General features: G+C 44.1%; 1 protein-coding gene across 1 annotated transcript; it reads right to left on the reverse strand.

Annotated features, from left to right (window-relative positions):
• Window positions 1–19,546: 19,546 nt before the first annotated feature.
• LOC120993320 (solute carrier family 45 member 3-like) lies at window positions 19,547–46,008 on the reverse strand. The gene is made up of 4 exons (XM_040421846.1): window positions 45,832–46,008; window positions 32,405–33,217; window positions 31,673–31,938; window positions 19,547–19,942 (listed from the first exon to the last, which is right to left on the reverse strand). The coding sequence occupies exons 1-4, from the start codon at window positions 46,001–46,003 to the stop codon at window positions 19,547–19,549; spliced, it is 1,647 nt and encodes a 548-aa protein (XP_040277780.1). The 5' UTR covers window positions 46,004–46,008.
• Between the last annotated feature and the right edge of the window lie 26,081 nt (window positions 46,009–72,089).

Genomic DNA, 72,089 nt, shown 5'->3' on the forward strand with positions numbered 1-72,089 from the left:
GCATTCTGGCTTCACTCTTCATCTCAACCACATGTATCCTGTCAGCTGCTCACACCATGATTTTTTGACCTATCCATCGGTGTATGATCTGCACAGTTTGGAATAAACTCCTTAATGATCTACAAGGTGTCGTTTGGATAAAGTCACTGTCAGCCAATTCAACTAAGATTGATGGTTACCGCTATCTCATCACAACTCTAAGTTACAGAGATCACACTTTCAATGCTTAGACAGGAGAGGCAGAACATGCCCCAAACGACTTGCAACTATAATTGCAGCGAAAGGTGGTAGTACAGTATGGAGCTGAATACAAATCCACCCACGTACACCCTTTCCAGATTTTTATTTATTAAAATGTTTGAAAATCATGTATCATTTTCCTTTCGCTTCACACATACTTGCCACTTTGTGTTGGCCTAACACATAGAATCTCAATAAAATACATTTATGTTTGTAGGTGTAACGTGAAAAAATGTGGAAACATTCAAGGAACTGTAATTCACCCAACTTATTCTTAAGTATCTCTTGAAGAGATGCTACATAGGATATGCTATTGCATGTAGCATTGCACTTTAGAAAAATACATATTCTAAGGCTCTAAAAATCAACAGATACTGTACTAGAAATGTGAAAACGTCTTTTTTTGTCTGAACAGATTAATCTGAAGGGTATTTGATCTGAGATGTACACCTCTTGCCTAGATCATTTTTTGGCAATTTAATTCCACTTTAATTGTAGGATAGTAACAAAGAGTTATTTATAACCTTGCTGGAGTTCAGCCACTATTGAGAAATTTTCTGAAATATCAAATCCTTATACACACAGTAGTCATACAGAACAATAGACACTAAGGTACATTTATCCAGAATCCAGATAATAGGCAAGTTTGATGTGGCACAAACTGTGTGTAATGCATTCTGAATATTGTTCCCTCATGATTAAGCCACATGGGTATATATATTTAGTGATAGCATCTTTTACATGGCATTGAACAGTTTCCTGAGAGACATTTTCAACGGATCCCTACTAGGAGCTTCCCCTTCACAGAGTGATGAGCATTAAGGTGCCATCACACGTGGCAGAATTTGTTGAAGAAAAGTTCTGTGACTGAAAATCAGTTCCATTCATCTGAATGGGGTTGTTTGGTGTCAAGCACATGGATTTCTGCAAGCCCCATTCAGATGAATGGAACAGATTTTCAGTCACAGACATTTTCTGCAACAAATTCTGTCGTGTGTGAAGACACTCTTAGGCCCCTTTCACACTGGCGAGTATTCCGCGCGGACGCGATGCGTGAGTTGAACGCATTGCACCCGCACTGAATCCTGACCCATTAATTTGTAGGCCCCATAGAAATGAATGGGGCTGCGTGAAAATCGCAAGCATCCGCAAGCGATTTTCACGCACGGTTGCTAGGTGACGATCGGGATGGGGACCCGATCAGTATTATTTCCCCTTATAACATGGTTATAAGGGGAAATAATAGCATTCTGAATACAGAATGCATAGTAAAATAGGGCTGGAGGGGTTAGAATAAATAAATAATTTAACTCACCTTAATCCACTTGTTCGCGCAGCCGGCATCTCTTCTGTCTTTATCTGTGAGCAATAGGACCTTTGATGATGTCACTACGCTCATCACATGATTCATCACCATGGTGATGGATCATGTGATGGACCATGTGATGAACGCAGTGACGTCATTAAAGGTCCTATTGCTCACAGATGAAGACAGAAGAGATGCGGGCTGCGCGAACAAGTGGATTAAGGTGAGTTAAACATTTTTTTATTTTTTTTTAACCCCTCCAGCCCTATTGTACTATGCATTCTGTATTCAGAATGCTATTATTTTCCCTTATAAACATGTTATAAGGGGAAATAATACAATCTACACGACAAATAACCTAAACCTGAACTTCTGTAAAGAAGTTCGGGTCTGGGTACCACAGTCGGTTTTTTATCATGAGCGTGCAAAACACATTGCACCCACGCGATAAAAACTGAACATCGGAACGCAATAGCAGTCAAAACTGTCTGCAATTGCGTTCCTATTCGCACGGGTTTGCCGCAATGCACCGGGACGCATCTTATGAGAACCATGGGACAATGATCAAGTCCTCTAATGGTGAAGTACCCTAGTGGGACTCAAAAAAAGTTTAATAAAATATTTAAAAATGTAAAAAACTATAAGGCCTCTTTCACACGGGGGCGAGATTTCCGCGCGGGTGCAATGCGTGAGGTGAACGCATTGCACCCGCACTAAATCCGGACCCATTCATTTCTATGGGGCTGTGCACATGAGCGGTGATTTTCACGCACCACTTGTGCGTTGCGTGAAAATCGTAGCATGCTCTATTTTGTGCGTTTTTCAAGCAATGCAATCAGGCCCCATAGAAGTGAATGGGGCTGCGTGAAAATCGCAAGCATCCGCAAGCAAGTGTGGATGCGGTGCGATTTTCACGCATGGTTGCTAGGAGACGATCGGGATGGGGACCCGATCATTATTATTTTCCCTTATAACATGGTTATAAGGGAAAATAATAGTATTCTTAATACAAAATGCTAAGTAAAATAGTGATGGAGGGGTTAAAAAATATATATAATTATTTAATTTACCTTAATCCACTTGTTGGCGCAGCTCGGCTTCTCTTCTTTCTTCTTCTTTGAGGAAAAGGACCTGTGGTGACGTCACTGCGCTCATCACATGGTCCGTCACATGATCTATCACCATGCGCTCATCACATGATCCATCACCATGGTGATGGATCATGTGACGGACCATGTGATGAGCGCAGTGACGTCGCCACGGGTTCTTTTCCTCAAAGAAGAAGAAAGAAGAGAAGCCGAGCTGCGCCATCAAGTGGATTAAGGTGAGTTAAATTATTATTTTTTTAACCTCTCAATCACTATTTTACTTAGCATTCTGTATTAAGAATGCTATTATTTTCCCTTATAACCATGTTATAAGTGAAAATAATAAAATCTACAGAACACCTAACCCAAACCCGAACTTCTGTGAAGAAGTCCGGGTTCGGGTCTGGGTACCAAATATGCAGATTTTTCTCACGCGCATGCAAAATGCATTAAAACGCTTTACACTTGCGGGGAAAAATCACGCATTTGCCCGCAACGCACCCGCATCCTATCCGGCCCTCACATGCGACGCCTGTGTGAAAGAGGCCTAAATAACACACAAAACCTCCCCATTAAAACAAACTTTATCATGGCAAAAAAAGTGAAAATGCACATCTCATTATTAAACCCACATGGTGAATGCAATAAAAATGTAGGTGCCTATAAAAACAGACATCTACAGAAAATAATTAAATAATAAAAAAATCATATGCACTACAAAATGGGGCCAATGAAAGCACAAAACAAAAGCCTTAACAAAGATTCATTGATTGAGAAAAATAGTTTAGGCTTCCTTCACACATAAATTTGATTTAGATTTAGATTTTTTTTTAAGATAAAAAAAAAACACCTGTAAAGATGCATACAGTTTTTCATGTTGCATGCATTTTTATGGCATTTTTTTTCCACACATTCTTTACATGTTTTTTTTCAAGTCTTTTTTCCCCAATAGGAAAGTATGTCGGGAAAAAATTCAATAGCTGTCATTTAAAAAAAATGGTAAACACTGCTAAGAAAAAAAAAACTTGTGTACTGCACTTAAAAAAAATCCCCTGGATGTGGTATTTTATGGGAAAAAAAGCTCCAAAAATGCATGGCAAAAACTGCAAAAATCAACTAAAACTCCCCCTATAACTGTCGCGTCATGCTGCAACTATCATTATAAAAATGTTGTGTGACTTTGGTGCGACATCAATGTCGTGGTCGCAATGTAGTGGTACCCTATATGTCGCCCTAGCCTAAAGAGGACCTTTCACTTGTATACAAACTAAAAACCATCTATATCAGTGGGCAGAGCGGCGCCCAAGGGTCCCCCTGCACTTACTAGTATGTCTGGGCGCCGCTCCGTTCGCCCCGGTATAGGCTCCGGTGTCTGCGCTCACTGGACTGATTTTTTGTATGAGGCGTGTCCCTTGCTGCAGCGCTGGCCAATCGCGGCGCACAGCTCATAGCCTGGCTATGAGCTGTGCGCTGCGATTGGCCAGCGCTGCAGCAAGGGACACGCCTCATACAAAAAAATCAGTCCAGAACAACAGAGGGAGCTGCACACACCAGAGCCTATACCGGGCGAACGGAGCGGCGCCCAGACATACTAGTAAGTGCAGGGGGACCCCTGGGCGCCGCTCAGCCCACTGATATAGATGGTTTTTAGTTTGTATACAAGTGAAAGGTCCTCTTAAAGACTCTTACTTTTCATCACTGATGAGTGCCATGGATTTATGCTTCTGTTCTCTGATGGAACTTTGTGATTGACCCATTATTCACTGAGCACCACTGATAAATAGTTTGTTGCTGTAGTACCACTGGTCCTAGCAGTGCACGCAGGTGTACCGACATTCAGGGGTTTTGCTATTCTCTTTGATCCGACAGCAATGGCGGAACTGGTTTCTGACAGGCAATTATGTATGTGTGGTCAATGTATGTTGCAATAACTTTAGGCACACTTGGTACATACACTTAAGAAGTTTATGACCCATAAAACCAAGTACGTTGTGTATGTAGGTAGTCATGTACGCTTACTGCAAATGGGGAGGGTTCCCCTAGATTGATACAACATATGCAGGAGCGTCACAATAATGATGCAAGACTCATGCAGTTTATGGGCTTGATTTGTCTGCAGAATACCTCTTGGAGGGGGGGGGGGGGTTAATAGATATAAATTGTTGCTCCAGAAAGAAGCTAAACTGGAGAATCTTGATGATCAGAGTGCATTTTTAATGTGCTGAATATTGTATCTAAATTATGTCCAAGTATCTGTGCAAGTACCCTTCTCCCTGTTGTAATGTGGTGTTTTTTTAAAAACTTTGTATATGTATCAATAAAGCTGGATATATAAATGGGTGTGGTTAACTGTAGTGCTGTGGCCCAAGGAAATGCACCTATTCACAAAATGGCCGATGTCTGACCTACTCCACTGTCTGTAACCTTATGCAATACAAAAAGATAAGTTGATAAAAAAAATGATGGAAAAATAAAAGCACTATGGCTCTTAGAATACAGTGAACTAACAAAGCAAAAATAATGCTTGGTCTTTAAAAAAAGATGGGATACATTATTAAATTGAACTCTTAAAGGGTTTATGCCAGTCAATTGATGTAAAAAATTTAAATTCTACTACTCTGCTAGATGACCAGGGGGCATGTTCATTCTATGGAGGTGTGTCCTTTCTGCTAAGCTGACATAGGGAGATTTGCAGCAGAAGGGCCGGGCCCTGAGCTGTGACAGGGAGAGAACTGCAGCAGAAATAACATACCCCCTAAGAAAAGGCATGCCCTCTGTGCTGTCAGCTTGAAATAAATCTAGCAGAGTAATTGAAGCAATGAATGAGGAGATCTCTGGTAACATGTACAGTACAGGGCTGGTTCTAGGTTTGTTAGAAGAGATTGTCATGTACTATATGATGTCCGATTTTTTGCATCAGTCATGGCATAACCCATTTAAATAATTGGACATACACATTAGATAAATGTCTGTTGAACATGCCAACTTTAGGAGAATCAAGGGGAGGACTGGGAACTTAAAGTGGCCCTGGAAAAAAAAACTAAAAGTGGCCCCGTTTTGTAGCTGGGTACAAATTGATGGAAGACAGGGCCAGCACTACCATATTGTGGCACATTATCCCACCCCAACAGAGCCAAATACCACAGTCCATCACAAAATACATCACCAAAAACTCCCACTGGCCGACCTGTAAGGTCTATGGCCAATCCACTCTAATGTGTATTGGGACCTCCTGACAGATGTCAGAGTAAAGAAGGACTGGACATGTTTGGCAGTGGCTTATTCCCCTCTCCCCACTGAAATAATTTACAAGGGCCCATGGGTGAAAAACAATACACACACCGTGTAACATAAAATGGCCAAACTTTTATTTCTCTAGGAATATATTATTGCTTCTGGAAAATAAATAGCATGTACAAAGTAACAGTAACAATCATTTCTGCACAGGGTCATGAAGGAAAGAATGTAAGTTCCATTTTACTTGGCTAGATAACTGCACTTGTAGATGAAGGAACAGAAAAGCAGATGTCCCACCAACAAGGAGGGTTAGTAAGAAATCTCATTCCTCTGGCATATCGATAGAAATGGAAGGGCTCCTTCCCATTGTACATGTGAAAATGAAAGGATCTGGACATTCTGATCTAATAAAAAAAAAAAGTTGATGCACATTATCTAGCAATTCGTATCACTGGATCTGAATTCTTGACCCGGGCAATAGAAAATTCACACTATAGGTAACCAACTTTAGTTACCAATTACAAAAACTGTTATGGATCAAGTGTAACTATTAGGGTCCTTGCAAACGAGCGTGTCCAGATTAGGTCCGGATGCGTTGCGAATGCGTTCAGTGAAAAATGCGCGATTTCGCAGGCAAAGTCATTCAGTTTTGCATACGATCACGTTCAGTTTTTATCGTGCGGGTGCAATGCGTTTGGAAGCGTTTTGCCTGCCGTGATAAAAAACTGAATGTATACAAACAACATCTCTTAGCAACCATCCGTGAAAAACACATCGCATCTGCACTTGCTTGCGGATGCGATTTTCACGCAGCTCCATTCATTTCTATGGGGCCAGCATTGCATGAAAATCGCAGAATATAGAACATACTGCGATTTTCACGCAACACACAAGTGATGCGTGAAAACCAACACACATGTACACAGCCCCACTGAAATGAATGGGTCTGGATTCCCCTGGGGGCGCAATGCGTTCGCATCAAGCATTGCACCCGCGCGGAATACTCGCTCGTGTGAAAGGGGCCTTAGAACAATATTATGTATTACGCACATGGTCTGACTAATGCTTCAGTAGAATGCTCCATAGTACCAGACGTTTAGGAAGTCAATGAAATCTACAATCAGGATCAATGTTTCTTTCTTCTATAGTCATTTACGTATGTTTGTCTAAACACTTAGGCCTCATTCGTTAAGTGATTTCCATCAGTGATTGTGAGCCAAAACCAGGGGTGGCTTTAGACACAGAACAGACGCAGATCTTTCCCTTATACCTTATGTCTGTGGAGGCTCTAATCCTGGTTTTGGCTCACAATCACTGATGGAAATCACTGACCGAACACTGAATAAGGCCTTAGGGTGAAGCCACACAGAGCGGGACTGTAATGCAGCCAACAACTGTGGCAGATGCTGTGGTTTTTAATTTGATAGTTAAATAGCTGTATGAAATTGCCAGAAAACTGCTGTTTCACCTGCAAAACCGCATAGTCCAATACCAAATGATTTTGTTTTCTAGCCAAATCATCTGGCCATTTGACAATCAATTTAAAAAAAGATTTTTGGCCGCATCACAGCTACCCCATCTGGCCTCATCCTAAGGCTACATTCCCATGACCATATGTGTTTTGCGGTCCGCAAATTGCGGATCCGCAAAAAAAAGGATGACATTCCGTCTGGCATCCGTTTTATTTGCAGATCCATTGTAACAATGCTTATCCTTGTCCGCAAAACCGACAAGAATAGGACATGTTTTTTTTTTGGCGGGGCTACGGAACAGACATGCGGATAACACACGGTGTGCTGTCCGCCTTTTTTGCGGACCCATTGAAAGGAATGGGTCTGCATCCTATCCGCAAAAAAAACGTAAATGGACACGGAAACAAAATACATTTGTGTGAATGTAGCCTTAAACAGGTCAATTAAATGTGATTTAGACCCCATTCACACAACCATATTTTTTCTCTGCATTTTTTGCGGATTGTATACGGACCCATATTGGGTTACGTTACAATGGGTCTGCAAAAAAGAAACAGATGCAACATGGATGTCACCATCCATTTTTTTGCAGATCCACATGTTGCGGACCACAAAATACATACGGTGAATGCACCCTTATGTGGGATTTATACAGAATACTTAATTAGTGGACAGAAAACAATATCAAAAATAATCTGATTGCACTTTCCTATTATCAGATAATCTGAACTAAAAATGTTGTGGTCACAAAAAAAGCTGAACAAGAGCGTAACACTTAAAGGGGTCGTCCAAGTTATTTTCATTGATTACTATCCTAAGGATGGGTCATCAATATCAGATCGGAGGGGGTCTGACACCCAGAACCCTCACCGATTAGCTGGTTAAAGAGAAGGCGAATGTGGTGCCAGCGCTGCCTTCTCTATATTGTTTACCTGCTCGTCGTCGCAACAGCAGCATTGAGCAGGTGAAATTACAAGAAGTCATCCTATTCACTTTTAATGAGGATAGGTTATCAATGAAAATAACTTGGAAAACCCCTTTAATTAATAGAACTTTCTTATTAATGTTACAACCTGTAATCACAGATAAGCTTTGATCAATCAATTTACAGGAAACTACTGTATTAAAACAAGTTCAACAATTTATATATAGAGGTTATCTCCATAAAAAAGCTAATTGTAAATATCCTAATAACATTTCAAGGTGAACATACACTTTATTAAACATGTACACAAACGTGTATAAAAGCTGGCACTGCCACGTGTCACCCGCATCCCTGACCACTTTGTTTTGTAAAAGAATAAAGCACTAAAGTTTTGACATATGGTGAATGCCGCCGCTTTTCTAGATCTCGGAAAACATACACTTCGATGAAATGACAATTTGGGAATTAAGAAAAATACAGTAAACTTTTTTTTTTTTTTTTACTTGCATATAAACACATTAAATAACCTTCATATCTGTTACCTTTACAAAGTAAAATGTCTACAGAAAAAAAGTCAAAACATTTTAAAGAGATTGGCCCAGATTTACTAATGTGCCTGCAGTTCACCTATAATCCATCTAAAAAGTGGTGCAAATTGGCACAATTTTGCCGCAACACTTTTTCCCAATTTTCTTAAAAAGGGGTCGGACTTGGTGGGAAGGGGGTGAAGCTTTTCAGGAAAGGGACATGGCCTAACATGCCCCACTTTGAGCCACACTCTAGTAGATCATATAGACTTAACGTTTCTACCCTTTACCACATTTATTCCCCAGCCTGAGCCACTGTGATAAACCTGGTGCCTTTAGTCTAGGCAGGCTGTCACTTCTTTTATCAGGATGAAAGCTGCCCCATTATTGGCAGCACATCTCCTTGTTCAATCAGGGATGTGCTGCCGATAATAAATGAAACTGATTATGGGGGGAACGTCTGCAGAAGCAATTGTTCCTCTGAGACGCAGTTTGCATTGGCTGGTCACTGTGTAATCAGGCCGGTGGATGTTCTGCACTTCCCGTACATCATTTATTACAGCCCTAAAGCTAGCTATACATTATACTTCGTCGGCCAATCCTGCCGAGAACGGCCGACACACTAAGGCTGGGTTCACGAGTTCTGGTTGGCTTGCAGGCAGGCGCCGCGGCGGGAACTTCTGTTCTGGCCTTTGGGACTGGGACGGACTGGACTGGAATCTCAGCTGCCCTCGCCCCTCCATCACACACATGTGGGACTCGGACCCCACCCCAATCATTCATTAAAGGGCTTCTGTCAGCCCACTAAACCGTTTTTTTTTTTCTTTACTAATAATCCCTATACTGCGAGCTCTGCATACATAAGTTAAATAATCATTTTGGTTCAGTAGAATTTGATAAAAAGCTATTTTTAAAATATGCAAATTACCTTGCTACCAGCAAGTAGGGCGGCTACTTGCTGGTAGCAGCCGCATCCTCCGATCCTAATGACGCCCCCTCCGCATTGTGATTGACAGGGCCAGGGAACGGAATCGTTCTCTGCTGGCCCTGCCTGTTAGCATTCAAAATCTGGCGCCTGCGCCGTGGCCGCACGTAACTTCAATCTGCGCAGGCGCACTGAGAGGCGGCCGCTCGCTCCTCAATGCGCCTGCGTCGGGTGTAGATGTGACGTCATCGGCGCATTGAGGATGGAGCGAGTGGCCGCCTCTCAGTGCGCCTGCGCAGATTGAAGATACGTACGGCCGCGGCGCAGGCGCCAGATTTTGAATGCTAACAGGCAGGGCCAGCAGAGAACGATTCCGTTCCCTGGCCCTGTCAATCACAATGCGGAGGAGGCGTCATTAGGATCGGAGGATGCGGCTGCTACCAGCAAGTAGCCACCCTACTTGCTGGTAGCAAGGTAATTTGCATATTTTAAAAATAGCTTTTTATCAAATTCTACTGAACCAAAATGATTATTTAACTTATGTATGCAGAGCTCGCAGTATAGGGATTATTAGTAAACAAAAAAAAAAAAACGGTTTAGTGGGCTGACAGAAGCCCTTTAAGATCCCCCATAACACTGCGCCTGCGCACTGAGGAAGAGAGAGAAAGGAGGGGAAATATTCCAGAAAAGCAAGCAGAGGATGGCACAGCAGACGACTGAACAGCTTCTTTTGGACAGTAAAGGGGGCGTTGCTTCAGCATGGCGGCGTGAAGACGCATGTTAGGAGAGCTCCGTGACCTGCTTCAGGGAAACAAGCGAGACCACCTTCCTACTCACTTCTTTTTGGCCATGACTAAAGGGAGACGATCGAGAAGCCAACCCGCGGTCCCTCCTGAGCACTCCATCGGCCGTTTTCTTCGATCCACCCAGCAAGGAGGCTCGGAGTCGCCTACAATGGTCGCCGCTTCCTCCTCACTGCGGCCAACGGCACAGCCGTTTCTGCCTGCGCCAGCATCGGAGTTCCCTCTTTTAAGAGAGCAGCACCTGGGTGATCCTCATCCATACCACTCAGCCCCGGCCTCCTTAAGCGAGATAGACACCCGACCGGGTCCCCTGCTACACCACACAGCTCCATACCAGCCGGAGCTTTCAGGTACCGCCACTCAGGCGAGATCGGGGCCTATTGAAGGTGACGGCCTACAAGCCCGCGCCTCTTCGCCTCACCCGGCAAGTCACCATATGAATGGGACACAGCAAACTCCCGGGAGGGATAATGCACATAGCCACTCTCTTACTGCTAGCCCCTCAAGGGGTTCTGTTGGGGGGATGCCTCAGGCCCTGCTGAACCCTGCTCCTACTCAGGGTCGCATAATGCCTACCCCTGACACTCATCCTCTCAGTCAAGGCATACCTGCCATTTTATCCTCGCTGACACAGCAACCTGAGGAATCGCAGGGGCTCACCCCGCCCCCATCTACCATCGATCGCACATTGGCAGAACTCTGGGAAATGGTGAGAGCATTGCCCACAAAATCTGACCTAGAGGCACAAGTGGCCCGCATTGAGACCAAACAGGCCCAGGCTCTTCAGACAGTTCGTGATGATGTTCATCAGCTAGACATCCGGCTGTAATCGCTAGAACACCGTTACGCGGCCACAGCATCTACGGTCCACTCTCATTCCGCGTCCCTGTCTGCACATACCTCTCAATTGCAGGACTTCTCTTTACACCTTGACGACGTGGAAAATAGAGGCCGCCGGAACAACCTTAAGCTCCGTAACATCCCAGAGTCTGTCCCCAGCGACCAGTTACATTCCATCGTGGTCGACATATTCAACTCGGTCCTAGATAATCCACCTTTGACCAAGATTGAGCTAGACAGAGTTCACAGGACCGCAGGACCCAGAAATCGTGACTTGGAGAGGCCACGTGATGTCATCTGCCGGGTCCATTTTTACACAGTGAAAGAGCGAATTCTACGCAAAGCCTGGGAAAAGAAGGAACTTTTCTTTGAGGACACTCCGATTACTATCTTGCCAGATGTGTCCCGCCTAACCCTATCTATGCGGAGAATGGTCAGACCTCTGCTAGAAGCAATTAAAGAAGCAGGAGCATCTTACCGCTGGGGTCATCCGTTCCACATCATTGTCCGATACTCTAACGGCCAGTCAATGCTAGTCCGCTCTCCTGCTGATCTCTCGGATCTTTTCAAGTTCCTGGATATCCATCCATTTGCAGTTCCTGATTGGACGTTGCCTCCACTCCTGCAAGAGTCACCACAAAGGATGGATTTCCCTCGACGATCAGCATCTCCTTCCTCGAGACGCACATCTCCCGGCCGTTCCAGCTCCTCCAGCGGCCGTCCATCCAGGCCTCACTACCAGCCTTCAAGACGACTTCCACCGTCTCCCCGTTGATCCGCCATCCTCTTCTCTGTTGATGCGACCCTCCACCTGCATTCCTGAAGGGGACTTGGCTGAGATACTCTACATGTCCCTTCAATCTCCGAGGACATTAATGGTCTTATGACTCTGTTCTTATCTTATCCTCTGTGTTCCCTGTTAACTTCCTGCGCTACCTCCTATTTCCTCTCTCTTGTAGGTATAAACCCTTACACCTATCCTTTCCTCTCACCGCTGCCAATGTTACTTTACATTCTAGGAAGGGGTCTCTCGGATGCAAAATTCTTCTGCCTCACTTTTAGGTCACTGGGCGTTCCCCCTGAGATTAGGTTCCATCTTCTCTTCTAGACGCTGAATCCTGAATCCTCCTGAATCATGCTAGACTAGACCTTCTTACCAGGGCGGAGATTGATCCAATAGCCTTCTCTGACCACGCCCTAATCTCTATATCGCTTTCTTTCCCGACCCACCAAACCAGGGCCTGGCATTGGCAGTTGAATGACTCACTCCTACAAGACCTGCAGGTCTCTTCTGAAATCCGGAAAGACCTGACTACTTTGTGACTAATGTAGCACCAGAGAGTGATCCCCTTACTATCTGGGAAGCCCATAAAAGCTTTATCCGAGGCTCCTTTATAAAACTAGGTTCCCAGTTGAAAAAAGAGAGAGCAGCAAAGATAACTTCCCTTCTATTGGGCATTCACGCGTTAGAACAGCAACACAAACAGACCCTGGACTCGCAGCTGGGAGCAGAACTCACCCAGCTTTAAGATCAGGTTAGTTCACTTTGCCTCTCAAAAGCGAAGGCGACCTTAACCAAATGCCGTAGACACTACTATGAACATGAAAATAAACCAGGCAGAACCCTTGCCCGGGCTTTGCGGAAAATTAGGCTATGCTCTTATGTTCCACACGTGTCAACCCTCTCCGGTTCCAAGGTCTCCCTTCCACGGGAAATAACAGAAGCGTTCAGATCCTACTATCACACACTATATAACTTAGAGGACTCTCATCAGTCCACTGCCCGTAAATCAATGCCCTCAATGAAGACTTATCTCGAGTCCGCGGGCCTTCCATCTCTCCCCCCAGGGGTGGTTTCAGTATTGGAGACGCCCATATCCCTATCTGAGTTACAGGCTGCTATTAAAGATTCCCAAACAGGGAAGGCTCCTGGTCCAGATGGACTCACGCTACCCTACTATAAACAATTTGGGGACATTTTATCTACTAATTTTTTAGCTGCCTTTAACTCATTTGATATGTCCCGTACTCTCCCCAACGATACCCTTAGAGCACACATTACGGTCGTCCCCAAGGAAGGGAAGGACCTTCCACAATGCCAAAGTTACCGTCCCATCTCACTGATTAATGTGGACTTAAAATTGTTCTCTAAAATACTTGCCACTCGCTTCCTACCACATCTCCAAAAATGAATCCATTTGGACCAAACTGGGTTCTTACCCTTGAGAGAAGCCCGGGATAACACAACAAGAGCAATAAACATAATTTACCAAGCTGTTACCTCTAAGATCCCAACATTATTCCTATCAACTGACGCCGAAAAGGCATTTGATAGGGTCAATTGGAAATTCATGTTTGAGACCCTACGTCACATAGGACTAGGTGAGAAGATGATGTCCAGAATTATTAATCTTTACTCCAACCCCACGGCAGTAGTCAAAGTGAATGGCCAATTTTCCTCGCCCCTATCCATCCGCAATGGAACGAGACAGGGCTGCCCCCTATCCCCTGTAATATTTGTGATCTGTCTGGAACCGCTTCTTTGCCACATAAGGGGAAACCCCGATATTACTGGGTTGCAGATCCATGGGTCATCACACAAAGTCGCAGCCTACGCTGATGATCTCCTATTCTTCCTCACCAACCCAAGGATTACCCTCCCAAACCTGTTGCGGGAACTTAAAGTATATGCCCACCTTTCGAACTTTAAGATTAACTATCAGAAATCTGAAGCATTAAACATTACTTTCCCATCTGCCACTGTCACGTAAATTTCAGAGAATTTCCCCTTTAAATGGGCGCGCTCGTCTTTAAAGTACCTTGGAATATTTCTGACCCCTACACTCTCTGACCTATACCAGGTTAACTACCCGCCTCTTCTCTGGACCATAAAATCTGACTTAGACAGGTAGCATGAAAACACGTTTTCATGGTTTGGTAGGATCTCTATTTTTAAAATGAACGTATTGCCAAAAACCCTTTTCTTCTTTCAAGCTCTTCCGGTTCATATTCCTAGACTCTTTTTTCACAATCTTTTGAAAATGTTGACTCATTTTATTTGGGCCGGTAAACCGTCCAGAATAGCCAGGTCAATATTTTTTCGCCCCAAACTGGAAGGAGGACTAGGGCTGCCAGACTTCCTTTCCTACCACAGAGCATCACACCTCCTTAGAATTGTAGACTGGTGTCGCCACAAGGCCTATAAACAATCTCGGTTGAACAGTCTTTTCTGTCTACTCCATTGCCTGCTACTCCATGGCTGGCCGCTCACATACCATTGGAGGCTCGCTTACATCCGACCATAGGCCCTTCCCTGAAAGTCTTTTCTATCATTCAAAATCGCCCGAGTATCTCCCCGTCCCCCTCTCCTATGTTCCCTCTCCTGGGTAATCCACAATTTCCCCCTGGGATGGAACGCGGACCCTTTCGTGTTCTGGTGAATTGCAACAAATTCAGGGCCCATCATCTGATCGCCTCGAATTTGTGGCTCACCCCCCAACAAATCTCAGAGATGACTGATATCCCTAACATTAACCCTTGGCAGTCTCGGCAACTTAAACATTACATGGCCACTCTTTCTCCAGCAGTGTCTTATGTCCGTGACAAAACAGACTTTGAGTCTCTTTGCGACCAATCTGGTGTGACAAGACGTACCCTTTCTCAAATGTACAACTTACTACTCACTCCACCCAACCAACCTCCTCCCAACTATATCACTGAATGGGAAGCTGATCTAGATATCGCGCTTTACTTGGAACAAAGATTAAGATTGTATACATGCATTCACAAAACATCTATTGCTAGCAATGTCCAAGAAGCTGGATTCAAACTTATGTCCCGTTGGTATAGGGTCCCTACTAGACTTAACTCTATTTTCCCGACAATCTCGCCTTTATGTTGGCGTTGTGGCTCCGAGAGAGGCACTATCCTACACACATTCTGGAACTGTCCTCATCTTTTGGGTTTCTGGGATTCGGTGTGGTTGATTACATCTAAATTCACCTCATATACCCTCCCTAAGACGCCTGCTTTCTTCCTGCTCCATCAGTGCGAGATTCCTCTCTCTACCTATAAAAGATCTGTGGTAAGACATCTGGTAAACGCTGCAAGAGCTTGTATCCCGTGTCTTTGGAGGCAACCATCTGTTCCCTCTGTAACCATGTGGATCAACAAAGTCCAGGAGACCATGAAAATGGAAGATCTCACCTCGTCATTAAGACACACTGAGAAGAGGTTTACTAAAACTTGGAGTCATTGGTTGGAATTCTACGACTCCGCAGAATGTAGAACACTTTTATCCCACACGTGAGAGCGAAGTTTGTTGTTAACTTTCCTTTCCCTCCTTCCCCTCTCCCTCCCCTTCCCTTTCTCTTTACTATTTTCATCCCTTTCCTTTCTTTCTCTTCCTTTGTACGTCTGTTTGTGATCCAGTTTCTTCAAATTGTTCCACATATGACTGCGTGGTATCCCATTGGGTACTGTGCTTATTTACCTAACCAATTGTCATTTGTTATATTTTTGCTTCATTCAGTGAACTTTGTTCAATATCTGCTTCATGGCTTGTCATGGTTTTGATAATTGAAAAATTGAAAATCCTAAATAAAGAATTTACAAAAAATAAATAAAAAAAGGCTGGGTTCACATCACATTTACATATACATATATACAAAAAAAAACATATATGTTAACGCATGCCCCATACACATGCCATACCGTGGCATCTGTTCACCCTAGATTTCTATTGTAAAAAAATGTATACGTTAACATACAGTGATGGCCAGTTCGCATTGTTCGCCCGCGAACATATGCAGGCTGCCATCTTTTTTCACAATTATAGATGTGGGGAAACCAGCACTCACTCAAATGCACGCTGCACGGGAGAGGACGTCAATCCACAGTAATATGAACAAAGGATCCCAGCAGTCGCGTCTTTGTGAATCAAATCTCTTTTATTCCATAGACCAGGACCAGGTTTCGGCAATGTGCCTTCATCAACTGTTGATGAAGGCACATTGCCGAAACCTGGTCCTGGTCTATGGAATAAAAGAGATTTGATTCACAAAGACGCGACTGCTGGGATCCTTTGTTCATATCTTTTTTCACAAGTCCGGCGAGGCACAGGTAAGCCCTTACCTGTGCCTGTGCCGCGAGCCGGTCTGAAAACAAATGCGGTCACCGGGAGCAGGCAGTTCCGAGAACAGCCCGATGAAGGCCCCCGGTGGCTGTTCTCATAACTGCCTGCTCCCACTAACCGCACTTGTTTTCAGACCGTCTCGCGCACAGGCACAGGTAAGGGCTTACCTGTGCCTCGCCGGACTTGTGAAAAAAGATGGCAGCCCGCATATGTTCGCGGGCCAACAATGCGAACTGGCCATCAATGTTAACATATACATTTTTTTAATCATAGGGCACTTGATGTGAACCCAGCCTAACGTGTATGGAGCTTTGTAAGTGTATAGCAGCGGTTTTCTCCGCTCTGCCCATAGTATATATAGAAACGTTCCGCCAAGCCGAACGTGTTTGTATATAGGGAAGCGGGAGGGAGATGGAAGAGATAGGTTAAGTTTACAACATCTACAGGTTTAGTAAATCTGGGCCATAGGGTAAGCCAGTCAAATAATTTACTGGTTTTGAGGTCACTTTCAGTACAAACAATCTTCAAGTTTACTTTGAGGTAATCTCGTTTTCAGAAGAGAATACATAATCTTGTTTTAAAAAATAAATAAAAATAAATAACTTCCAGAACTGTAATATGTATATGTGTATGTATATATATATATATATATATATATATATATATCCTCCTTCATTTTAATATATTCTAAAATATTATTATCTTTGCTATTATGGATGGATGTTAGCCTTTTTCAATATACACTATCAAAATAAATAATTACTGTTTCTGCAATATTTTTTTTTTTACAACTATTAGAAAAACCTCTATAACCATAAAATATTTTGTAACGCACTGTCAACATATATTACCAGTACAAAAAACTTCATTTGCCGGGGGGTGCTGTGCTGCCCAGTCATTTATAGTTACACCACTGGGACAGGACCAAAGGAAAGGTTTGAGAAAGGTTGGGATCTGTCCCTGTTTTTGGTATATAGCTTTGGGCAGGGTTTTCAAATAAGGAGTTAAAGGGGTTATCCAACATTATATCAGACCTCCCTGAGTGGCCGACCCATGGTGGTGATCATACTTACTTGGTCCCCACTTCAGGGTTCGGTCTCTATCGCCCCACAGCTGGCTCGGGATCTCCCTGGTGCGCTGATATTAACATCCTGCTGACAGGGGGACATGTGACCACTGCAGCCAATAGCTGGCCACAGTGGTGACTTGCATCACGTGACTATTTGTCTTGAAGCAAGGGGAGCTGGTCACGTGCCCCTCAATAACAAGATGTTGATATATGCGCACCAGGGAGATGAAGACCCGGCTGTGGAGTGAGATACCGAATCCAGCGGCAGGGACCAGGTAACTATGATCCCCACCACGGTTTGAGGTCTGATAATGTTGGATAACCCCTTTAATTGGCTACCCAAGTTTTCCTGTAACCACATGAACCAACAAAATGATTGTTAGTGGCTGCACGGTTTCTTGAGTAAGGTCTTTTTCACACGTCCGTGTCCATGATGTAATCTACGATAATAGGGTTAGTGAGTCATCCGTAAAGAATCCGTGTTTGGTCCATATGTCCTTTTTTTGGCTCTCTGCACAGTTGAAAATTAATTGGCCTGTGAAACACAGACGAAACATTGATGGCGTCTGTGTTGGGTCCATGAAAATAATGAGCGTGATGGATCCGTAAACAAGAACAAAAATTGGGCATGCTTCCATGCTAAAACCACGGACCCGTAGAGCGTGCTAAAACACGGATGTGTGAATGCACACATTAAAATCAATGGGTATGTGTGCAGTCGGTGTTCTCCGTGAACCAGCTTACATACTCAAGAACTGTTGTAACTAGATGAATACAATATTATGTAAATTATTTTCCAGGAAATTAGGAGTATACCTCTTTTGAGTTATAAAATTTGCTTTATAAAAAAAAGAGGTAAGTACACCACCACTGTTTGCAGGCGTGATATCTGTGCTGACAGACCACGACGAAGGGGCGGATTGGCCATAGACCTTACAGGGAAATTTCCCCGTGGGCCGATGCCAGGAGGTCAACTCAAGCCCTCCTCACGGCTGCCAGCCGGGTACATAATGGTCTGATTCTCTCCTATGCACCTGGCCAGCAGCTTCAGGTGCCCTCCTGAATTCAACTGTATTGACATCTTCAGGGCAGCAGTATACTTCAATACTGTGGCACAAGTGCCAGTATTTTGTACTGCACTATGGTATTTGGTTTAGCTTGGGTGGTATATTGCTCTACACCATGATATTTCTGGCTCTGCCTTATTATGTTACCTTGCCTTCTGCCAATTTGGACCCACCTGCAACACGGGGCCACTTTTATGTTTTTTTCCAGGGCCACTTTTAGTTCCCAATCCGCCCCTGCCAAGACGTATATTGTTACTTGAAGCATTTGTTACACTTAAAGTGTAACAAATGCAAATCAGAAATGAATGGAGAGGAGGAATCACATGACTGCACATTTTCAATACTATCAGTTAAAGGAGTTCTGCACTTTGTTTAAACTGATGATCTATCCTCTGGATAGATCATCAGCTTCTGATCAGACACCCGGGACCCCCGCCGATCAGCTGTTTGAGAAGGCAGCGGCGCTCCAGTAGCGCTGGCCGAGTGATGTCACGACTTGTATCAACTGGCCTGGGTGGGGCTAAGCTCCATTCAAGGGAACGGAGCTTAGCCGCGCCCAGGCCAGTGATACTAGTCGTGATGTCACTGGGCCTGCGGTAAACAGTGAAAAGGCCGCGGCGCTGCTGGAGCGCCGCTGCCTTCTCAAACAGCTGATCGGCGGGGGTCCCGGGTGTCGGACCCCCGCCGATCAGAAGCTGATGATCTATCCAGAGGATAGATCATCAGTTTAAACAAAGTGCAGAACCCCTTTAAGTAAATCAACAAGGCAGAGTTAACCATCTCTTACTAGTAAAACAGCGACAGGATTTTGAAAAGATGTATTGGTGGAAAAATCCACCCTGGGAAATATAGTGGTTTAATTTACAAAATAAATATTGTACCTGTTGTCAAACATTGAAAATTGTCCATGGTCCTATAGAGGAGTAACCTTTACTATATCACGTTTATCAAAGACAACTTTGTTGGAGAAATATATAGCTATCAAACCAAAAGCTGCAGCTGATGCAATGTAGGCGGTCACCGTCTGTGTCATGTGTACGATGAAGCCCATAACTAGGGATGGGACCACCTGAGACAAAAGACAGGAACTGTCTAGTATAGCCATATCCAAGCATATCCTATTGTTTGGAGTAGTAGGTCCTCCAACCATGACAGAGTTGTCACAGGAGGGACCAATGCACATAGATGGGGAGTGTGAGGAAAACATTGCAACACTATTATTATTTGATGCATTTTCCATGAATCCAGGCTTTCGCTCTTTTTCCTTTATCTCCTCCTCAGCCACGTCCTTATACTTTGGGAGAAACACCTGTCGAAAAGATAAACATTTTCATATCTGGAAAATACTATTTCATTACAATAATTTTTTGCACCAAGAAAAAGTAAAACATGGCTGGAAAGCATATGATTGAAGCAAAATATCACAATAATATAAAAAACCATAGGCACAAATATGTACTCTATATAACGTGACGTGTAGAAGAAGATATTACAGTAAGCAAAATAAGCTTCCAGAGGAAGAGGTGAAAAACTTACAGAACAGAAGGAACCTTTTCTGTAGTCCATGAGCAGATGGCCTTCCAAGGTAAGCAGGATAGGAGAAAAGAATAACCATTCAGAAGGCAGGAAATGAAGAGAGATAAGAAGATGGAGAAATACATTCAAGAAGAGAATAAATGGAGGTGAACGTCAAAAACAGGAACGATTCTATTAGAGCTAGAGGATTTCTAAACAAATTTCCATGTATCTTAAGGGCCCTATACACAGGCTGAGAATCGCATAGATCATCTCTAATGAGCTTTCATAGTAATGCTTGTTAGCGATGATCTGGCGGTGTAAATGTACCGCCGATTACCCGCTTGTTTATTGGGTAATTGGATCGTTTGTGTGAACACAAAAATCCTTGTTTCCCAACTGCGGATCGTGCTGTGTAAACACAATCGACAAGTCAGTATGGAGAAGAGCAATGGCGTTAGAGATACCTCCCCCCCATACTCTGGAGGAAATCGCTGCATGTAAATGCGGTCTCCTCCACCAGTGAGCTGCAGATTGTCGGGAAAGAAACGCTTCCTTCCTGACAATATGTTGTAATATCGTCCTGTGTAAAGGGACGATTACTTGCTGGTCAAAATTTACAAGACAGTATACCAATGTAATATTATGCTGTATCACAATAAGCACCATCACTCTGTACTAATTACTTAGATTGTAGAGTAATCTCCAAACATACCTTTATTTCATCATTACATGGGTTTTCTGAGACATTAACACTGATGACCTAAACGTAGGATAAATCATCGACATCAATGCTGAGAGTCAAACCCACCACCACTGGTCAGATGTTTGCAGGAGCTCCAGTGTGGCGGAACTAAGCACAGCTCTGTACACTGTGCCTGGTTACTGCCGCTCTCTCCCATTCACTTGTGGGTCCTACAAACAACTGACGGGCGAGGGTGCTGGGAGACCCCCACCGATCTGATATTGATGACCTATCCTAAGCATACTGTAGGTCATCAATAATAAAGTCCTAAAAAAAAACATTTAAAATAGTTTCTCATTATTCTTAAAGGCTCAAACTTATCACAAGTATCCACCAATGCTACAGTGCAAAATAAATTGCCAAATGCAGAAAAACAAATATCAGATACCCTCCCGATACATATATAATGCAAAAATAGTAATAAAAAAGGGAATCGTCTTCCCAACGTCCAGTGGCATTGTATAATACTTGATCTGGAGATAAGTTTCAAGCATATACGGCTGCTTTCCCTGTACTGCCAGGGCAGTCAAGGTTGTTTGACTCTTTATTACTACTTAGAAAATCCTTGTCATGGATACACCTCCCTGAGAAGGGTTAACCCATGCAGGAATCGATTTATGTATGTCCCTTTTCCACACAGTGTAGGCTGACTAATCGGGGGACTTCTGAAGGAAATGAGTAAAGCAAAGTAAAGACTGTTACCAATAAGGTACCGGTAATGGCAAGACTCTCTTTTCTATTACTATGAAGGTACATGGATGCAGTAATCATCATGTACCAATGGGCTTGGCGGTTAATTGCGACTCTTATTAGTTCCTGCCTCATACCATTGCTTCTAATCAGGAGAGTTCTTGGGGACTCCAAGTTCCTACCCAATCGGTGGGCATCGAGTATAGAATACGGTCTCTCTCCTAACAATAAGCGGCAACCCACTGTCTCAATATTTTACACTAGCGGATTGATTAGGATTTTCAAGGGTTAAATGACGGTTGCCCTACCAGCAAAGCTGAAGACAACTATGCCACCAGAAGATACTGTATATGATATCTGCTCTTCTGCACCTGGCACCTTTTACAGCTGTCATGTGTATATATAAGAACTAACACTAAATCTGGCCATTGGATTCCAGGGTAAAACCCAACCACTGGCTTGTATAGGTGCGCGTCTTGAATCCGGTCTCACCAACAGGTAAGTATACAACCATACTCTAATAGAAGACCGCTATACGTAAGATTTCATTTATTAAACCAGCCAGATGTGCATAATGTACAAATCAATTAGACATTTTGGGCTACGAATTAGAGCCTTTTTTTTAAGCTGAAGGTGTACACATGGTATACATAGTAAACATTAACGTATGCATGCAAAAGTATATGATGAAGGTACGTAACATAGCGTAGGATGCATAACAGATATGTATGATAAACTGCAACTACATCATAGTACCATTACATGCAGTACATTTAAATAATAATAGGGAATATAAGAGCATGTATACCATACAGGCAGCAATCACGCAATGCTATATCAGAATAGATAACATCCTGTGTGGGAACATATAAACCGGTCATGCATGCAAAAGTGATTGATGGAGGTCCAACACCCCCAACGTTCTACTGTTTGGCAGCTGTCAGTGCTGAAAACTATATAGCGGATAGAAATCTCTGTTTCCGGCGCTGGCGTAATGCAGCCCAGCTCTCATTCACTGGAATCGGAGTTGAGCGGTCGTACTCCTGCACGGCCCTTACACAGTGGACGTAACCACTGAATAGCTTCATGACGGAGAAATGGATTAGTGTTGTGGTGAGCTCACTTGCAGGGTGCTGGCCAAACACGCTAACTCCCCTCCCACTAAGGTGTTTACTAGGAATTCCTGCCCATATACACTAACTACTCTTCCTGACCTGTAGTCCACGTTGTGTGCACATGGTTTGCTAAAGCACCTTCTCTGTATCTTGCACGGCTCTACACTCTCCCTAGTTAATTGTTCATTAGACTGACACCTTGCAGAGGATCCATCCTTTTGAGTGTTAAATGGCAACTTAGGTACAGGGCAGTTTTAACACATTGGTGGGACCAGTGGATAAATTTCATGAGTGGAAACCTTTTACTTCCCCTACACAGAAGTTATGCCCCCTTCATGCCCCACACAGTAGTTATTCCCCCTTACGCCCGATACAGTAATTATTTCCCTTTAATGCCCCCTTCATAGTAGTCATGGTCCTTTAGTGCCCCCTCACAGTAGCTCTCACACTTACTGCCCCCACACAGTAGTTATTCCATCTGAGTGCCCCCACACAATATTTATTCCCCCTTAGTGCCCCCTTCACAATAGAGTACTCCCTTAGTAATCCCTCTAGCAGTGTTGGCCCCTTAGTGCCCCCTCACAGTATTTATGCCACCTTAATACCCCATCACATTAGTTATGCCTGTAAGCCGTGTACCGGGGTGGGCTCCCCAGGATACAGCGAAGTCACGAACGAGGAAAGCAACTCTGACACCAGCTTTTGTAAAACAGACGTTTTACTGTAACGGATTATCAAACACAACTCCAAATGCAGTGAACATAAGTTTAGATTACATACACTCAGCCCGGAGGCTGAGACCCCTGTGTCGCACAGCACGGCGCCCTCCGATGGTAGCTGGAAAACACTTGCGCAATTTACCAACTGCGAGCAGAGCTAACTCTGCCTCGCCATACCTGTTATTACCCTAAAGAAAATGTGAATAACTGTTTAGGTGAGTAGGACGGGTTAGCCTGCGGTGCAACACAAGAGCTTACAATCTTGCAATATTACACAGAATTTCCCCCTTTCCCTTAACTGATAACGTAGCACGTGCCTAAGAATCACTCCTGGGTAAACAAATTAAACTGTCTGGAGTTCCTGGGATGAATGATAACAACATTTTCGGCCTGACACAAGATAGAAGCCCTAACTAGATAACTACAGCCCGTAACTCAGTCTATAGGCGCCAAAACTTTTATGAGGTGTGTGCATGAATTTACTGACCCGGGTCTGTACTGTTACTGCTGGCGGCTCCGGACCGAACAAGTCCCTGCCACAACATACGATTCTGCAGGGTTTGTAACTTTGCTCCTCCGTTCTCATCAGCTTCCTGAAATCGATGCTTTTTTTTCGGAACAGAATCTGGTTCTGGAACAAATGGTGAGGTCACTCAACTGCAGCTCCGATCGCTGAAGAACGCTCCAGACCTGGATGCAGACAGATCCTCTTTCTCCGGACGGACTCTGGGACTTGGACTGTGATCAGCCTCCTTCAGCTGCAACTCCGGCCACTCCAGGTTTTCCTGACGCCCGGATGCGACCGGATTCTGTTCTCCAGCCCCTCTGCCTCTCTCCTAAGATGTCTGCTGCTCTGCTTCCTGCTTCTTCTCCAGACCGAGAGTCTCCACCTACAATTGAATATTCAAATACTTGCACAATGTTAGCTGTGTTAAGCAACAGTGGCATCTAGTGGCCAAAACACAGAATGACAGTGCTAATGAATCAGTATTCATATACACAGTATTCAGACAATGGTGACTGTTTCTCCATCTCACATGCCCTCTTAGTGACCCTTCACAGTAGTTATGCCACCTTAATACCCCCTCACATTAGTTATACCCCTTTAGTGCCCCCTCACAGTAGTTATACCCCCTTAGTACCATCTCACAGTCATGCCCCTCTTAGTGCCCCTGTTACAATAGGGTTGCCCCTTTAGTGCCCCCTCACAATTGTGAAGTTCCTGAACTTTTAATAAAATAATTAAAAAAAATACTCACCTAGCCCTGTTCCCCTGACAAATGGAGAACATTGTTCCCTGGCTTTTGCTCTCCTTCTCAGCAGGCACACTGATGACTGCATCATACTTGCCTCCTGAGAAGAGCACAGGCTGGGGAATGGTGGAGAAGAGAGCTTGTGGCTCTATGCTTCACCATTGTATACAACTGTATCTGCGTCCTCAGGTTAAAACGGACCGTCTTATGTAGTCATGTGGACATACGTGACATGCTTCCCACAGAGCTACACTGTTACTATTTGACTACATATACACATACTGTGTCTCCGACTGCACAGTCTCTGCATATATAATATGGCTTTCACTTTTGCATCCATGACCTGTTTATATGGTTCCACACAGCATGTGCTATTTATTCTGATATTATTACATTGTGTTTGCTGCCTGTATATGTTATATTTGTACATTGTGCACATCTGGCTGGTTTAATAAATGAACACTTAGGCAAGTTACAAGCAGAGTATGGTTGTATACTTACCTGTTGGTAAGACAGGATTCAAGACACGCATATATAAAAGCCATTGTTTAAGGCTATTGCTCCCTGGTGTGCAATGGACAGATATAGTGTTATTTCTTCTGCACACACACAACAGATTAATCTGAATAGTCACCTGAAACAACATGTATCCTTTAGGCCTCTTTCACACGGGCGAGATTTCCGCGCGGGTGCAATGCGTGAGGTGAACGCATTGCACCCGCACTAAATCCGGACCCATTCATTTCTATGGGGCTGTGCACATGAACGGTGATCACTTGTGCGTTTCGTGAAAATCGCAGCAAGCTCTATTTTGTGCGTTTTTCACGCAACGCAGGCCCCATAGAAGTGAATGGGGCTGCGTGAAAATTGCAAGCATCCGCAAGCAAGTGCGGATGCAGTGCGATTTTCACGCATGGTTGCTAGGAGATGATCGGGATGGGGACCCGAGCATTATTATTTTCCCTTATAACATGGTTATAAGGGAAAATAATAGCATTCTTAATACAGAATGCTTAGTAAAATAGGGCTGGAGGGGTTAAAAAAAACAAAAAAAAAACATGGTGATGGATCATGTGATGGACTCCGTGATGAGCGCAGTGATATCATCAAAGGTCCTTTACCCAGGTCCTGAAGAAAGAAGAAAGAAGAGAAGCCGCGCTGCGCGAACAAGTGGATTAAGGTGAGATAAAAAAATTATTATTATTTTTTTAACCCCTCCAGCCCTATTTTACTAAGCATACTGTATTAAGAAGTGCAAAATGCATTAAAATTTTCCCGCGACGCACCCGCATCTTATCCGGACCAATTCCATGACGCCCGTGTGAAAGAGGCCTTAAAGGGGTTATCTGGGATTTTGATATTCATGGACTATCCTCAGGACATGTCATCAATGTCTGATTGGTTGGGGGTCCAACTCCAGGCACTACCTGCAGATCAGCTGTTTTAAGAGTCTACTGTGGTTTAGTGAGATGCGGCTTCCTCACAGTTTACCTAGCACAGTGTCGTATGTTGTATATAGGCTGTGCTTGGTATTGCAGCTCAAGCCCATTCACCTGAATGGGACTGAACTCCGCCTTGGTCATGTGACCGATGACCCTGATGTCACTGGGCTAGGAAGAGACCGCATCACTCACCTCAGCACTGCTGCCTCTTTAAATAGCTGATCAACGGGGATGCACTGATGTAGAACCATGTGAGTGGATCCTGAAACCAAAACAAGTAACCAAACGGATGTGTAGAATTGGTGAGATTTGATATTAGTTTTTTCTGCATTTTCCAGATTTTTAACAATTTTTTGCAGTTGCGTTGTATTGTAAAGGTTTTTTTCAGGACTTTATTATTGATGACCCCATTTTAGAAACTACACCCCTCAAGGTATTCAAAACTGATTTTACAAACGTTGTTAACTCTTTAGGTGTTCCACAAGAATTAATGGAAAATGAAGATGAAATTTCAGAATTTCACTTTTTTGGCAGATTTTACAGAAACACCCCACACGTGGTCGTAAACTGCTGTATGGCCACATGGCAGGGAGCAGAAGGAAAGGAATGCCATATGGTTTTTGGAAGGCAGATTTAGCTGAACTGGTTTTTAGATGCCATGTCCCATTTGAAACCCCCCTGATTCACCCCTACAGTAGAAACTCAAAAAAGTGACCACATTTTGGAAACTATGGGATAAGGTGCCAGTTTTATTGGTACTATTTTTGGGTACATATGATTTTTAATTGCTCTAGATTATGTTTTTTGTGAGGCAAGGTAACCAAAAAAATTTATGTTTTGGCACCTTTTTTATTTTTAACAACGTTCATCTGACAGGTTAGATCATGCGCTATTTTTATAGAGCAGGTTGTTACGGACGCAATGATATCAAATATGTCTGCTTTCTATATTTGTTTGTTTCAGTTTTACATAATAAAGCATTTTTTAAAACAAAAATTATGTTTTTGTATCTCCATTTTCTGAATGCCCTATTTATTTATATTTTTCTGCCGATAGTCTTGTGCAGGGGCTCGTTTTTTGCAGGAAGAGTTTGCCGTTTTTATTGGTACCATTTTTGGGTACATACGATTTTCTGATCATTCATTATTACGCTTTATGGGGCAAGGTGACCAAAAAATTGGTTCAGTTAGTGCAGTTTTTATTTATTTATTTTTAAAGAGGACCTTTCACTGATCCTGACATTGTGAACTAAGTATCATGACATATACAGCGGTGCCCAGGGATCTCACTGCACTTATTATTATCCCTGGGCGCCGCTCCGTTCTCCCGTTATGTCCTCCGGTATGTTCGGGGACTTGGTTATAGTAGGAGGAGTCTGCCCTTGTTCTGCTGGGCGTCTCCTTCTCCTAGGCTGTAGCGCTGGCCAATGGCATCGCAGAGCTCACAGCCTGGGAGAAAAAACCTCCCAGGCTGTGAGCTCTGCGCTGCGATTGGCCAGCACTACAGCCTAGGAGAAGGAGACGCCCAGCAGAACAAGGGCAGACTCCGCCTACTATAACCAAGTCCCCGAACATACCGGAGGACATAACAGGAGAACGGAGCGGTGCTCAGGGATAATAGTAAGTGCAGTGAGATTCCTGGGCGCCGCTGTATATGTCATGATACTTAGTTCACAATGTCAGGATCGGTGAAAGGTCCTCTTTAAAGCGTTTACCTGAGGGATTAGGTCATGTGACTTTTTTTTTTATAGAGCAGATCGTTACGGACGTGGCAATACCTAATATGTCTACTTTTTCTTATTTAAGTTTTACACAATAATAGCATTTTTAAAACCGAAATAATGATGTTTTAGTGTATCCATAGTCATAGCTTTTTAATTTTTTTGACTGATTGTCTTAAGTAAGCTCTCATTTTATGCGGGATGAGGTGACGGTTTGATTGGTACTATTTTGAGAAGTATATGCCTTTTTGATCACTTGGTGTTGCAATGTAAGGTGATAAAAATGCCTTTTTTTTTACACAGTTTTTATATTTTTTTTTATATAGTTTTTAAAATTGTGGTCATGGCACGGGCTCTGGTAGGCCCGTCTCATTTACTATTTTCTACACCTGTTTTAGCCGTAGAAAATGCTCTAAATGTAAGACAGCTCGGAAGCGCTGGATGCACAGAAGTTATGGAGAGGCCTGTGTCTTTTCATAACTTCGGCAGATCCTCTGCCAACTATGGGGCGACAGGCATCTAAAACAGTGGTCTTAATAAATGTGCCCCTTAGTTTTTATCAGCAGTGCGGGCACATAGGAAAATGGGACCAACACAGATGCCTTCAGCTGCCAAGCACACATGCAACAGGTGAGACAGTTTCATAGGTACAGATCTGCTGACAGATGCCCTTCAAGATAGGTTATCAATATCAGATTGATTGGGGTCTCTCTCCCGCGACTACACCCACCAGTTGTTTGTAGGCGCAAATGGGACAGATCTGCAGTTACCAGGCACAGTGTATGCTCTTGGGCTCACATGCTCAATTATTGAAATGTATGTACTGGTGCTTCCAGCTCTTTTACGTTATCATGTGGTCTACTTGGCATATTTTACCTTAACTTTCTGATATGCATCTCAAGCTATTTTGCTATGTACCTTCACCGCTGATCATGTGAGGAAAGGGGAGCAGGTCACCGGTGTGGCCTGTGATTGCCTGTAGCAGTCACATGTTGATTTCAGCGTGGCAGGGAGAGGAAGATGCGGCCCGGGAGCATCAGACTCTGGACCTAGTGGTGGGGACCAGGTAAGTATGATCTCCACCATGGGTCGGCCCCTCTGGGACTTGCTCTTGGATAATTCCTTTAATATTTACTTAGACCCTTCCTAAGCACTGTGCTCCTTCAGCTTGAAAAAGGGCTCTAATTCATAGCCTGAAATGTTGCACTTGTTTGTACATTGTGAACATCTGGCTGGATTAAATAATGAACACTAAAAGGGTGTTTTCCTGGGATTACTATGGTTTTTAAAAGATATGCTTATGTCATGTACATTTTCCCCATGTTTTATTTTCAATTGGGACTCTCCTGACCTGTTTTCACTACATAAACCAATCTCTCTGGTTTGTTACATCCTGTATGTAGCACTTCCTGTTGATGTCCCCAACCAAATCCATGATGCACTTCTCCTTTCTCTGCCACAGCTCCAGCACCTGCCCTAACACCGCCCAGCTAGTTTATAGCTCCTCCCACCCGCTAGTTACATAGACACTCCCCTATAACTGCCCCTGTTGCTGCTTTGACACTCCATGGACATACCATCACAGGAAATAAAGAGCTGCATGGATATGGTCATGTGACCACAGCCCACAACTAAAGATAGGAGATTATTTTAAAGGATCATCCTTTAATCATATTAGAAAGTACAGAGGGGGAGATAACTGGTGTAAAGTAGAACTAACTTTGTTGCCCATAGCAACCAATCAGATTCCACCTTTCATTTTCCAAAGGAGCTGTGAAAAATAAAAGGTAAAATTTGATTGGTTACTATGAGCAACTAAGCCAGTTCTACTTTACACCAGTTTGATAAATCTCCCCCACAGTGCTTTCTTCTGCTAATAAATTTGGGCATTATGTGACTTGTATCCTGCATTTTTTCAGGAGTGGACACTAGATGCTATGATGTCTTCCATATACTTCACAGAGAGAAGAGACAATTCTGCTCCATTATCTGTCTGTAGCCCACCCTCATAAGCAGCATCAGCGTGAAAGATATTATACAGAGATCTTGTAGTGGTGTAGTTATGGATCCAGCACTGGGATGAGATAAAAACACTGTCTGTGCCTCTGTCTCCCTCCAGAAGCTCACCGATTCTCCTAACCGCTCCCTCTCCATAGACTTCTATAGTCAGCATATAACCTGAACCCTCAGTGAGGTGAAGACAAAGCTGTCAATTGAGAAACAATGATTAGTACAGGAAGTGGAATGGAAAAGAATAAGTGGCTGATAAGTGGAAAAACAGGAATATTATTACAAAGTTTCCTATATGTGCTTGCACTATTGATTTATGCAAAGTCTATTGAAAGTACTGTGCCTATTTAAGTATGATTTAAATTGTTTCCCATAGGATTTACAGGTAGTTGATACCATCTACATTATTTCCTGTAATTATATTTTATATTATTCTAGCTTATAGGTGTTACTATTATTAAACATGTGAGTTCTAGCCTTTAGCAAGATTGTTTCTGTATTAAAGCATAGCAAGAGGTAAATTAAACATTACGCATTTCTCTTTCCTTGTTCTGGAGATCGTGGGAGATTGATTGACTCCCACAAATCAAAACTTTTGATATCTCTCTATAATGCATCAAAAGTTTTTTTTTTTTTAAGTTTGTTACACTTCTTATTCACAGATATTTAAAGAAGGCATTCCTCCTAGTTGATGTTGCCAATATCAAATGAAAATTGATTGAAATAGCGCTAATTTCATCCAGCTCAAACTGATTACATTTCAAAGTTTCTTAAAAGGGTTTTCCAGAACCCCAAGTAATTAAAAATTTATAACACTCCCTGTAAATGCATATAACATGGTGCCCTCCTTTTCATCCTTTTTAGCTGCAGATCGGTCAACTCCCAGGTTCCAAGATGGCCGCACAGGTTCACAGACTGACTGATGCGTACTGTGAATTTCGTGGCATGAAACTTCCTGCTGCCCTCGGACTACCCAGCACTACTCACATGAACAGTACTCGCCAATCCAAGAGCAGGGCAGGACAAAGTAGGAAATGGTTTGGGCTACCAATGCACAGCGTGAATCAGGTAGTCTGAGAAGTGGTGCATCCATCTTGGAAGGCAGAAAAAGAGCCCAAGAATTAGCGGACCTGTGACTAGTAAAATAAGAAGGAGGAACGTGAATTGTTTTTGAGCCCGAGGGTCGCTTTAACGCTGAAACAAAGCCGTTCTCTCTGCAGTAATGGACATGTCCAACTGCTCCACGTGCCCACTGAGGCCAGCGAGTGGCTGCAGCAGGCAGGAGGGGTATTTGGGGATGCCACTGCTGGACATCATTGCTATAGTGCAAGATACAAAGATTTGTTAGAGAGCACTGGAGCAGCGTGAGATTGGAGAGGTGAGTAACGCTTCTTCTGTTCTCTGCCTTTACCTAAATTTTTGAGGGTCTTGGAAAACTGCTGTAAGTTTATAGCAAGATGCCATCTCCAAAAAATCTGATAAATAATACACCGTCTTTATAGCAATCTAAATTTTAACTATACAGATAAAATTAATTTTTCGGTTGACCTAATTAGATTTGCACCCCAGTGGAAAAGTAAAATGTTTCTTACACAAGTTGTAGCCATTGCTTATCTGATACAAAATAACAGCTGTAATGTAACTTGATAGATCATGGAAATGAGTATAGAGATCGCGAATCTGGAAAAGCAACTGATATGTGCCATTTCTGTGAGAAAACTGGCTCCATTTTTCTAAAGCTGATGGAGAACATGGTATACAGTATCTGCATACAATGAAATGTAGGTGTGAGCTTTATACATGGGTGACTTCACCGATGTGATGACTTACCTGTCGGTTATGATGATAAAGTGAGGTAAGAGTGTATGGCAGGATCTGCAGTACAGAAAATGGGATGCCTGTCATAGCAGCGGATGCTATTACCACTGTAATATTATGGGAAAAGCATGTGATTATTGAAGCAACCGGGAGGCAGGAAACTGCAAACAGGTAGACGATTCGCGTTCCAAATGTCTTCACCAGGTAATCCATGGAGAACGAAAACACTATTGATGTCGCAGACTGAAGGAAGAGGCCCAAGCTTCCCATTCTGACTCCTGGAGAAGAATGAAAAATCAAAATGTAAGCTTAGGAAATATATGACATCATACTGTCTATTAACGGGCATCTGTCAGAAGATCTGTACCAAACTGGCTGACCCGTTGCATGTGCACTTGGCAGCTGAAGGCATCTGTGTTGGTCTCATGTTCATATGTGCCCGCATTGCAAAAAATGATGTTTTAATATATGTAAATGAGCCTCTAGGAGCAATGGGGGCGTTGCCGTTACTCCTTGAGACTCTGCTCTCTCTGCAACTGCTGCGTCTTCTGCACTTTGATTGACAGGACCATGCATTGTGATGGTATTTTTGCATATAGTAATCATTTTTCTCAGCACTGTGGGCACATATGAACATGGAACCAACACAGATGCCTTCTGCTGCCAAGTGCCCATGTAACAGGTCAGTTTCATAGGTACAAATCTGCTGACAGATGCCCTAATCACATATGTACTATGACTGACCTGCATCATACTGAAGTCTAGCCTCCGTCCCCGGTTCTGCTATTGGCACACCATGATAAAGTCCTTCCCCAATGAAGTCAGTGTAAAAGAGAGAAAAGGTCATAAGGCTCATCCATGAGCACAGCTGGGCCATAAACAAGCGGCACAGAGCGTCAGGAACTCTGCAACAAAACGTCCTGAAGCGTGATACCAGAGCACACATACTTCGCAGCGCTAGGGCCATTCGCCAAACCCTGTGTGGTAGAGACCAAAGGTGACATGTCCTTGTGCAAGTCCATCCCTTGCCTGCTGGTTCTATATCTGAGTGTCCAGCATTTATCCAGACCTCTTCGGAAACAAAGAATGTAGCAAAGATGCATCCGCAAAATATAATAAGTAGGAGTGTGAAAAGGCACTGTTCTTGGCCACCTAACTGGTGTGCCAGCCAGCTGTCACTCCAGTCCACAGAAGGCAAAAAGAATCCAATGCATGCTCCTAGTCCAACAGTTAAGGCGTACACTGAGAAGGCTTTTCTGCAGGCTTCTCCTTCAGGGAAGAGATCAGAGAGCAGTGCTTCCAAAGGAGTGAAACAAACCTGTGCACAGGAATCTAGCAGCCCAACACCCAATATAAGGAAGAACACCTCCATGCCGGCATAGTGGTGACCTCCAAAGCTGGCTAAATGTTTGGCAAAAGGAATGATAATGAGGGACAGTATTACTCCAAAACATAAAAGCCAGATGAAGGGCCGCCGACGGCCAAATCTGCTGCTCCAATGGTCACTTGCAGAGCCGATTAGGTGTACAACTAAGAGACCAAGAATGGGCCCGATACCTAGAAGTGGAGACATTAAGGAAACAAGACTTAATATATACACTGCTAGCATAAAAACTACATACCCCACTTATATAAAAAAGAGGGAGACTTATCAAAACTGGTGTAAAGGAAAACTGTCCTTGTTGCCCATAGCAACCAATCAGAATCCACCTTTCATATTCCAAATGAGCTCTGAAAAATGAAAGGTGGAATCCTATTGGTTGCTATGGGCAACTAAGCCAGTTTTCCTTTACACCAGTTTTGATGACTCTCCCCCAGAGTATTTAAAAGGTAACTCATGTTTTCATTTAAAATTTTTTTTTTTTTCCATACGTTACTGCTGCAGCAGCATTATGCATAAAGCAATCTTTAGTTTCTTCACATACCACTGTTTTCCTTGAGTTTTTCCCTTAGTTACGGCTGTTTAAACATTTACAATATGAGGACCTTCTCAAGATGGCTCCTCTGCCAGTTCTCTGAGGCCAAAACTGCTTTCCCTCACTTCCCATACACACATGCTGTAGCCAGCAGCTCCCTGCCAGCCAATCTGATTGGATTACTGAGAGACACGCCTCCTTACTCTGAAGCCTAATGCAGGCATGCAGTGTGAAGGACCGCCCCTGCGTCTTCCTGTCTTCTCAGCCAGAGACAGACAAGCCATAGCACTGTCTTAAGGGAGCAGTGGAAAGGGACAGAGGACAATAATGAAAGCTATTATTACAAGGTAATTACAGATCTTTTGACAATCATTGACAGACTTAACTCGGGTATACATCAGTGTTCCCTCTAAGCTTTGGCAGTTGCTGAGCGGGGTCGGCTTAGAGATGGGCAATGCTTAGTCAAAGGTGGGCGATAGGACAATCAAACAAGAGATCATCGCCGACATATTGGCAAAACAATAAATCTAGCCTACTAAGTAAGACAAGATAAAACAGTTACTGGAGTGGACGGACAGTGTGACAGAACCGCACACAAAATGTCTCCTGCGGAGTGAAGAAAGACCTTGCTAAGTGCTAACCTGACACTGGCTAGGACGTCTAACTTATACATCTTCTTGTATATAGTGATATGGACCATGTTGGTATAACCTGGGCATCTCCTGTATATAATTATATATGTACAGCTGGTATAAGTTATACATCTTCTTGTATATAGTGATATGGAGCACGCTGGTATAACTCGGGTATCTCCTGTATATAATTATATATGTACAGCTGGTATAAGTAATACATCTTCTTGTATACAGTGATATGGAACATGCTGGTATAACCTGGGCATCTCCGGTATATAATTATATATGTACAGCTGGTATAAGTAATACATCTTCTTGTATACAGTGATATGGACCATGCTGGTATAACCTGGGCATCTCCGGTATATAATTATATATGTACAGCTGGTATAAGTAATACATCTTCTTGTATACAGTGATATGGAACATGCTGGTATAACCCAGGCATCTCCTGTTGTATATAGTTATATATGTTACTTTTTCCCCCATTTTCCTTGGCTGAGACTGTTGAGGAAGGGTTGAGACGTATGCATATATATCCATGCATGCCTGCAAACACGTGCGGGCATGTATGGTATATATATGCATACATTAACCACCGCATCATGGGGTGATGTGCGCAGATGTGCCCAGCATCTGCGCACGTCTGCCCATGGTGATCCCCAGGGGCTCATGGTGGCCCCTGTGGGAAATATGTGGTCCCTGGAAGCTGTGCCCCCTTATAATCCCCCTTATATTAGTATATATGTGCCCCCTTATATGTGTCCCCTTATAGTTAGTATATATTTCCTGTATGACCGTATATATATTGGCCCTGTATGGCAAGTGGGGACATATGCATGTCCCCTGTATGTGATGCCCCAGATATATGCGAGGGTGTGTGTATATATAGATATGTGTGTATGTATTTGCACACGTGTCTATGTATATACACTTATGTCAGCATGACAGTATGTGGGCTTATTGCTGCCCATTCATACCCCCGGTTTTGTATGTGTATGTGTTTATAGATGTGCCAAGCATCTGTGGATATATATATGTATATAGGCAATTCCAACTGTTATCAACAGAGTTGTTTAGAGACTGATAGCCTGTAGGATAACAGCTGATTAGCATCTAGTCCCCTTTTGTTCAGGCCCAAAGCAATCAGACTCTTTGGCACCGTTTGTGAGGGGACCTTCTAACCAGAGACATCAAAAACCTGTTTTCTGCCCCATGGCTAAACGAAGGCACACTATGATGTCACATGCCTGAGGAAGGAGGAGGGGGCTGTTTTGGGGCTATAATAACCCAAACCGGAAGGTGCCCTCTCTTGCAACCAGACTAGACACATGGGAGAGTGCAGCTCCATGATGACCGCCTGGAAAAGGCCTACTAACGCTGGAAGGATTAAGTATATCCCCTGACCCCCGACCGCTATATCTCTCCCCTGGTTAACCCACACCCCTGGTCCTGTAACCCCTATATTTGTGTCCCTGATGTGCACCTTGGGCCCTGCCTTATTACCCTTGCCCCTGATGTGTACCCTGGGCCCTGATTTACCCTTGCCGTGTTACTGGACACCCTGATCCCCCAAACCCTTGCCTTATTGTATCCTTGTTTGTACCCCTGATCCTGTGCCACTGGTTCCCCTGATTGTATTTGTGGTTCAGTTACACCCCCCTGATGACCCCCACTGTATCTCACCCCTATTACTGTATTAGTGTCTGTGGACTACATACACTCCTGTAGTGCCACCGTGTAACCCTTTCCCTACCCTGATTAACCCCTGGTGGTAACCCCTGCTCAAACCCTGCCACACCCCCCCCCCCCCCCCCTGTACACTTGCAGGGTATTTACCCTTGCATTGCTGTACAGTTCTGATATTATCCCCATTGTTAACCCTTTGTGTTTGTGGTCGGTTTACACCCCTGTAAGGCCACCATTAACCCTCGTCGTACCCCGTAGGGACAGTGAATAGTCAGGTGGGGTGGGCTGTTATTACTTGTATGTGTGAATTGTCTGGTTAGTTTATGGGTGGAATATGGGAATGTGTAGTGTAGTTTAGGATTGTATATTTAGTGCTGTATTGCTAGTGTATTGCGTGCGTTGTGTATTGTAAGTAATAAATACTGTGTTACTTGTAACTATCTGTGTAACGTGTAGTTATTGGCGATAGTTAGTTAGTAAGGTGCATGCAGCTAGCGTAGTGATTAGTGTAAAGTATAGCAAAGGTATTGTTATTATATAAAGGCATAAATGGGCGGAGTTATCAATAGACAGCTCCTCCCATTTATGAATATTAATTAGCAATATTCGCATAAATATTGGTGATTAACAGTCCCCCTTTACATTGGCGAGTCAGGCCCACTGCTTAGATTTTGAAATCTGTGTTTGGTTTTGGGGTTAGAGGTCGGTCATCCTGTGAATTGTCAGGCAAGAGAGACGTGGTCAGCGGTCTGAGCGTCTAGGACCTGATAATTCGGACAGGTAACGCGACTCTTCCTTACGGCACCAAGCGCAGATCAAAATCTTTAGCAGAGAATCTATAATCTGTGAATTAATATCGCTCAAGTGATTGCGAGGGAGAAGATGGACGCTCAGCAAACGGTGAGTATGGACTTCCCCACACTGCAACACTTTAGCAGACACAGCACATTTAACCCCATCCTCCCAACCACATACAAGTCAGCAGAAATGCTGTGGTCCGATTTGTTGGCACAGGCTTGCAGTTATGACAAGCTTTGTGTGAACAAACGGATGGTGTTGAACAAGGCCACCAAACGGCTTCAGATGCTGGCCAAACTCGTTCATACGTTTGAGGCTAACATCTGTAAGCCAAAGGAAGTGGCGCTGGTGTCTCAGTCAACGGAGACAATTCCTCCGGCCATTCACCGCCAATGCTGTACCAGTAATTCGGACCAGGTTTCGGCATTGCAGGCGCAGCTGGCAGAGAATGTGCAGTCTACTGTTGACCGAGATGCGCAGGTGGCTAATATAGAGTCACAGTTAGTAGAGCTGCAGAGTCTTATACTGAGGTCAAGGCCTTCAAGGAGCGAACTGCCTCTACTGACGTGACGGTAGCCAAATTGAAGGCTGAGGTTGCTGTAAGGTCCCAGCTAATGTCTGGCATGCAACAGGTTATCACCAAGTTGGTGCCGGCCCTTTCTTTTTCCGTAAAGCCAGGGTCGGAATCTCCCAAAATGTTGCCCTGTGCAGGGCCACAAGGGGGGAGAGTAGTCTGTGACCGGTCTAATCATCAGGTCAAGCCGGTCCAGACTAACAGAGATTTTTCCCTGACTTTGGGAAAAAGAACTGTGGTGAAGAGTGCGTCCCTGAGGATGGGACAATTCAGGAGAAGGGAGCACGGCTGCAGTGTAGATGGACCTGGGCCATGCAGAGCAAACATCAGATGTTTTGCATGTGGTGGCCTAGGTCACATAGCGAGACACTGCAAAACAGATAGGAACATAACACACAGGACAGGAAACCAAGTCACGTGTTTCAGGTGTGGGAACAAAGGACACATTGCAAGGAATTGCCCTTGTGCAAGTAATTGCAATGTGTCCAACAGTATCAGCCAGGTAACAAATTGTGCAGTGGGGTCTAGTCAGCTTGGCCATAACGGGGTTACCTCTCGGCAGCATCACCGGCTGCTGAGGGGTCAGAGTGGCCAAGCTAGGCTAGGCAACATTTGACACCCCTGTACTATTTGTTACACCGTTTGTTCCCTGTGTATGTCCATGTTGTGTGTTTTTGTTATCTGTTTGTAAGTTTTTCTTGATGTTGATGGTGGTAGTCCTTGTCTACGGATGTGTTCTACCATGCTGATTTATGTAGTGTTGTAAGTCCCGTCTGCTGTCTTTGTCTCATTCTGTGTCCCCTTGGAGTGGAACAGTGTTATACTGTGGATCGAGAACGTATAGGCTCGCAGATAATATCACACGGGAAATCCTGCTGGTCGGGAGAAGGCATAAGGACCTTCTCCATGCAGCACACAAAGGATGGTGTGATATTGTTCTGGGCAACCAGGGTCTCAGATCGATACGGATAACACTGTTTTGCTCAAGGTTTTCGGTAGGGCTGTGTTGCGCTGGGGACTGGGGCGGACAGACAACATTGGTGTAATGTTGTGCTGCGCACTTAATTCTAGTCCGAGCAGGTAGCACAGCTCTGATAGGGTTTGGACGCGGAATGTTTGGCAGCAGAGGGTGGACTGTGTTCTTGTGTTGTGGGGTCCTGGGGAGCCAGGGCATGCCTATGCCATTGGTTCTGCGGGCCTCCACAGGACGGGATCACAGGGGAAAATCAGCCTGGGTACACATGAGTGGACAGGGATGCGGTGCCATCAATGACAAGATGGTGCTTTGTCCACAGTACTCCAGTTATCCTAACCTAGTAGGGTGGCCATCCTTATCTGTTGGTGCAGAGGGATGTGCAACAGAGGACACGCTCCTCTGAAGGTAGGGTGTTCAGACACCAGTGTTGGGATAACGAGGGGTCCTGTGAGATAAAGGGCAGCCCAATACCTTTCTCTACCCATGGGTCAAAAGTATTGGTGCTGTGAATTTTCACATTTAATTGCACTGTTAGGGGAGAAATTCCCCCGGGAGCGCCTGGTGTTTTCTTCTGCCATAGGTGTGATTTTATATGGAGCAGAAGAAAAACCCAGGAGATGCCACAGAAGAGGCCAGCTATTCCCTCTGACACTGTTGTGAGGCTCCAGAGGATCCCACTGGATTTTGGCAACTAAGCGACCTCTGCCTAGAGGTGTTCTAGAGATGTTCTAGAGATGGAAGAATGTGCCACAATCCAGCGGGAGCATTATTTAAGGCTCTGGAGGAAGACTTGGGAGACGTTCGGGTGGAAGAACTTATTATCACGTGTTTCACCCAGTGAAACTTCTTCTGGTTCTGGTCATCGTAATCGGAGGGTCAAGGGACTTATTGACCAAATACACCAGAACCAGACAGAACTTTACAGAACTATCCGGAGGAGGAGGCTCAGGACATAACTCAAACATTGTTCCTGTAGCCAAATATTGTATGGACACACTTTGTTTCCTATGAGGGTTCGGGACGTATAACTTGTACTACCCCGAAACCCCATAGCACATTGTATTTATTGATTTTGTTTGTCGGTTGATTGTATACCCATGGACACTCTAGGTGCAAATGTGTGACAGCCTATACTCAGGGAAACTCGCCCAACACACTGCGGTGAGTTATTATTTGGCTGTAGACATTTGCATCCTATAGTCGTTTCCCATTGACACAGGGGTCTGCGACCTACCTGTGTCTTTGGAGGTGTAGAGATATGCCAGGTTGCATGAGTCTCTATGGGTACACATACATATAATGATTTTGGTGGTGTTGGGAGGGATGTGACATGTGTTTTGTGTGAATGGGGATAAGGTTAGGTCACGATAGGGACAGGCATCATTCATTTGCCACCTTGAACCCTGGAACGGTGAGGTTCTTAAGGGAAGGGCTGGAGGTGTAGTGTGGCAGAGGGGTTCTCCGCAGTAGAATTTAGGTACTATGACATCACCGCTTAAGAGTCTGACCTGCCTTGTAAAGACCTATTAATCTGTCCACGGGAGAACCGCACCCATCAAGATGGAAACAGACGTTGGATAGAAGAAAGTTGGGACTGAGGTTGTGAGGGTGAACCCGCTCCAGATGCCTTGGAGGCGGGCCATACCTGAAGATCGGCAAAACTACTGAGAGACTGTGGGGGTGTGGTCACTCCAAAGTGGGGGTGGCCGACACCAAGAGACTGTTAAAGTAAGACCAGTTAAAGACTGTAAGGGTGAACCCGCTCCAGAATTGGGGGGGGGGGGGGGCGAAGATACCTGAAGATCGGCAGGATTACCGAGAGACTGTGGGGGTGTGGTCACTCCAAAGTGGGGGTGGCCGACACTAAAAGACTGTTAAAGAGACTGTGGGTGTGTGGTATCCTAAAGATGTCAAGAAGAAGACGGTGTATCCTGTGGACGGAGGAGTAGGTTACGGTGAAGGGCAGGTCGGAGGAAGAGGGATGTCTAAGTACCTAAAGATCAGTGTGCACTACAGTTCTTCCTGAACTTCCACCAAAGATGGGGTTGAAGGGGGGCAAATATATCTCAACCCGTTCCCCCAAGATATTGTCGTATTATAGTCCGACAACAGGGGGATTGTTGAGGAAGGGTTGAGACGTATGCATATATATCCATGCATGCCTGCAAACACGTGCGGGCATGTATGGTATATATATGCATACATTAACCACCGCATCATGGGGTGATGTGTGCAGATGTGCCCAGCATCTGCGCACGTCTGCCCATGGTGATGCCCAGGGGCTCATGGTGGCCCCTGTGGGAAATATGTGGTCCCTGGAAGCTGTGCCCCCTTATAATCCCCCTTATATTAGTATATATGTGCCCCCTTATATGTGTCCCCTTATAGTTAGTATATATTTCCTGTATGACCGTATATATATTGGCCCTGTATGGCAAGTGGGGACATATGCATGTCCCCTGTATGTGATGCCCCAGATATATGCGAGGGTGTGTGTATATATAGATATGTGTGTATGTATTTGCACACGTGTCTATGTATATACACTTATGTCAGCATGACAGTATGTATGTGGGCTTATTGCTGCCCATTCATACCCCCGGTTTTGTATGTGTATGTGTTTATAGATGTGCCAAGCATCTGTGGATATATATATGTATATAGGCAATTCCAACTGTTATCAACAGAGTTGTTTAGAGACTGATAGCCTGTAGGATAACAGCTGATTAGCATCTAGTCCCCTTTTGTTCAGGCCCAAAGCAATCAGACTCTTTGGCACCGTTTGTGAGGGGACCTTCTAACCAGAGACATCAAAAACCTGTTTTCTGCCCCATGGCTAAACGAAGGCACACTATGATGTCACATGCCTGAGGAAGGAGGAGGGGGCTGTTTTGGGGCTATAATAACCCAAACCGGAAGGTGCCCTCTCTTGCAACCAGACTAGACACATGGGAGAGTGCAGCTCCATGATGACCGCCTGGAAAAGGCCTACTAACGCTGTAAGGATTAAGTATATCCGCCTGACCCCCGACCGCTATATCTCTCCCCTGGTTAACCCACACCCCTGGTCCTGTAACCCCTATATTTGTGTCCCTGATGTGCCCCTTGGGCCCTGCCTTATTACCCTTGCCCCTGATGTGTACCCTGGGCCCTGATTTACCCTTGCCGTGTTACTGGACACCCTGATCCCCCAAACCCTTGCCTTATTGTATCCTTGTTTGTACCCCTGATCCTGTGCCACTGGTTATCCCCCAAACCCTTGCCTTATTGTATCCTTGTTTGTACCCCTGATCCTGTGCCACTGGTTCCCCTGATTGTATTTGTGGTTCAGTTACACCCCCCTGATGACCCCCACTGTATCTCACCCCTATTACTGTATTAGTGTCTGTGAACTACATACACTCCTGTAGTGCCACCGTGTAACCCTTTCCCTACCCTGATTAACCCCTGGTGGTAACCCCTGCTCAAACCCTGCCACACACACCCCCCCCCTCACTGTACACTTGCAGGGTATTTACCCTTGCATTGCTGTACAGTTCTGATATTATCCCCATTGTTAACCCTTTGTGTTTGTGGTCGGTTTACACCCCTGTAAGGCCACCATTAACCCTCGTCGTACCCCGTAGGGACAGTGAATAGTCAGGTGGGGTGGGCTGTTATTACTTGTATGTGTGAATTGTCTAGTTAGTTTATGGGTGGAATATGGGAATGTGTAGTGTAGTTTAGGATTGTATATTTAGTGCTGTATTGCTAGTGTATTGCGTGCGTTGTGTATTGTAAGTAATAAATACTGTGTTACTTGTAACTATCTGTGTAACGTGTAGTTATTGGCGATAGTTAGTTAGTAAGGCGCATGCAGCTAGCGTAGTGATTAGTGTAAAGTATAGCAAAGGTATTGTTATTATATAAAGGCATAAATGGGCGGAGTTATCAATAGACAGCTCCTCCCATTTATGAATATTAATTAGCAATATTCGCATAAATATTGGTGATTAACAGTCCCCCTTTACAGAGACAAGCAACATTGCCAATGCAAAACCTGAAGGGAATGCAATGCTGTTCCAGAGAGACTCACTCTAGCTTCTCTAAGATGGCGGCGCCAACCAGCATTCCCTTGTTTTGCATTGGCTAGTCTGCTGTGATAAAACCTCCCATACAGTACATGCTGTTTTCATTGCTTTCTTAGGTAACACAGACACAGCTCCTGCTGCCCACATGAAGGACTTATCACTATCAAGCTAGGCGAGAGAGACTCATTCACTTCACTCACTCTAGCCTATAGGATTGAAAATAACTAAGATTGTTTAGTGTTCTCCCCTACTACTGACATTCTACCGTCATTGATTGCTGAACTGGTCTCTCCTGGTATTTCTAGTGTTAACACGTGACAAGAAGTGGAGAACAGCAGGGGACAATAGTGGCACTAGTAGTCTACTAGTGCCACTATTGTCCCCCGCTGTTCTCCACTTCTTGTCACGAGTTAACACTCTAGAAATACCAGGAGAGACCAGTTCAGCAATCAATGACGGTTTCTAGGATTTTACTTATTGTAGGTAGCCCATAAGAGAAACTCAGTCTCACTCTAGCGTGTGCCTCTGGCCTGGCTCTAAGATGGCGGCGCCGCCGCCACTACTGCACCTTACTGCCTGCTGCTGCTCAGTCCTCCTCTTCCTTCAAAAAGAAGGAGGAGGCAGAAGTAGTGCGGCAATATGTGGTAGCTGGTAGGCGGCGCCCCACTGTGCTGAGCCGCACAAGACTACGAGGAGGACGTCGGCGCCGTCACGCAGATGAGTCTAACGACAAGTGCTGGCATTTTGCCAGCAGCGTTAGCGAACTTAGCGGCGCGCTGTAGGCTGAGTGAGCGGGCATTATAAAATTGTGAGCGGGGCCACAATAATTGCTGCGCGGCCGCCCACCCGCGCAGCTTAGAGGGAACACTGGTATACATGCCTAGATCTAATAAACTAGCAAATAAAATAAAAAATTACAGTTACAATTTAAAAAGGTTATTTAGGGGTTTGATATTAGTGTTCACTATGCGTTAAAAATGACATGGCTTTATTTTGTTGGTTAGTACTGCTACAGCGACACAAAATTTGTATAGGTTTTATTATGTTTTACGTCTACAGAGCTGTATTGAGGGCTTGTTTTTTTTTCTGGGATAAGCTGTAGTTTTTATTGGAACCATTTCAAGGTATTTTGATCACTGAACAAGGTGACCAAAAAACAGAAAAATTATTTTGATATTGTAATAGTTTGGATGTTTTCGGATACGGCAATGCCTGTTATGTTTATTTTTTATTATATTTATGTGTAAAATTGGGTAAGTGAGTGATTAGAATTTTCAATATTCTTGTGTTTTTTTATTTAATTTTTTAATTTTTAGTTTTCTAAAGGGGACTTCAACATGAGACCTTCTGATCACTTGTCTTATAGACTGCATTTGAATATTATTCCAGTCTATGGGATTCTGAAAGGCTCCCTGAGAAGCCGTGCCTCTGGCCACAACAGGGTCTAGGCTGTCATGGCATCCATTTGGAATTCCGTGGGGGCTCAGGTGGGAGGACAGTCTAACCCCACAGATGCCGCCGTCGCTATTGACAGCAGCATCTGAGAGCTTAAATTACTGAGATTGACGTGGTCCCAGATTCCAGTCACTGCTGGCAGGTGCCAGCTGCATTATAAACCAGCCCCCGTCATGTATGAAGAAAACTCAGCATGTGAGCTCGCACCATACAATCCCTTAATGCTAATCACATACATGATTATGCATTAAGGGGTTAAAGAGGGTCTGTCACCTCGTCTGACATGTCTCTTTTAGTGATAACTTGCAATAATTCGAGCATTTTTTCATATAACTTTATAGTGTGCGTTTCCAATACTGTTCCCATTAAAACTTTATGGATAGATGTACAACTAGGCATTAGCATACCCCCTTATCAGAGGTGTGTCCCTGCGCAGTCTGCAACTGCCGGCACCAACTGGACAGACTGTGAAGGGATACACCTCCAACTGGTAACATCCAATTGTAAATTTATTCTGAAACATCTAGCAGAAATAATAGAGGAACGGCACAACATAGAGCTATAAGAATAAGTGCTCCAGAATTGTCATTTCATGTGAAATATAAATATTTACTAAAACAGACATGTCAGGAGATGTGACAGATCCTCTTTCTGGTCACATAAAAAATTCAAGAATAATTCCATTCAGCCATTTATGTAATTTAGTATAGCCACTGAGCTATTCAATAAAATGTGTCTGTATAGCGCCACCTGCTGTTTGTTTGTTTCCTTATTTTTGGTCTATTACTAAATGTTGTGTTGTAAGTCTACTTTCACACTGGCGTTTTGGCTTTCTGTTTGTAAGATCCGTTCAGCGCTCTCACAAGTGGTCCAAAACGGATCAGTTTTGCCCTAATGCATTCTGAATAGAAAAGTATCCGCTGAGAATACATCAGTTTGCCTCCATTCCGCTTTGGAGGCGGACACCAGAACGCTGCTTGCAGCGTTTTGGTGTCCATCTGACGAAACTGAGCCAAACGGATCCGTTCTGACACACAATGTAAGTCAATGGGGACAGATCCGTTTTCTCTGACACAATAGGGTTATTCACTTTAGAAAAAAGACGACTGAGGTGAGATCTAATTAATATGTATAAATATATCAGGGGTCAGTACAGAGATCTATCCCATCATCTATTTATCCCAAGGACTGTGACTGTGACGAGGGGACATCCTCTGCGTCTGGAGGAAAGAAGGTTTGTACACAAACATAGAAGAGGATTCTTTACGGTAAGAGCAGTGAGACTATGGAACTCTCTGCCTGAGGAGGTGGTGATGGTGAGTACAATAAAGGAATTCAAGAGGGGCCTGGATGTATTTCTGGAGTGTAATACTATTACAGGCTATAGCTACTAGAGAGGGGTCGTTGATCCAGGGAGTTATTCTGATTGCCTGATTGGAGTCAGGAAGGAATTTTTAATTCCCCTAAAGTGGGGAAAATTGGCTTCTACCTCACAGGTTTTTTTTTGCCTTCCTCTGGATCAACTTGCAGGATAACAGGCCGAACTGGATGGACAAGTGTCTTTTTTTGGCCTTATGTACTATGTTACTATGTAATAGAAAACGGATCCGTCCTCCATTGACTTTCAATGGTGTTCAAGATGGCTCCGCCTTGGCTATGTTAAAGATAATACAAACGGATCCGTTCTGAACGGATGCAGACGGTTGTATTATCTGAACTGATCTGTCTGTGCAGATCCATGACGGATCCGCACCAAACACGAGTGTGAAAGTAGCCTTAATTGTCCCTCCATTGACATTTATTCTTTTTATGGTGGCACAATCATGTTGGTTTTATCTAGCCTTACACGACATGAAATCTAACAGCTCGGCACAGGAAGTGATTTGCTTAGGCGGTGACGTGTAATTTCAGTCACGTAACTAGTTATGATTTGCTATGATCCAGTGAGATCACATTAGCAAGAATTTTATCTCCGTTTTAACTAGACACCCGCCATTATAATGGATAACTAAAGCAGCCTGATACACCTTGAATTCACCAGGTTGCAGATTTACCTACCTAGTACCATGGTCATGAATTTTTCCTCCACTCCAGCTTCAAGAAGCAAAGGTGGAACAAAGGTGATCCCTGCGGCTAGACAAACTTCAAGACCACAAGTCAGAGAGTTAACCAGTAGGAGCTGTGCACGAGGACTGCGAAGGGCCTCGGGGATCCCCGCCTTCTGCATCATGGACACTCTAGCTTGCGCACCTTGATTATCCTATAAACCGCTGATAAACATGGAGTGCAATCTGGGGCTGCCACTCTGTTTGGGCTGACATAAGTCCTGGTATTATGTGGTGCTTCAAACTATGCAGATTCCATATGCTATGAACGCAAAAGTTGATGTCCTGAAGCACTGAAGTTGTGTTTGCACATTCAATTTCCATGAGGTTAAATCCAGCATGTCAATACCATCTCCTGTGAAAGAAAAATAATAAAATGTTAACACAACATACAGTACACATAAAATGGATATGCTTTATCTACAGATGGCGTATAATTTCCCTAAGGTTGGGTTCACATATACTTTATGAATCCCGGCGGTCTGTTCTGGTGGAGGAACGACTGCCGGAGTTCACTGTATCCAACATAGTTCACCATGGGATCCCCACTCACTGTAATGGGATCCAGCCGCTCTCCAGCATATATGCCAGCTTTTGGCCAGACAAAAAAATGCTGCGTGTAGTATTTTTTGTCTGACCGAAAGCCGACATATAGGCTCAGCCGGAATTCAAAGTGCCTATGTGAACTCAGCCTAAACTGTCTACTTAATTACAGTTAGTCAATTAACACACATAATAGTGTGCAAATGGTTGTAATCTAAGAACGTTTCTTTCTAAGGCAACAGTACACAGTGTGGCCTGGCCGCTGGATCCGCGTGCGGATTACCGCTAACTTCCATCGGTACTTTCCATTTGAAACCACAGCATTTAGTGGTAACTTATGTGAATGGACACCCTCATTAAGCTCTTATAATCGTCTAGCCATGACTAAAGTTGCAAATGGCAATTACCGCTGGAAATTATCTCATTATAATTTATTATTCACAGAATCAATTTCAGGTTGTTTATTTCACTATGCTCCTAAGGTCTGACCACACATTCAGGTTTTCTGATGCAGTTTTTGAAGCCAAAACCAGGCGTGGATCCAAAAACATGTGCGCATCACTTGTGCGTTGCGTGAAAATCGCAGCATGCTCTATATTCTGCGTTTTTCACGCAACGCAGACCCCATAGAAGTGAATGGGGTTGCGTGAAAATCGCAAGCATCCGCAAGCAAGTGCGGATGCGGTGCGATTTTCACGCACGGTTGCTAGGAGACGATCGGGATGGAGACCCGATCATTATTATTTTCCCTTATAACATGGTTATAAGGGAAAATAATAGCATTCTGAATACAGAATGCACAGTAAAGTAGCGCTGGAGGGGTTAAAAAAAATAAAAAAATAATTTAACTCACCTTAATCCACTTGATCGCGAAGCCGGCATCTCCTTCTGTCTTCATCTTAGCTGTGTAGAGGAACAGGACCTGTGGTGATGTCACCCCGGTCATCACATGATCCATCACATGATCTCTTACCATGGTGATGGATCATGTGATGGACCATGTGATGACTGGAGTGACGTCACCACAGGTCCTGTTCCTCCACACAGCTCAGATGAAGACAGAAGGAGATGCCGGCTTCGCGATCAAGTGGATTAAGGTGAGTTAAATTATTCTTTTTTTTTTTTTTAACCCCTCCAGCGCTATTTTACTATGCATTCTGTATTCAGAATGCTATTATTTTCCCTTATAACCATGTTATAAGGGAAAATAATACAATCTACAGAACACCGATCCCAAGCCCGAACTTCTGTGAAGAAGTTCGGGTTTGGGTACCAAACATGCGCGATTTTTCTCACGCGAGTGCAAAACGCATTACAATGTTTTGCACTCGCGCGTGTTCCCGCAACGCAGCCGCACCTTTTCAAGCAACGCCCGTCTGAAAGAGGCCTAATACTTTCTTTACTTTTATGATCCACTCCGGATTTTTGCTTCAAAAATCGCATCAGAAAACCTTAACATGTGGCAGCAACCTAAGACCTCAAATGTAAGAGGGGAAAGTTGGGGGAAAACAAACAGCTTTCTCTGTAAACACAGTAGTCTGATTTAGTTCAGCAAAAGGAAGGTAATGTCCAGAAACTGAAGATTTGACACTAAAGTGCCTAGTGACGTCTTGGTAGAAGAGAAAAAATGGATTTCACCAGAGTTGAAAAAAGAAGGGGAAAGCCTGGATGCACCACTTCACAAGAACATGGGTACAGTGTCGGACTGGGGTACCTAGGGACCACCAGTAACATTTATTTTGGGGGCCCATCGTATGGATACATTCAAATATAATAAATAATCTAACATTTTTTTTATATGAACATAAGGCCTCTTTCACACTTGCGTTGTTGGGATCCGGCATGCACTTCCGTTGCCGGAGGTGCCTGCCGGATCCGGAAAAACGCAAGTGTACTGAAAGCATTTGAAGACGGAACCGTCTTCCAAATGCTTTCAGTGGTACTATGGCACCCAGGACGCTATTAAAGTCCTGGTTGCCATAGTAGGAGCGGGGAGCGGGGGAGCGGTATACTTACAGTGCGTGCGGCTCCCGGGGCGCTCCAGAATGACGTCAGAGCGCCCCATGCGCATGGATGACGTGATCCATGCGATCACGTGATCCATGCGCTTGGGGCGCCCTGACGTCACTCTGGAGCGCCCGGGGAGCCGCACAGACGGTAAGTACACTGCTCCCCCGCTCCCCGCTACACTTACCATGGCTGTCAGGACTTTAGCGTCCCGGCAGCCATGGTAACCACTCTGAAAAAGCTAAATGTCGGCTCCGGCAATGCGCCGAAACGACGTTTAGCTTAAGGCCGGATCCGGATCAATGCCTTCCAATGGGCATTAATTCCGGATCCGGCCTTGCGGCAAGTGTTCCGGATTTTTGGCCGGAGCAAAAAGCGCAGCATGCTGCGGTATTTTCTCCGGCCAACAAACGTTCCGTACCGGAACTGAAGACATCCTGATGCATCCTGAACGGATTACTCTCCATTCAGAATGCATTAGGATAATCCTGATCAGGATTCTTCCGGCATAGAGCCCCGACGACGGAACTCTATGCCGGAAGACAATAACGCAGGTGTGAAAGAGCCCTAAGCTGGTTGAGGTGCTGTACTTTGAATATATGTATGTAGTGTAGTAAATCTAATGTGTTATGTGCCACTTGTGCAGGGGGTAGGAGACTAGGGGCCCACCTTGCTCAGGGGGATTCCCCTGTACCCCTGTGGGACAGTCCGAGCCTGCATGGATACATCGGTGTCTTCAGTTTAAAAGAGTTCTCTGGGAATGATCTAAAATGGGCGTCAGTGACCTGTCTTAGAATGTGAGCAGGACTGGTTGCCTGCACTTGCAGAGCTGCCTAGGTGGGTGAGGGAGCTTTACTACACTCTGGCATTTTCATATACTACATATTGGTGAGTTTTCCTGTCAGGCTACTCAGTCATGATGGTATAACGTTGGCAGGATCTCATCATTACCATCTACTGTAGAGCAGTGTAGTATGTAGAGAGGCCCACCCCCTCACCGCTCATCCACCCTGGGCAGCTCTACAAGAGGAAGCAGCCAGTCCTGCTCGCATTCTAGGCAAAGGTTGCTGGCAGCAATTAAATCTTTAAAAAACAGATACTCTACGGGTTTGGAGTTGGTGGGTCAACATACTGAAGTATAATTCTTCACTGTGTAAAATTTGGTTACGAATCAAGGAGTTGGTACCTCGGAACCGAAGCCATTTGGAGAGTTCGGATTCAAGTTTTAAAGTGTTTTCCAGTTTAAAAATCAAATACCAATGTTATTCACCAAAGTCTCGCCAGACTTCGGGAATAACTGACTTCACCTCATCGGAGCCCGTACATTTTAATGCTGTATGGAGACGGATTTCTGTACAGCATTAATCCGAACTTTTGAGTAAAGCGACTGTGGATCTAGAATGCCGAAGCCCGCTTCGCTCATCACTAATTGTGAGCTCCACTGGGAACAGTGATAATAATATACAGTGGCGATCAGAATTAGAGAACACACAATTTCTGAAATGTCAAGGTCATAGTGTAGTCCTATGTGAGTATATCCTAACATGAGTAAAATAGCAGTATTTTAAGATTATTTCATAAATTGTATTTATTCTAACGCACAGAATAAAAATGTAAATGAGATCATTGAAAAAGAGCACTGATCAAAATTAGAGAACACTTTCAGATACCTGCAAGTAATTTCCTTAATGATCTCTCAACCCTATTTAACTGGCAGCCTAACTTTCCAGTTTTCAATGAATTTGCCAAAATGGTGTGCCGTTCCAAAGTGACTGAAACTCTCCGGCAGCAGGTTGTCCAGATGAAGGCCAAAGGGGTGACCCTATCAGCCATAGCAAGAGAAGTTGGTCGTTCCAAGTCTGTGATTTCTAGAATATTGCATCTTTACAACATCACAAACTCATTCAAGTCCCCCAAGAAGGCTGGTCGTCCTCGAAAGACAAATGCAAGAGAGGACAGGATAATGCAGAGAATCTCCCTGGGGAATCGTTTCAAAAATGCAGCTGGAATTGCTCGCCAGTTCAGCACTGAACATGGTAAGGATCTGTCTCGTCATACATTGTCTCGACATTTAAGAGCATTTGGACTGAAAGCCCACTCTGCAGTGACCAAACCTCTCATTAGCAGAAAGAATCAAAAGGTTAGACTCACCTTTGCTGAGGAGCATGTTGTGTGGACAGAGGAGAAGTGGTCCAGAGTTCATTTTAGTGATGAAATCAAGTTTAATTTATTTGGGTCTGATGGGAAACATTATGTTCGTCGACAAACTGGGGAAAAACTGAACCCAAAATGTGTAAAGAAGTCAGTGAAAGGAGGAGGAGGAAGTGTCATGGTTTGGGGAATGTTTTCTGCAGCAGGAGTTGGACCTCTCATACAGCTACATGGCAGAGTGAAAGCAAGTGTGTATCAGAACCTTCTTCAACAACACATGGTTCCTTCCTTGCATTCATCACTCAATCAGCCAGCAATTTTCATGCAGGACAATGCCCCCTGTCACACAGCAAAACGGGTAAAGCAGTTCCTTGAAACTGAAGACATTGAAACAATGAAATGGCCAGTCCAGAGTCCTGATCTAAACCTAATAGAAAACCTCTGGAAAATCCTTGGTGACAAAGTTATGGTCAAGAAACCCACAACAGTCACAGACTGTTGAAGAGACTGGAAGAAGAGTGAAGCAACACCAGAGCAGTGTGAGAGACTAGTGATGTCCTGTGGCCTGTACACTTCCTACTGATTGGTGACTGTTGTAACCTTCAGAAAATTTAGTTACAATCTTTCTCTGTGCTACAGTCATTGCTGTTCACTAATTATGATCATCAGGGTTTTTTGTTTTTTTTAAATAATGTTTTTTTTTTTTGATTTTGTTGACTTTGGTTATTTTGGAAAACACTTTGGGAAGGTGTACCCCTTACAAAAAATCATTCAAATAACGATCAATGTAGATTACATTATTTCTTAACCACCTCAGCTCCCCTAGCTTAACCACCTCCGGACCGCCTAACGCAGGATCGCGTTCCGGAGGTGGCAGCCCTGCGCAGAGTCACGCATATATGCGTCATCTCGCGATGGGCGAGATTTCCTGTGAACGCGCGCACACAGGCGCGCGCGCTCACAGGAACGGAAGGTAAGAGAGTTGATCTCCAGCCTGCCAGCGGCGATCGTTCGCTGGCAGGCTGGAGATGTGTTTTTTTTAACCCCTAACAGGTATATTAGACGCTGTTTTGATAACAGCGTCTAATATACCTGCTACCTGGTCCTCTGGTGGTCCCATTTGTTTGGATCGACCACCAGAGGACACAGGTAGCTCAGTAAAGTCCCACCAAGCACCACTACACTACACTACACCCCCCCCCCCGTCACTTATTAACCCCTTATTAGCCCCTGATCACCCCTGATCACCCCATATAGACTCCCTGATCACCCCCCTGTCATTGATCACCCCCCTGTCATTGATTACCCCCCTGTAAAGCTCCATTCAGATGTCCGCATGATTTTTACGGATCCACTGATAGATGGATCGGATCCGCAAAACGCATACGGACGTCTGAATGAAGCCTTACAGGGGCGTGATCAATGACTGTGGTTATCACCCCATATAGACTCCCTGATCACCCCCCCTGTCATTGATTACACCCCTGTCATTGATCAACCCCCTGTAAAGCTCCATTCAGACGTCCGCATGATTTTTACGGATGCACTGATAGATGGATCCGATCCGCAAAACGCATCCGGACGTCTGAATGAAGCCTTACAGGGGCATGATCAATGACTGTGGTGATCACCCCATATAGACTCCCTGATCACCCCCCTGTAAAGCTCCATTCAGATGTCCGCATGATTTTTACGGATGCACTGATAGATGGATCCGATCCTCAAAACGCATCCGGACGTCTGAATGAAGCCTTACAGGGGCATGATCAATGACTGTGGTGATCACCCCATATAGACTCCCTGATCACCCCCCTGTAAAGCTCCATTCAGATGTCCGCATGATTTTTACGGATGCACTGATAGATGGATCCGATCCGCAAAACGCATCCGGACGTCTGAATGAAGCCTTACAGGGGCATGATCAATGACTGTGGTGATCACCCCATATAGACTCCCTGATCACCCCCCTGTCATTGATCACCCCCCTGTAAAGCTCCATTCAGATGTCCGCATGATTTTTACGGATGCACTGATAGATGGATCCGATCCGCAAAACGCATCCGGACGTCTGAATGAAGCCTTACAGGGGCATGATCAATGACTGTGGTGATCACCCCATATAGACTCCCTGATCACCCCCCTGTCATTGATCACCCCCCTGTAAAGCTCCATTCAGATGTCCGCATGATTTTTACGGATGCACTGATAGATGGATCGGATCCGCAAAACGCATCCGGACGTCTGAATGAAGCCTTACAGGGGCATGATCAATGACTGTGGTGATCACCCCATATAGACTCCCTGATCACCCCCCTGTCATTGATTACCCCCCTGTAAAGCTCCATTCAGATGTCCGCATGATTTTTACGGATGCACTGATAGATGGATCGGATCCGCAAAACGCATCCGGACGTCTGAATGAAGCCTTACAGGGGCGTGATCAATGACTGTGGTTATCACCCCATATAGACTCCCTGATCACCCCCCTGTCATTGATCACCCCCCTGTCATTGATCAACCCCCCTGTCATTGATCACCCCCCTGTCATTGATCACCCCCCTGTCATTGATCACCCCCTCTGTCATTGATCACCCCCCTGTCATTGATCACCCCCCTGTCATTGATCACCCCCCTGTAAGGCTCCATTCAGATATTTTTTTGGCCCAAGTTAGCAGAATTTTTTTTTTTTTTTCTTACAAAGTCTCATATTCCACTAACTTGTGTCAAAAAATATAATCTCACATGAACTCACCATACCCCTCACGGAATCCAAATGCGTAAAATTTTTTAGACATTTATATTCCAGACTTCTTCTCACGCTTTAGGGCCCCTAGAATGCCAGGGCAGTATAAATACCCCACATGTGACCCCATTTCGGAAAGAAGACACCCCCAGGTATTCCGTGAGGGGCATATTGAGTCCATGAAAGATTGAATTTTTTGTCCCAAGTTAGCGGAACGGGAGACTTTGTGAGAAAAAAATTAAAAATATCAATTTCCGCTAACTTGTGCCAAAAAAAAAAAATTTCTATGAACTCGCCATGCCCCTCATTGAATACCTTGGGGTGTCTTCTTTCCAAAATGGGGTCACATGTGGGGTATTTATACTGCTCTGGCATTCTAGGGGCCCCAAAGCGTGAGAAGAAGTCTGGTATCCAAATGTCTAAAAATGCCCTCCTAAAAGGAATTTGGGCACCTTTGCGCATCTAGGCTGCAAAAAAGTGTCACACATCTGGTATCGCCGTACTCAGGAGAAGTTGGGGAATGTGTTTTGGGGTGTCATTTTACATATACCCATGCTGGGTGAGAGAAATATCTTGGTCAAATGCCAACTTTGTATAAAAAAATGGGAAAAGTTGTCTTTTGCCAAGATATTTCTCTCACCCAGCATGGGTATATGTAAAATGACACTCCAAAACACATTCCCCAACTTCTCCTGAATACGGCGATACCACATGTGTGACACTTTTTTGCAGCCTAGGTGGGCAAAGGCGCCCATATTCCAAAGAGCACCTTTAGGATTTCACAGGTCATTTACCTACTTACCACACATTAGGGCCCCTGGAAAATGCCAGGGCAGTATAACTACCCCACAAGTGACCCCATTTTGGAAAGAAGACACCCCAAGGTATTCCGTGAGGGGCATGGCGAGTTCCTAGAATTTTTTATTTTTTGTCACAAGTTAGTGGAAAATGCTTATTTTTTTTTTTATTTTTTTTTTCATACAAAGTCTCATATTCCACTAACTTGTGACAAAAAATAAAAAGTTCCATGAACTCACTATGCCCCTCAGCGAATACCTTGGGGTCTCTTCTTTCCAAAATGGGGTCACTTGTGGGGTAGTTATACTGCCCTGGCATTCTAGGGGCCCAAATGTGTGGTAAGGAGTTTGAAATCAAATTCTGTAAAAAATGACCTGTGAAATCCGAAAGGTGCTCTTTTGAATATGGGCCCCTTTGCCCACCTAGGCTGCAAAAAAGTGTCACACATCTGGTATCTCCGTAATCGGGAGAAGTTGGGGAATGTGTTTTGGGGTGTCATTTTACATATACCCATGCTGGGTGAGAGAAATATCTTGGCAAAAGACAACTTTTCCCATTTTTTTATACAAAGTTGGCATTTGACCAAGATATTTATCTCACCCAGCATGGGTATATGTAAAAAGACACCCCAAAACACATTCCTCAACTTCTCCTGAATACAGAGATACCAGATAAATATCTTGGTCAAATGACAACTTTGTATAAAAAAATGGGAAAAGTTGTCTTTTGCCAAGATATTTCTCTCACCCAGCATGGGTATATATAAAATGACACCCCAAAACACATTCCCCACCTTCTCCTGAGTACGGAGATACCAGATGTGTGACACTTTTTTGCAGCCTAGGTGGGCAAAGGGGCCCATATTCCAAAGAGCACCTTTCGGATTTCACAGGTCATTTTTTACAGAATTTGATTTCAAACTCCTTACCACACATTTGGGCCCCTAGAATGCCAGGGCAGTATAACTACCCCACAAGTGACCCCATTTTGGAAAGAAGAGACCCCAAGGTATTCGCTGATGGGCATAGTGAGTTCATAAAACTTTTTATTTTTTGTCACAAGTTAGTGGAATATGAGACTTTGTAAGAAAAAAAAAAAAAAAAAAAAATCATAATTTTCCGCTAACTTGTGACAAAAAATAAAAAGTTCTATGAACTCACTATGCCCATCAGCGAATACCTTAGGGTGTGTACTTTCAGAAATGGGGTCATTTGTGGGGTGTTTGTACTGTCTGGCCATTGTAGAACCTCAGGAAACATGACAGGTGCTCAGAAAGTTAGAGCTGCTTCAAAAAGCGGAAATTCACATTTTTGTACCATAGTTTGTAAACGCTATAACTTTTACCCAAACCATTTTTTTTTTACCCAAACATTTTTTTTTTATCAAAGACATGTAGAACTATAAATTTAGAGCAAAATTTCTATATGGATGTCGTTTTTTTTGCAAAATTTTACTACTGAAAGTGAAAAATGTCATTTTTTTGCAAAAAAATCGTTAAATTTCGATTAATAACAAAAAAAGTAAAAATGTCAGCAGCAATGAAATACCACCAAATGAAAGCTCTATTAGTGAGAAGAAAAGGAGGTAAAATTCATTTGGGTGGTAAGTTGCATGACCGAGCAATAAACGGTGAAAGTAGTGTAGGTCAGAAGTGTAAAAAGTGGCCTGGTCTTTCAGGGTGTTTAAGCACTGGGGGCTGAGGTGGTTAAAGCCCCTTAATGACCAGACCACTTTTTACAATTCTGCACTACACTACTTTCACAGTTTATTGCTCGGTCATACAACTTACCACCCAAATGAATTTTACTTCCTTTTCTTCTCACTAATAGAGCTTTCATTTGGTGGTATTTCATTGCTGCTGACATTTTTACTTTTTTTGATATTAATCAAAATTGACCAAAATTTTCACTTTCTGTTGTAAAATTTTTCAAATAAAACTACATTTCTATATAATTTTTTTTCTAAATTTATTGTTCTACATGTCTTTGATGCAATATGTGTATATTTATTGGTTTGGGTAAAAGTTATAGCGTTTACAAACTATGGTGCAAAAAAATTAATTTACGCACTTTGACTTTCTGAGTACCTGTCATGTTTCCTGAGGTTCTACAATGCCCAGACAGTAGAAACACCCGACAAATGACCCCATTTCGGAAAGTAGACACCCTAAGGTATTCGCTGATTGGCATAGTGAGTTCATGGAAGTTTTTATTTTTTGTCACAAGTTTGCGAAAAATTTTTGTTTTTCTTACAAAGTCTCATATTCCACTAACTTGTGACAAAAAATAAAATTTTACATGAACTCGCCATGCCCCTCACAAAATACCTTGGGGTGTCTTCTTTCCAAAATGGGGTCAATTGTGGGGTATTTATACTGCCCTGGCATTTTAGGGGACCTAAAGCGTGAGAAGTAGTTTGGAATCTAAATGCATAAAAAATGCCCTGTGAAATCGTAAAGATACTCATTGGAATTTGGGCCCCTTTGTGCACCTAGGCTGCAAAAAAGTGTCACACATGTGGTATCGCCGTACTCAGGAGAAGTAGGGCAATGTGTTTTGGGGTGTATTTTTACATATACCCATGCTGGGTAAGATAAATATCTCTGTAAAAGACAACTTTTCCCATTTTTTTATACAAAGTTGTCATTTTACAGAGATATTTCTCTCACCCAGCATGGGTATATGTAAAAATACACCCCAAAACACATTGCCCTACTTCTTCTGAGTACGGCGATACCACATGTGTGACACTTTTTTGCAGCCTAGGTGCACAAAAGGGCCCAAATTCCAATGAGTATCTTTAGGATTTCACAGGGCATTTTTTACGCATTTGGGTTCCAAACTACTTCTCACGCTTTAGGGCCCCTAAATTGCCAGGGCAGTATAAATACCCCACAAGTGACCCCATTTTGGAAAGAAGACACCCCAAGGTATTCCGTGAGGGGCATGGTGAGTTCCTAGAATATATTTTTTTTGGGCACAAGTTAGCGGAAAATAATAATAAAAATTTTTTTCTTACAAAGTCTCATATTCCACTAACTTGTGACAAAAAATAAATTTTTATATGAACGCGCCATGCCCCTCACAAAATACCTTGGGGTGTCTTTTTTCCAAAATGGGGTCACTTGTTGGGTATTTATACTGCCCTGGCATTTTAGGGGACCTAAAGCGTGAGAAGTAGTTTGGAATCCAAATGCGTAAAAAATGCCCTGTGAAATCGTAAAGGTACTCATTGGAATTTGGGCCCCTTTGCGCACCTAGGCTGCAAAAAAGTGTCACACATGTGGTATCGCCGTACTCAGGAGAAGTAGGGCAATGTGTTTTGGGGTGTATTTTTACATATACCCATGCTGGGTGAGATAAATATCTCTGTAAAAGACAACTTTTCCCATTTTTTTATACAAAGTTGTCATTTTACAGAGATTTTTCTCTCACCCAGCATGGGTATATGTAAAAAGACACCCCAAAACACATTGCCCTACTTCTTCTGAGTACGGCGATACCACATGTGTGACACTTTTTTGCAGCCAAGATGCGCAAAGGGGCCGAAATTCCAACGAGTACCTTTTAGGAGGGCATTTTTAGGCATTTGGATTCCAGACTTCTTCTCACGCTTTAGGGCCCCTAAAATGCCAGGGCAGTATAAATACCCCACATGTGACCCCATTTCGGAAAGAAGACACCCCAAGGTATTCCGTGAGGGGCATGTCGAGTTCCTAGAATTATTATTTTTTTGGGCAAAAGTTAGCGGAAAATGATTTTTTCTTTTTTTTTTCTCTAACAAAGTCTCATATTCCACTAACTTGTGACAAAAAATAAAATTTTACATGAACTCGCCATGCCCCTCACGAAAAACCTTGGGATGTCTTCTTTCCAAAATGGGGTCACTTGTTGGGTATTTATACTGCTCTGGTATTTTAGGGGCCCTAAAGCGTGAGAAGTAGTTTGGAATCCAAATGCGTAAAAAATGCCCTGTGAAATCCTAAAAGTACTCATTGGAATTTTGGCCCCTTTGCGCACCTAGGCTGCAAAAAAGTGTCACACATGTGGTATCGCTGTACTCAGAAGAAGTAGGGCAATGTTTATTGGGGTGTATTTTTACATATACCCATGCTGGGTGAGAGAAATATCTCTGTAAATGACAACTTTTCCCATTTTTTTATACAAAGTTGTCAATTTACAGAGATATTTCTCTCACCCAGCATGGGTATATGTAAAAAGACACCCCAAAACACATTGCCCTACTTCTCCTGAGTACGGCGATACCACATGTGTGACACTTTTTTGCAGCCAAGATGCGCAAAGGGGCCGAAAGTCCAACGTGTACCTCTTAGGAAGGCATTTTTAGGCATTTGGATTCCAGACTTCTTCTCACGCTTTAGGGCCCCTAAAATGCCAGGGCAGTATAAATACCCCACATGTGACCCCATTTTGGAAAGAAGACACCCCAAGGTATTCCATAAGGGGCATGGCGAGTTCATAGAAGATTTCTTTTTTTTTGGCACAAGTTAGCGGAAATAGATTTTTTTTTTTTCTCACAAAGTCTCCCTTTCCGCTAACTTGTGACAAAAAGTTCAATCTTTCATGGACTCAATATGCCCCTCAGCGAATACCTTGGGGTGTCTTCTTTCCAAAATGGGGTCATTTGTGGGCTGTTTGTACTGCCCTGGCATTTGAGGTTCTCCGCAATCATTACATGTATGGCCAGCATTAGGAGTTTCTGCTATTCTCCTTAGGCCTCATGCACACGACCGTTGTTTAGGTCCGCATCCGAGCCGCCGTTTTGAGGCTCGGATGCGGACCCATTCATTTCAATGGGTCCGCAAAAGATGCGGACAGCACTCCGTGTGCTGTCCGCATCCGTGGCTCCGTTCCGCGGCCCCGCTAAAAAAATATAACATGTCCTATTCTCGTCCGCGCTTTGCGGACAAGAATAGGCATTTATATTGCCGGCGCCCGTTCCGTTCCGCAAATTGCGGAAGTCAACACGGGCGCCTTCCGTTTTTTGCGCATAAGCGGTTTGCGGACCACAAAAAACGGCACGGTCGTGTGCATGAGGCCTTATATTGAGCATACGGGTAATGAGGATTTTTTTTTTCGTTCAGCCTCAGAGCTGAAAGAAAAAATGAACGGCACAGATTTCTTCATTCGCATCGATCAATGTGGATGAAGAAATCTCTGCCCAAAAATTTGCAAAAAAAAAAAAGCTGCAATCGCTAATAAAGATCCAAAAAGCTCAAAAGTGATCTTATAGCGCCGCAGCGATTTTACAGTGTTTTTGCAGTGATCAGAAAAAAAAACATTTCTGTCACTGCGGTGGAGGGGACTGAACGCAAGTGTGCGCACAAGATCAGGCCTGATCGGGCGAACACTGCGTTTTTTGTAGAGCCTAAGGTGACCCTAATGTACTGATATAGATCTGATTGCGATCAGTCTTGATCACTTAAAGATACTATATAGTACTAGTGCTGATTAGCGACAGCGATGACGCTAATCAGCGACTAATCAGTGTCTGCGGTGGGCGCTAACTACCTAACAAGTGGCTAACTAACTGGCGGTGATAAGGGACCCTAAGGCCTCTTTCACACGGGCGTTGCAGAAAAATGTGCGGGTGCGTTACGGGAACACCCGCGATTTTTCTGCGCGAGTGCAAAACATTGTAATGCGTTTTGCACTCGCGTGAGAAAAATCGCGCATGTTTGGTACCCAAACCCGAACTTCTTCACAGAAGTTCGGGCTTGGGTTAGGTGTTCTGTAGATTGTATTATTTCCCCTTATAACATGGTTATAAGGGAAAATAATAGCATTCTAAATACAGAATGCATAGTAAAATAGCGCTGGAGGGGTTAAAAAAATGTTTAAAAAAATTTAACTCACCTTAGTCCACTTGATCGCGATGCCCGGCATCTCCTTCTGTCTCCTTTACTGAACAGGACCTGTGGTGAGCATTCATTACAGGTCAAGGACTTGTGGTGACGTCACTCCGGTCATCACATGATCCATCACCATGGTAAAAGATCATGTGATGGATCATGTGATGACCGGAGTGACGTCACCACAGGTCTTTGACCTGTAATGAATGCTCACCACAGGTCCTGTTCAGAGATGCCGGGCATCGCGATCAAGTGGACTAAGGTGAGATTTTTTTATTTTTTTTTAACCCCTCCAGCGCTATTTTACTATGCATTCTGTATTCAGGATGCTTTTATTTTCCCTTATAACCATGTTATAAGGAAAAATAATAATGATCGGGTCTCCATCCCGATCGTCTCCTAGCAACCGTGCGTGAAAATCGCACCGCATCCGCACTTGCTTGCGGATGCTTGCGATTTTCAAGCAACCCCATTCCCTTCTATGGGGCCTGCGTTGCGTGAAAAACGCAGAATATAGAGCATGCTGCGATTTTAACGCAACGCACAAGTGATGCGTGAAAATCACCGCTCATGTGAACAGCCCCATAGAAATGAATGGGTCGATATTCAGTGCGGGTGCAAGGCGTTCAACTCATGCATCGCATCCGCGCGGAATACTCGCCCGTGTGAAAGGGGCCTTAGGCCCCATTCACACGTCCGCAATTCTGTTCCGCATTTTGTGGAACGGAATTGCGGACCCATTCATTTCTATGGGGACAGACTTTGTCCCGCTCGGATCCGGAATTGCGGATCTGCACTTCCGGGTCCACACTTCCGTTCCGCAAAAATATAGAACATGTCCTATTCTTGTCCGCAATTGCGGACAAGAAAAGGCATTTTCTATATAGTTCTGGCAATGTGCGGATCCGCAAAATGCGGAAAGCACATTGCCGTTGTCCGCGTTTTGCGGATCCGCGAATCTGCAAAACACATACGGACGTCTGAATGGAGCCTTACAGGGGGTGATCAATGACAGGGGGGTGATCAGGGAGTCTATATGGGGTGATCAGGGGTTTATAAGTGACCGGGGGGGGGGGGGGGGGGGTGTAGTGTAGTGTGGTGCTTGGTGCTACTTACAGAGCTGCCTGTGTCCTCTGGTGGTCGATCCAAGCAAAATGGACCACCATAAGGACCAGGTAGCAGGTATATCAGACGCTGTTAACAAAACAGCGTCTGATATACCTTTCTGGGATTAACAAAATTGGATCTACAGCCTGCCAGCGAATGATCGCCGCTGGCAGGTTGTAGATCAGCTCGTTTACCTTCCGATCCTGTGAACGCGCGCTCCTGCGTGCGCGCGTTCACAGGAAATCTCGCGTCTTGCGAGATGACGCGCCGATGCGTCTACGAGGAACAAACCGACCGCCCACAGGACGCATCCCTGCGTTAGGCGGCCGGGAGGCGGTTAAAAAATCAAGTGTTCATAAATTGTTCTCCAATTTTGATTGCCATTGTATATAAAGCTCTACAGAGTATGTTGTTTACCGCCTAATAGTAAATCTGTCTTACTTGTCCATAGCAACTAATCAGAGCTCAGCTTTCAGTTCCTATAGGTCTCTGAAAAAATGAAAGCTGAACTCTGATTGGTTGCTATGGACAACTAAGACTGATTTACTAACAGGTAGATATTGGAGGCAGGTTACAGTTTCGTAGGCCACCCTGTATAACAAAGTACAATAAATATATATTAGATGTCATAGCAATCTGCATTTATTCTAGCTTCTAAAAAGCATTCCGTCTGAAAATAAATTACCTTGCCAACACAAGGGCAGGTACGCCCCGAGGAATATTATTTGCCCCTCAGCCTTTAGGAGATAACTATTTACAGAATTTTCTGCGGCCTGACCAGCACTAGCGCACAGCTAGCCCAGTTTGCATGTGGGAGGGTAATTTAGGTCGGCAAAAATACCAAATGGATACATCAGTGGTTGTTCACTCTGACGCAGGAGATTAAGGGCTCTTCATCTTCAAGACTGTCAAGTCAGGGCACATTTCAAAGAAGGGGACTGAGGTCACCATATTAACTCCTACGTTATAAAGACGCAACTACTTTCAATCATATTATTTTGGGAGTAGCACTGCAGTCAAAGCTGGATAAACCAGATGGACCAGGAACTTCTACAGGTGGAGTGGAATCTTGTAAAACAGGCAGGTCTTAAGAAGCAGGAAGATATTTTTGTTAAGATCTCTGGAGACGTAAAGCTCCATTCACATTAGTGTTTTTCAGTTATGGCAGGGCTTATTCACATGCCATTTTTCTCTTCCATGTCTGGTCCATTTGAACTCCATAAGAACAAGGTGAATTCTTTGAAAGGGAATTTTTTGAGTTTTGTTCTTACGGCGTTCACTATGTGCTAAAAATTACATGATGACCTCATTATGTAGTTCAATATGATAATGTACATTCATATATAATTTTTTTATATTTTAAGACTTTTTAAAAAGAAAAAGCCTTTGAAATTTTTTTTTGTTGCATTGCGATATTCTGACACACATGACTTTTTTTATGTCTGTATATAGAGTTCTGTGAGGGCTTGTTTTTGGCAGGGCAACCTGTACTTTTCATTAGTAATATTTAGGGATACACACAACTTTTTGATCACTTTTTAATCAATTTTTGGTGGGGGTGAAGTGACCAAAAAATTGTGATCCAGTTATTTCGATTTCCAATAATATGTTTATAATTTTATAGTTCGGAGATTTTCAGACAGGGCAATACCAATTCATTTTCATTTTGTTTTGTAATTTTTTTTAATAAAGTAGAGAAAGGGGGGATTTTATTTTTCTAACTGTAATTTCCTTACAGACATTTCATTGCTTATACCATAGACTGCAATAATATACCACTTCAGTCTATGGGAATTCTCCACAGGGCTAAACAGGCAGTTTGTTATGGAAGGTCTAGGAACCTTTCCAAAGCCCCTGCCATATCAACCAATCAGAATACAGCAATTTTTCTTAGGGGGGAGGTCCAATTGGAGGACAGAGTGGGCTCCCTCCCTCTGACTGCCATTACCTCCTCTCCCAGTCATTGCCGCCGTGTATGCATTGGGTTCACAAGCCCACTCTATACCTACCCTGCATGCATAGGACAGATATATCTGTCATATAGCCAGGGGCGTAGCTATAGGGGGTGCAGAGGTAGCAGTCGCTACTGGGCCCAGGAGCCTGAGGGAGCCCGAAGACCCTTGTGCCACATAAGAAGACACTGGTGTTATAGAAAGTGCATGCAGGTCAGGTTACACTTCTAGCTGGAGGGAAGGGGTAGGTCAAGAATTTAGCATGGGGGGGTGTCATTTTTCAATTTTTGCCTCAGGCAGCATGAAGGTAATGTCCTTCCCTGCCCCTGGCCACAAAGTACTAAGGGCAGGGGGGCCCAAGCTGAATTCTTGCACTAGGGTCCATGAGCCTTTAGCTACGCCCCTGCATATAGCGCAAAGAGGTTAAAAACAGATAGTATATAGACCCATACAAATCAATGGTGCTTATCACATGTCTGTTTTCTTCATGACTCCGTCTGAGAAACTTAGCACATGTTTTATTTTGGTCCATTTTTTTCGGATCTGACTCACTCTTTCAAGGTACAGAAGTGAAGTAAAAACAAAATGCACATGGGAGCCATCCAGGTGCTATCCATTTTTCATGGATTAATTTTTTGGTAGTGAATAAAGCGTTATTCTATTTCATCTATTTTACCGAAAAACGTACAAAATTCAATGAGATATATTAAAGGTACCTGCCTTGACTTCAGTTAGCCTCCATTCCATCATATTTCCATTGCCCTGATAGGCAGAATATTGCAGAAGTTTATTTAGACGTGTAACTGAGTTGGGAACCTACCACCAGCTTCCCTGCCTGAAGCCAGACTGCTGTCATCTTTTCCACACAATATTCCAGTGATAACACATGGGTCTGGTTTTGGTGCACATTGTAATTAATAGATCCTATTCAAGCGATTATAAGGTGTATTCCCATCTGGAAGATTTATGTAATATAGTTAGGATATGCCATAAATGTCAGATAGGTGAGGGGCCCACCTCTGGAAGCCCTTCCTATCTTGAGCACAGGACCCCGAAGTGAAGGGAGAGCAATCCGTGCATGTGAGACAACCTCCATTTACTGCTGTCGGAATTCCGAAAACAGCAGAGGTATAGTGGTGTGCTCTCCATTCACTTTGGGGACCCCGCTCTGGTCTCAGAGGTTGAACGTGCACCTATTTGACATTTGTGGCCCTAACGATATGTCCTTTATGTCCCATATGGGACAACCCCTTTAATACACAGAGAAGATTTTTCAAAACTGGTACAATAGACAAATGAGAGCTTGCCCATGGCAACAAATCAAATGTGACCTTTTGTTATACAAAAGGTGATTTTTTTTTTTTTATCAATGCTCAATATGATTGGCTACTATGGCCAACTGATCCAGTATTTAACATATTTCCAACTATGGTTTCACAGAATCAGAGGAAAACTTAAAGGGACCCTGTCAGGGGCAGCACGCTGCCCAAAGCATGGAATACCCACCAGCTCCACTAATGTTCTACTCTGAAATGTGGAATGACAGGTTTCTCCCTTACGTAGACCTGTCAATCAAGCCAAGCCAGAATGGCATTTTGAAATTCCCAACAGGTTCGTTTTAGACATCTTGAAAAAAAGTAAGACATTCAATTGACATATCAATACCTGTGTATGACATCAGAGGCATACAGAGGTACAGTCTTTTATTGGTGACATATTACTATGCTGTACAACTCTGAGCCTGTATGGGGCGGTAAGATGACATAATACATGTGGATGAAGATCCCTTTCTTTAACATAGGTGGTTTGTATCATAAATTGGTGGCTTGGAAAGGGGAGGGGCAAAGAAACGTATTAGTAATGATGGATTTAAGGAGGTAAAAGATGACTTATGGGGAACTTGGCTGGAAGTCATGGGAAGGCAGAAGAATCAGATAAGGCAGCTGTTAGGAGGACATGAAATGACAGAGCTGAGGAGGCAGTAAGCAGATGAGGCATAGAAATGGCAGAATGCTTGACAGAAGTGAACAGGCAGCAGACAGTAACATGCAAAAGATATCAGATTGGAGGTTGGCTGCTGTGAGCTGTGAACATTGCTTTTCATATCTGCATCAATATCTATGCTTCATGCATAGGGAATGAGTCATCAGAAAACCTATTGTTTAACTCAAGTTTTAAATTATATTTTTAAATAATTTTTGGTGGTTACTGTATTTTTTGGACTATAAGACACACTAAACTAGATGCATCCAGGATTTGGAGTAAGAAAATAAGAAAAAAAAATTTTTCAGACCTCCCAATCCTCATCAGACCTCAGATCAGACCCTCATCAGACCCCTAAGATCCATCAGCCTACGATCAGACCTCCTCCATCAGCCTCATATCAGACCCCCCCCATCAGCCTCAGATGAGACGCCCCCTCCCCATCAGCCTCAGATCAGACCCCGCCTTCAGTCTCAGATCAGACCCCCCCATCAGTCTCAGATCAGACCCCCCCCATCAGTCTCAGGTCAGACCCCCCCAATAAGTCTCAGATCAGACCCCCACCCATCAGCCTCAGATCAGACCCCCATCAGCCTCAGATCAGACCCTCCATATCAGCCTCAGATCAGACACCCCCCAATCAGCCTCAGATCAGACCCCCCCCATCAGCCTCAGATCAGACTCCCCCCATCAGCCCTCAGATCAGACCCGCCCCATCAGCCCTCAGATCAGACATAAAAAACGGACGGCGCACCATCCCTGGTCTTCTTCCGGGATAATAGAAGCAGTCATTAGCCTTGGGACTATAAGATGCGCTGCCATTTTTTCCTCACTTTTGGGGGGAAAAGTGTGTCTTATATTCCGGAAAACAGTATTTTTAATTTTCGATGCCATTATGTATAGTAAAAAAAAAGAAAAATCCTGCAGTTTTGGCACTTACACTGGCCTAATATTAGGTGCCACTTCTGTACAGAAAACACAATAGGTGATTGTCAAAGCTTATCTATTCTTTCCTTGTACAAACACCTCTGCACAGGTCACGGAGCATGCCTAGAAAACTCTCCCAGACCTCCAGTTTGTTGTCTCCATGGCTCATAACAGTTCAGGATGATGGCCGCCCCCCATAATCATGTTCAAGAAATAGAATAAAAAAAATAAAAATCTACATTTAGAAAATAAAACAGATTAAAAAAAAGTATATGTGTCGCTATCTTGTTTTAACTAGCAGAAAAAAAATGATAGGTGGTAAATTCCCTTTAAAGCTAGTGCACACATGTGCAGCTGTCTCGGCCATATCCACCAATTAAAGCCTGGCCAACAAGTGCACATAAAGTAATCACTTTGCTAATAGAGCAGAAATCTACCATATTCAGTGCCCTGGAAACAGATTAGATACCTTAATGTGAAATGCACCTGTCTGCTGTTTGGTGGTTTTATTAGGAATTTTCTGTTTGATTACATGTACTTGATGAAGGGCTTATTAGTGTTACACCGCAATCCTACAAATCATTATGTGTGCCCTTGCTCTCAAACACTATCATCCACTATCCTCAAAAGGTACAAAGCACACTTCTGTGTAGATCAGAACATAGGTAGTTAAAAGGATATACAAAAGCCGGCATGCTTCTATTCTTGTTTTTTCTTTTTTTACACAGTGCGCTGAGTCACAAACTCAGCCTTCAAGGAAGTGACTTACTTGACTTCTCACGTAAAATACAGTGACAACAATATTGTTCCAGGACGACAATTCCAGTAACTTGGGATGGTAAACTACTAATTGGTTCCAAAGGCCTCAAATTATCAGCCAAAGTAAGGAAAAAATGAAAGATTAAAGAAAATAAGATACAACTAATACAGTTAAAGCAAGTCCTTACAATATTAGGGTTTATGCACACGACCGCGCCGTGTTTTGCGGTCCACAAATTGTGGATCTTCAAAACACGGATGCCACCTAAGTTTGTTCCACAATTTGCAGAACAGAACGGGTCGCCTATAATAGGAATGCCTATTCATGTTCGAACGTGTTCTGTGTTTTTTTTGCGGGGCCACGTAACGGAGCAACGGACGTGGACAGCACACGGAGTGCTGTCTGCATCTTTTGCAGTCCCATTGAAGTGAATGGGTCCGTATCCGAGCTGCAAAAAATGCGGCTCAGAACCAAATAACGTTCATGTGCATGAGGCCTAACAGAAGGGCTGCTGGAAGCTGGAAATCACAGGGAAGAAGGAAGCAGTGTCTCCCTCCCCCCTGTGATGCTTCTGCCGCTGCCGCCAATGAGAGAAGAGAAGACAAGAGGAGGGGAGGGGCTGTGGCCACTGCGCCACCAATGATGTTGACTTACTCATTCATTCAAATTGAACAGGAGGCAGGAGCTGGCTGCAGAATCACATAGCGGCTCCCGACCTCTATGAGCGGTAGCTGCGATCTGCGGTAGTTAACCCCTTAGGTGCCGCGGATCGCAGCTACCGCTCATAGAGGTCGGGAGCCGGCTATGTGATTCTGCAGCCAGCTCCCGCCTCCTGTATATGAATAAATGAGAGATTTATGTTCATTGGTGGCGCAGTGTGGCCCCCCAAGCCCCCCAGTATTAATCATTGGTGGCGCAGTGCGCCCCCCACCCAAACCCCAGTGTTAAAAACATTGGTGGCGCAGTGCGCCCCCTACCCAAGCCCCCCCAGTTTTAATCATTGGTGGCAGTGGCCACAGGGTCCCCTCTCCCCTCCTCCTCCGATCGGAGCCCCAGCAGTGTAAGCCTGGGGCTCCGATCAGTTACCATGGCAGCCAGAACGCTATTGAAGCCCTGACTGCCATGGTAAGCTCCATGCTGCTGTGTGCACAAAGCACAGAGCAGCAGGGACAGTGTGAGATCCTATTCACCCTGATAGAGATCTATCAGGGTGAATAGGACAAGGGTTCTAGTCCCTAAGGGGGATAAATGCTAGTAAAAAATAAACACCAAAATATTAAGTATAAATGAAAAAGAAAGATTTACAAAAAAAACAACTACACATTAACAATAAAAATATTCATTTTCAGCAGATGTGTGTAGGAATTTCACAGAATATCGGTATAAGATATCGGCTATCGGCCTGAAAGTTCACAAATTATCGGTATCGGCCCTAAAAAATCAATATCGGTCGATCCCTCCTTTCTAGGTACAGTAATGGAGCCTTATCTGGTGTCCAAAGGAGCCTTTCTACCTGGCACATGTAGATAGCGGTATACTGAATGCAGATGGCCCAATACAAGCAGTGTGCATGCTGTCAGCACCAAATACCTGTTTACATGGGGCGATGTACTGGTGAGAAACAGTGATTTCTGGTGCAGCATAAAAGGTGTGAGCATCACTATCTGAATCTCGCAGCCAAAAATGAAGAGCCCACACAGATTGGCATTGTCTTTGGCACTGCAATTTGATTGTGATTTTAAAGGGAATCTGTCAGCAGTGACTTCCCTATACAACGGTTTACATAGACACATAACCAAAGGTCATCTGATTAAAATATTATTTTTCTTTTGTTGATCCGAGGCTCCGTTCCTGCGTTATGCTTTTTCTTATTATGCAAATTGGGTCTTTGGTGCAATGAGGGTGTCACCATTGCTCTTGGTACACCCAAGCTCCACTCCCTTCTGTGTGTCAATCAAAGCAGTGAGGGGGGGCCAGCCACAGAAAGGGGCAGAGCCTGGGTGCAACAAGAGCAATAGTGACACCCTCATTGCATCACAGGCCTAATTTGCATATAAAAAATATCATAACTCGAGAACGAAGCCTCAGATCAATAAAAAAAAACTGCATTTTAATCAGGTATGTGTCTATACAAACAGTTGGATACGGGGAGGTCGCTGGTGACCGATTCCCTTTAAAGGCCCTTTTACACAAGCCGATTATCGTGTAAATTATAGTTAAATCGAGCGAAACTGAACGATTATCGAGTAGAAAAAGAAATGAACAATAGAGCGACAATCGGTAGATTTCTCATTGGTTCGATCGCTTGTGTGGGCACAAAGATCATCACTGGACGATAACGATTTCATACGTGTAAACAGGAATCGTTCACTGCACGCCACTCAGATTTCGCTTTGTGTAAATGCAACAGTCTGCTTTACAAACGATGGAATATGCAGTCAAAATTTGTGCTTCTAAAGGGTCGTTGTTGAAACGTTCACTACACCAAGAAACAACTCGCTTGCCGCTCAATCGTACCGATCATCGCCTCGTGTAAAGGAACCTTTAGTCACTTCAGTCCAGCAAAGTCCATTGTGAATGTGGACTCTTCTCTGAATACAGTAGCTGAGGAGGGTACAATACATATTTACAGAAAAGCTGCCCGTACATGTTAACTAAAGATGGCTGACGATTGAATGAAAGTTTTACATGACACTTCAGTCACTGTCTGCTGAAATGGTATCTAAAATGAAATGTGTATGATGTAATTGGCCAACCATCAGCAATTCTAAATGACCAACCATGTTTGTCACTTTGTACTTGTGCAATGTGGATCTTTCCATATATTAGTGGTGAAAACACATCTATGGTGATTGAAATTCAATCCAGTAGAAATGCGTGTGCATGAGGCCTAAATCAGTGAGGTAAGAAAAGAAATCCGTGTCCAAAGAAAACATAAAAAAAGGAAACCACATCCTGGAAGATCTGGTTATTGACAAAGAGCCGGTGTGTTACTCAAAGACCAAGCTTTCACCTGTTCCCTCTCCTTGATTTCTCTTCATACTGCTCAACATAGTGACTATTCCTGCTATGGAGGAAATGAAGATCTTAGTTTTATTTTTTCATGAAATCTGAAAATAATCAACTTACTAATATACTGGGTGCATCAACTCTGCACCTGTGGTGTATAAAACTCTGTAATGTCACCCATCAGAGATAACCACATGTCCACGTCATCCATAGGTTTGCACATCTTTAGTATTTCAGGCTCTGCACACATTTGCGAACAGTGAGAGATGAATATGTCATGTGCACATCACTCGTGGCTTCGGCTTCAAAAACTCCATAAAAACACCTAAACAGCCAGCCAAATTGTTGTTCCGGTAATCCAACTACTAGACTGCGTTAGCTGAGGAAGAAAGAGGACATATGTGTGCTCATTACTCAGAAGACTAGGCTTAAGTACCAGAGAATCACTATCCATACTGCCAGGTAGGGCTGCAGTAAACGATTATTTTAGTAATCGAGTATTCTATCGATTATTTTTATGATTAATCGAGTACTCTACTAAGAAAAACTTTCTTAAAATAACGTATTTCTTTATAAAAACAATATTTTTATTTCTTACAGTGGTATAGCACATAATTGCACACACAAGGCTTCTTTCACAGCTGCAATATACAGTACATTCTGTCAGAAGAACAGCCAGAATGTACCATATCGGGTATATCTGGATTATCTGGCGGCTGCTGCAGCGATTGACTGTAATGGTGTCCGGCCTTGTTACAGCATTCAAGCTGGGTTTTGGCCGGACAAAAAAAAAAAAAAGCTTTGGACGATACCTAGCATATATGCCGGAACATGGCCAGATGGCCTTGGACCACATTATAGTCAATGAGAGCATATAGCTGGTTGTATCCAGCTATACCCAATACGGGATACTCCAGCAGGCTGTTCTTCTGCCAGAATGTGTATCTAAGGTTATGTTGTGAACTCCGGCAGTCTGTTCTGGTGGAGAAACAGACTGCCGAAGTTCACTGGCTGCATCTGTCATAGCTGGATGCCCCATGACTGTAATGGGAATCCGGACAAAAAATGCTGCACAGTGACATAGCATTTTGATAAGACCCCTCCCAAGTCAGTCAGCCTTGCCCTCAAATCAGCCCCCCCATGCCGCAGGTCCGCAATCAGACCCCCATGCCACCATGATCAGACCCCCAGGCTACCACCATCAGACCCTCCCTTGCTGGAATCAGAGCCAGACCCCCATGCCATCCATTGCCATGTCCCCCACTCCCCCAGTGCCATCAGATCAGCCCCTTCATGCCATGTCCCCCAGTGCCCCCATGATGGCACTGCCATCAGCCCCTCCATGCCATCCAGATTGCCATTATGTCCCCCTTCCCCAGTGCCTCCATGCCATTCACCATGTCCCCTACTACCCCAGTGCCATCAGATCAGCCCCTCCATGCCATGTCCCCCAGTGCCCCCATGATGGCACTGCCATCAGCCCCTCCATACCATCCAGGTTGCCATAATGTCCCCCTTCCCCAGTGCCTCCATGCCATCCACCATGTCCCCTACTACCCCAGTGCCATCAGATCAGCCCCTCCATGTCATGTCTCCCAGTGCCCCCATGATGGCACTGCCATCAGCCCCTCCATGCCATCCAGGTTGCCATAATGTCCCCCTTCCCCAGTGCCTCCATGCCATCCACCTTGTCACCCACTCCCCCAGTGCCATCAGATCAGCCCCTCCATGCCATGTCCCCAAGTACCCCATGATGGCACTGCCATCAGCCCCTCCATGCCATCCAGATTGCCATGATGTCCCCCTTCCCCAGTGCCTCCGTGCCATCAGATCAGCCCTTCCATGCCATGTCCCCCAGTGCCCCCATGATGGCACTGCCATCAGCCCCTCCTTGCCATCCAGATTGCCATGATGTCCCCCTTCCCCAGTGCCTCCATACCATCCACCATTTCCCCCATTCCCATCAGATCAGCCCCTCCATGCCAAATCACAGGTGCCCCCCACCATCACAGGATCCCCTCGCCCCCGCCGCAAACAATATACTTACCTTTTCTGGCAGTGCGGCGTGCGCTGACACATAGAGTCCACAGGAGACGAGTCTTCATCCCAGCATGCACTGGGAGGGACTTGACGTCACACACAGCGTCAGTGTCACGGTAGGTGAGGGAAGGGAAGCAAACCAAATACAACAAAAGCAGCAAAACACCAGACTAGGCCCCAAAGCTAGGGAACAGGGAAAGGTCACCACCTGACAATCCCTGAGCCTTTCCCTGACTGCTGACAACATGAGCAAATCCTTAGGGTGGAAGTGCTCATGCGCTGGAACCTAAGCCTAGCTGAAACTGAAGCAAACCCTCAG

Source organism: Bufo bufo, chromosome 3 (genome assembly GCF_905171765.1).
Source record: "Bufo bufo chromosome 3, aBufBuf1.1, whole genome shotgun sequence".
Lineage (NCBI taxonomy): Eukaryota > Metazoa > Chordata > Amphibia > Anura > Bufonidae > Bufo > Bufo bufo.

Excerpts from the sequence above, each read along its gene's own strand:
- LOC120993320 (XM_040421846.1), bottom strand. The coding sequence starts at position 46,003 with ATGATGCAGAAGGCGGGGATCCCCGAGGCCCTTCGCAGTCCTCGTGCA. Across the intron at positions 33,218-45,831 it reads ATTCATGACCATGGTACTAG|GTATCGGGCCCATTCTTGGT; the intron begins GTAGGTAAATCT and ends CTCCACTTCTAG. Across the intron at positions 19,943-31,672 it reads TTTATCATCATAACCGACAG|GTGTTTCTCCCAAAGTATAA; the intron begins GTAAGTCATCAC and ends TCTTTTCGACAG.